Source organism: Hordeum vulgare, chromosome 6H (genome assembly GCF_904849725.1).
Source record: "Hordeum vulgare subsp. vulgare chromosome 6H, MorexV3_pseudomolecules_assembly, whole genome shotgun sequence".
In the NCBI taxonomy this organism is placed as follows: Eukaryota; Viridiplantae; Streptophyta; class Magnoliopsida; order Poales; family Poaceae; genus Hordeum; species Hordeum vulgare.
This window is the reverse complement of record NC_058523.1, coordinates 556,478,927-556,550,180: the sequence shown is the minus strand read 5'-3', so window position 1 is coordinate 556,550,180 and position 71,254 is coordinate 556,478,927. Positions and strand designations below refer to the sequence as shown.

The 71,254-nt window shown below is 44.8% G+C and overlaps 4 protein-coding genes and 2 long non-coding RNA genes across 7 annotated transcripts; 3 read left to right on the top strand and 3 right to left on the bottom strand.

Moving 5' to 3' along the window:
* Positions 1–9,812: 9,812 nt before the first annotated feature.
* On the top strand, positions 9,813–11,930 carry LOC123401391. The gene is made up of 2 exons (XR_006611075.1): positions 9,813–10,439; positions 10,765–11,930. It is a non-coding gene; the product is annotated as an uncharacterized LOC123401391 (long non-coding RNA).
* Positions 11,931–23,195: 11,265 nt separating this feature from the next.
* LOC123406364 (AT-hook motif nuclear-localized protein 9-like) lies at positions 23,196–27,464 on the bottom strand. The gene is made up of 5 exons (XM_045099874.1): positions 26,073–27,464; positions 25,193–25,260; positions 24,783–24,911; positions 24,150–24,311; positions 23,196–23,987 (listed from the first exon to the last, which is right to left on the bottom strand). Exons 1-5 carry the CDS (start codon positions 26,947–26,949, stop codon positions 23,556–23,558), a joined length of 1,668 nt encoding a protein of 555 aa, XP_044955809.1. The 5' UTR covers positions 26,950–27,464; the 3' UTR covers positions 23,196–23,555.
* A 1,770-nt stretch (positions 27,465–29,234) lies between these two features.
* LOC123403546 lies at positions 29,235–31,099 on the bottom strand. Its single transcript, XM_045097474.1, has 3 exons — positions 30,921–31,099; positions 30,715–30,776; positions 29,235–29,598 (listed from the first exon to the last, which is right to left on the bottom strand). The coding sequence occupies exons 1-3, from the start codon at positions 30,976–30,978 to the stop codon at positions 29,479–29,481; spliced, it is 240 nt and encodes a 79-aa protein (XP_044953409.1). The 5' UTR covers positions 30,979–31,099; the 3' UTR covers positions 29,235–29,478.
* A 2,815-nt stretch (positions 31,100–33,914) lies between these two features.
* LOC123403545 lies at positions 33,915–34,354 on the bottom strand. The gene is made up of 3 exons (XR_006611491.1): positions 34,290–34,354; positions 34,108–34,172; positions 33,915–34,010 (listed from the first exon to the last, which is right to left on the bottom strand). It is a non-coding gene; the product is annotated as an uncharacterized LOC123403545 (long non-coding RNA).
* Positions 34,355–43,411: 9,057 nt separating this feature from the next.
* Positions 43,412–44,943, top strand: LOC123403544 (remorin 1.4-like). 2 transcript variants are annotated; one of them, XM_045097473.1, is made up of 5 exons: positions 43,412–43,682; positions 43,814–43,924; positions 44,029–44,116; positions 44,229–44,310; positions 44,469–44,943. In XM_045097473.1, the coding sequence occupies exons 1-5, from the start codon at positions 43,616–43,618 to the stop codon at positions 44,667–44,669; spliced, it is 549 nt and encodes a 182-aa protein (XP_044953408.1). In that variant the 5' UTR covers positions 43,412–43,615; the 3' UTR covers positions 44,670–44,943. The 2 variants fall into 2 exon arrangements, with proteins under 2 accessions (XP_044953408.1, XP_044953407.1); XM_045097472.1 differs by having other exon boundaries at positions 43,811–43,924.
* A 12,353-nt stretch (positions 44,944–57,296) lies between these two features.
* LOC123403162 (disease resistance protein RGA5-like) lies at positions 57,297–63,474 on the top strand. The gene is made up of 4 exons (XM_045097123.1): positions 57,297–58,180; positions 60,242–62,187; positions 62,296–62,408; positions 63,131–63,474. The coding sequence occupies exons 1-3, from the start codon at positions 57,360–57,362 to the stop codon at positions 62,310–62,312; spliced, it is 2,784 nt and encodes a 927-aa protein (XP_044953058.1). The 5' UTR covers positions 57,297–57,359; the 3' UTR covers positions 62,313–62,408; positions 63,131–63,474.
* Positions 63,475–71,254: the final 7,780 nt, after the last annotated feature.

The following is a 71,254-nucleotide window of genomic DNA, read 5'->3' as shown; positions in this document are numbered from 1 at the left end:
CATTAGAAACAGTTGCATTCACTTTAAATAGGGCACCATCAAAATCCGTTGAGACGACACCATACGAACTGTGGTATGGCAAAAGGCCAAAGTTGTCGTTTCTTAAAGTTTGGGGATGTGATGCTTATGTCAAAAAGCTTCAACCTGAAAAGTTGGAACCCAAAGCGGAAAAGTGCGTCTTCATAGGTTACCCAAAACAGACAGTTGGGTACACCTTCTATCTCAAATCCGAGGGCAAAGTGTTTGTTGCTAAAAACGGAGCTTTTCTCGAGAAGGAGTTTCTCTCGAGAGAATTGAGTGGGAGGAAGATAGAACTTGACGAGGTTGTCGAACCTCTCATCCCTCTGGATGGTGGCGCAGGGCAAGGGGAAACATCTGTCGCTGCGACGCCGGTTGAGGAGGAAGTTAATGATGATGATCATGAAACTCCGGTTCAAGTTTCTGTCGAACCACGCAGGTCGATGAGACCACGTGCTGCTCCAGAGTGGTACGGTAATCCCGTCTTGTCAATCATGTTGTTGGACAACAATGAACCTGCAAATTATGAAGAAGCAATGGTGGGCCCAGATTCCAACAAATGGCTAGAAGCCATGAAATCCGAGATAGGATCCATGTATGAGAACAAAGTGTGGACTTTGGAGGGACTGCCTGAGGGCCGCAAGGCTATTCAGAACAAATGGATCTTTAAGAGGAAGACAGACGCTGACGGCAATGTGACCGTTTATAAAGCTCGACTTGTGGCAAAGAGTTTTTCACAAGTTCAAGGAGTTAGCGATGCTTAAGTCCGTCAGAATCATGTTAGCAATAGCTGCATTTTTTTATTATGAAATGTGGCAGATGGATGTCAAAACGGCGTTCCTCAACGGTTTCCTTAAGGAAGAATTGTATATGATGCAACCCGAAGGTTTTGTCGATCCTAAGAATGCTAACAAGGTGTGCAAGCTCCAACGATCCATTTATGGACTGGTGCAAGCATCTCGGAGTTGGAACAAACGCTTTGATGAGGTGATCAAAGCATTTGGGTTTATACAAGTGGTTGGAGAATCTTGTATTTACAAGAAAGTGAGTGGGAGCTCTGTGGCGTTTCTAATATTATATGTGGATGACATATTGCTGATTGGAAACAACGTAGAGTTTTTGGAGAGCATAAAGGATTACTTGAATAAAAGTTTCTCTATGAAGGACCTAGGAGAAGCTGCTTACATTCTAGGCATTAAGATCTATAGGGATAGATCAAAACGCCTGATAGGACTTTCACAAAGCACATACCTTGATAAAGTTTTGAAGAGGTTCAAAATGGAACAGTCCAAGAAGGGGTTCTTGCCAGTTTTACAAGGTACGAGATTGAGTAAGACTCAGTGCCCAGCAACTGATGAGGATAGAGAGCATATGCGCTCCGTCCCCTATGCTTCAGCCATAGGTTCTATCATGTATGCAATGTTGTGCACTAGACCGGACGTTAGCCTGGCCATAATTATGGCAGGTAGGTTCCAGAGTAATCCAGGAGTGGATCACTGGACGGCGGTCAAGAATATCCTGAAGTACCTGAAAAGGACTAAGGAGATGTTTCTCGTGTATGGAGGTGACGAAGAGCTCGCCGTAAAAGGTTACGTCGATGCAAGCTTTGACACAGATCCGGACGACTCTAAGTCGCAAACCGGATACGTATTTATTCTTAATGGGGGTGCGGCAAGCTGGTGCAGTTCCAAGCAAAGCGTCGTAGCAGATTCTACATGTGAAGCAGAGTACATGGCTGCCTCGGAGGCGGCTAAGGAGGGTGTCTGGATGAAGCAGTTCATGACGGATCTTGGAGTGGTGCCAAGCGCACTGAATCCAATAACCTTGTTCTGTGACAACACGGGTGCCATTGCCTTAGCAAAGGAACCAAGGTTTCACAAGAAGTCCAGACACATCAAACGACGCTTCAACCTCATCCGCGACTACGTCGAAGGAGAGGACGTAAATATATGCAAAGTGCACACGGATCTGAATGTAGCAGACCCGCTGACTAAACCTCTTCCACGGCCAAAGCATGATCAACACCAGAACTGTATGGGTGTTAGATTTATTACAATGTAATTCGCATGATGATGTGAGGGCTAGATTATTGACTCTAGTGCAAGTGGGAGACTGTTGGAATTATGCCCTAGAGGCAATAATAAATATAGTTATTATTATAATTCCTGTATCAAGATAATCGTTTATTATCCATGCTATAATTGTATTGAATGAAGACTCATTTACACGTGTGGATACATAAACAAAACACCGTCCCTAGCGAGCCTTTAGTTGGCTAGCCAGTTGATCAAAGATAGTCAGTGTCTTTTGATTATGAACAAGGCGTTGTTGCTTGATAACTGGATCACGTCATTAGGAGAATCACGTGATGGACTAGACCCAAACTAATAGACGTAGCATGTTGATCGTGTCATTTTATTGCTACTGTTTTCTGCGTGTCAAGTATTTGTTCCTATGACCATGAGATCATATAACTCACTAACACCGGAGGAATACTTTGTGTGTATCAAACGTCGCAACGTAACTGGGTGACTATAAAGATGCTCTACAGGTATCTCCGAAGGTGTTCGTTGAGTTAGTATGGATCAAGACTGGGATTTGTCACTCCGTGTGACGGAGAGGTATCTCGGGGCCCACTCGGTAATACAACATCACACATAAGCCTTGCAAGCAATGTGACTTAGTGTAAGTTGCGGGATCTTGTATTACAGAACGAGTAAAGAGACTTGCCGGTAATCGAGATTGAAATAGGTATGCGGATACTGACGATCGAATCTCGGGCAAGTAACATACCGAAGGACAAAGGGAATGACATACGGGATTATATGAATCCTTGCCACTGAGGTTCAAACGATAAGATCTTCGTAGAATATGTATGATCCAATATGGGCATCCAGGTCCCGCTATTGGATATTGACCGAGGAGTCTCTCGGGTCATGTCTACATAGTTCTCGAACACGCAGGGTCTGCACACTTAAGGTTCGACGTTGTTTTATGCGTATTTGAGTTATATGGTTGGTTACCGAATGTTGTTCGGAGTCCCGAATGAGATCACGGACGTCACGAGGGTTTCCGGAATGGTCCGGAAACGAAGATTGATATATAGGATGACCTCATTTTATTACCGGAAGGTTTTCGGAGTTACCGGGAATGTACCGGGAATGACGAATGGGTTCCGGGAGTTCACCGGGGGGGGCAACCCACCCCGGGGAAGCCCATAGGCCTTGAAGGTGGCGCACCAGCCCTTAGTGGGCTGGTGGGACAGCCCAAAAGAGCCCTATGCGCATTGGAAGAGGGACTCCACCCACCAAACCAAGTAGGACTCGGTTTGGGGGGGAGGGGGGAGTCCTTCCCCCCTTTGGCTCGGCCGACCCCCTTGCGGCTCCTTGAGCCCCAAGGCAAGGTCCCCCCCTCTCCCACCTATATATACGAAGGTTTTAGGGCTGATTTGAGACGACTTTTCCACGGCAGCCCGACCACAGACCTCCACGGTTTTTCCTCTAGATCGCGTTTCTGCGGAGCTCGGGCGGAGCCCTGCTGAGACAAGATCATCACCAACCTCCGGAGCGCCGTCACGCTGCCGGAGAACTCTTCTACCTCTCCGTCTCTCTTGTTGGATCAAGAAGGCCGAGATCATCGTCGAGCTGTACGTGTGCTGAACGCGGAGGTGCCGTCCGTTCGGTACTAGATCGTGGGACTGATCGCGGGATTGTTCGCGGGGCGGATCGAGGGACGTGAGGACGTTCCACTACATCAACCGCGTTCACTAACGCTTCTGCTGTACGGTCTACAAGGATAGTAGATCACTCATCCTGTCTCGTAGATGGACATCACCATGATAGGTCTTCGTGCGCGTAGGAAAATTTTTGTTTCCCATGCGACGTTCCCCAACACAAAGCACTCCTACGGTATCCGGGAGTTGCACAATCTCACGGTCGAAGGAAAAGATACTTGACATTAGAAAAGCTTTAGCATACGAACAATACGATCTAGTGCTATGCTTAGGATTGGGTCTTGTCCATCACATCATTCTCCTAATGATGTGATCCCGTTATCAATGACATCTAATGCCCATGATCAGGAAACCATGATCATCTATTGACTAACGAGCTAGCCAACTAGAGGCTTGCTAGGGACACTTTGTGATCTATTTATTCACACATGTATTACTGTTTCCTGTTAATACAATTATAGCATGAACAATAGACGATTATCATGAACAAGGAAATATGATAATAACCATTTTATTATTGCCTCTAGGGCATATTTCCAACAAGCTCCTCGAGGTCGAGCGGCGTCTCGATCGAGCAGGCTATCTACGAGTATTTAGGGGGAACTGCATTGAGGATTTTTTCTACGATTTTTACCTCCTCCACTTTGTCTCCTAGGGATCGTAGATTGTTGGCGACGTTCGTGGCGCGGATGGCGAAGCTGTCGAGCATCTCGCTGTCCTTGAACGCGAGTGCTTTGAACTCCGTGCGGAGGCGTTGCGCCGTCGCGTTGCGGGCGCGGTGCACCCCCATCTTCATCAGCTTGACGGCCTCCCACGCCTCTGCGGAGGTGGCCTTGGAGGCGAGGATAGGGACCAGCTCTGGTGACGCTGCTAGGATCAATGCCGACAGGGCCGCCATGTCCTCGCGATCTCCCAACTCTCCCATGTCGGACATGGCCTCCCAGAGGCCTTGCGCGCGCAGGTTGATTTTCATCACCTGCGCCCACTCGATGTAGTTTGTCGACGTCAGTGTGGGGTAGACGATGTGGGAGCTTCCGCCGGCGTCGCGGATCACGCGCTCGTGGACGACGGCCTCGTTGCCGCCCCTCCGAATCACGCTCCTTCCGCGTGGTCGCGTCGACGGCGTTGGTGACCGCGACCTCGTTGGCGACTTGCGCCCCCCCTTCTCCACTGCCTCTCCGTCATTGTTGCTGCCGGCCATGGCGCTCCCGAACGCTAGCTCTGATGCCAATTGTCAGCCGGCGACAACAACTTTGCTCTGAATTCAGATAAAGAGAGAGGTGGTTTGCATTGCGGAAAACTTGCAACTTTTCTGTTCTTCTTCTTCGTTATTTAAGCTGCTGAAAACAGGAAAAATGGGTGATCCGAGCTTCTCGGCATGCTATCCCATGCCCGCTCGCCACTTCCCACGACGCCGCCACGCTCGCTTGAGCTCGTGCCATCCCACGATGCGTGCATGGCGACCGGCCTATCTAACTAACTTGACAAACAAGCTGACTATCAACTAACTAGCCTAGCGAAAGCAACGGACCCGGCTACTGCACGAACAAGCTCGTCCAGCAGCTGCTTTATTTGCTCTAACTGAAAACTAACCTGACTACTAAACGGATGCAGGTTTATAGAGACAACAGCATAATCCTACAGCCCCAACGCAACATTTTAATATCTGTATTACCCAGTCCAGTAGAGTGGCACTGATACGATCTACAGTATATACCATTTATGCCTTTTGATTTACCAACATGACTTTATGACATCTCGAATCAGCCAACCTTGTTTTGTGTAGAAGAAACAACAGAACAATTTACAGCTCTGACCGGAAGAAACAAAGTGTCAATGCAGTGCATAGTACAGAGATTTGATGTTTTGTGTAGAAGAAACAACAGGACAATTTGCAGCTCTGACCGGAAGAAACAAAGTGTCAATGCAATGCATGGTACAGAGATTTGAAACAACAGTTTTCTTACTGACAAGGGCATAACAGATTCTTGTTGAATAGCAAAACTGTAAAAAAGAAAAGCCATACACTTCCTCTGTTTCACAGTAGCTGCTTTGACTTTTTTAAAAAAAAAAAGGAAGATGACCCCCGGTCTCTGCATCTGGGAGATGCATGCGATAATTTTATTAATTATTTTCGAGAATCTTATAAAATAGTACAACAATATGTCTGAATGCGCCATCTTGGCAACATTTGCCGCTACTCCTATCCATATTATGAAGGGGTGCAAGCTGAGCCAAATACTCAGACCTCTCACCTAAGCCTAACATATAAAATCGGAGGCCCCGACCGAGCCACATACCGGGTCAGGGACACAAACCGGTCTGAGGCACTCACATGTGTCGCCGCCACCATCTTCCACTGGAAAGTGATGATTCTCAAAAAGACTTGAAAGTGATTTGCTATTCAGTACAAGTGGAAGCTGAGCAGAGGAGCAGAACCCTGTTCCTTTTACCTGTTCTGTAAAAAGAAGGATTTGTAGGTACTGCTAGTGGCACAAGGCTAATCCAACTCAAAGCTCTCTTCTGGGAGTAGAAGTTTTTGAATAAGAACAATAACCAACAGGTAGTTCCTTTCTCTATTTTGCCACGGAGGAGGCATAGATGGATGTCAAGAACTGAAATAAATATAGATGAGGGGCTTCGGATTGCTGTAATTTGATAAAATACAACAGACCATCTTGTTTTCGTTGTGGACACACATATCTCCAGTACAGGACAGTCTCATTTCATCTGGCGCCTGATAAATCTGAAGCCAGAGGTGGAGCTGAGGAGCATGCATCTCCTGCCATGCCAAAGTTCACTGGAGTTGTTGCAACAAACTTATAATCTATGTTGCTTGCCGTGTTTATGGTGCCTTCCAAGACTTTGACAACCTCTGACATTTTCGGCCTTCTTTTGCAATCAATCTGCAAACACCACATTGCCATCTTCATCATCCGAATCACTTCTTGATTGTCTACGTGCATGTCATCACTGTGCTTGTCTATTAGATCTGCTAACTGATCACTCTTCACCTTTTCTTCCAACAGGGTGATAAGATGGATGATCTCTTCAGGCTGGGAAGTGTCGAGGTTCTTTCTCCCACTGATTATTTCCATGACCACGACGCCAAAGCTGTAGACATCGGCCTTTTCCATGATCTGTGATGTCAACCATTCAGGAGCCAAATAGCCAGGTGTGCCTCGCATTCTAGTAACCACTTCACTCATATCCCTACCAATGAGCTTGCATAGTCCAAAAATCAGAAATTTTAGCATTGAAGTTTTCATCCAAGAGGATATTCTGTGGTTTGATATCCAAATGAACAATTCTTTTGGTGCACTCCTCGTGAAGATAAGAGAGGCCTTTAGCGACATTTGCAATAATCTTACAACGCGTCCTCCAATCCAGAGGAGCATTGCTGTTATGCCGACAATAGATCCACCTGTCCAAGGATCCTTTGGCCATATACTCATAAACCAAGAGCCTCCTTGACTTCTCAGCACAGAAACCAATCAGTCTCACCAAATTTATATGATGGATGCTGCCAAAAATTCCTTTTCTCCATGACTAGCATGATCCAAACGTTTTACTGCAATTCTTTCATCGCCAAGCCGTCCTTCAAAAACAGACATTGCGATACACCTGGTCGCGCGCGGCGATACTCCTAGTCGGTAGGCACCCGGTCGAGCATCGAGAGAAGCCCGCTCACTCCGCCCCCATCGGTCCTTGGGATGGTCGAGCGTCTGGAAGCGGGAGGCCGTGCTGGGCAGGGGCGGAGCCAGGATTTCATCATAGGGGGGGGCGAAGAACACATTGAAACACACAAGAGACATAACACAAAAATATTTCAACTCTTGAATATTATAGAAATTTCAAACATGTAACAGTAAAAAGCAAATATGTAATTGACCTGACAAATATCAAAATATATTATCAAAATATGTAATTGTGTGTGGGCAGTGAGCTTGCCGCTTGCGGCAGAGATATCAATCAGGCTGGAATAAGACACATATATTGTAACTGATCGATTACAAAGTGAAATACATGTGTTTGCTGGAAAGATACAGACATATAGTTAAAGCATCTGAATCTGATTAAGTCGGCAACTCAGCCAGACCTGCGTTCAGCCAGGCTCACCTGGAGTAGAGCAGGCACCTGGACTCAAGAGGAGGCTCGGACGGATCAACGAAAATTCTGCTTCGAAAGTTCCAATTCCTCCTGCCAGAGCTGCTTAGCCTGCGCATGCGTGTATGTACTCTGTATACTCACGGCAGCACGGTCGACGACGACGGAGCACGGCGGGTCGGCGGCGACGGCGCGGCGGCGTCAATGAACCCTAGCGGCTGGCGTGGCGTGGAGGAAAAAGTCTTGCTCAAATCGAACTTGTGGATCGATTAACCTAGAGTCAATCATCAGATTAGTCAATGGATGGACGGATACTACGTAGAGAGAACATGCAGCCTTGGGCTTGGCTTTGACGTCTCGGCCTGATAGCTGGGCACTAATTAAGCCCATGTATAATTAAGCAGGCCTGTAATTAAGCCTATATATTAGGCCTAGTCCCCGCTGGTGGGGGGGGGGGGGGTCTGGCCCCCCCCCCTGCCTCCGCCTCTGGTGCTGGGGCTAGAGGAAAAGAGGCGGAGGTGGGTGGGGCGAGGATGAAAAGGGAGGTGGTGGTCCTGGTCGATCGTGTGGCTCTTGTTGGTTCGGGTTGTTATGTGTACGTTATGCGGGTGTGTTTAACGATGTACTCCCTCCGTCCTAAAATAAGTGTCTTGAGCTTAGTACAAATTTATACTAGAGCTAGTATAAAGTTGAGACACTTATTTTGGGACGGAGGAAGTATATGTTTGATTGTTAAATACTTCTTCCATGCTTAAATAATTATAGCAGAAAGGAGTAGTAGTATAGATATGAGGTAATATGAGAGGGCGGTGTTTCTGCTCCCGGACTCATTTTGCATCCGTGTTCGCGAAAAAAATCAAATATTCAAAAACAATTGTGTGGTAGATAATTTAATGCGTGAGGGACGCATCAAATTTTAATTTATTTGGACATTTGAGCAGCTCTCGGCAAAAAGACAAATAGAGTCGGGACAGTTGGCGAAGAGTAAACTTTTTTTACAAACTTCGATTTGTTTTTTTTTTTTTGCCTAGAGCTGCTCAGTTGTTCAAATAAGTTAAAATTTAGAGCGGATCTCACGCATCATAATATTTGCCACATAACTTTAAAAAAAAAATCTAGTATTTATTTTTAATTTTTTTTCGTCAACAGGAGCAGATGAGCGCCGGAGGAGACTTGGATTTTTGGTAATATGAGCGCCGGAGGAGACTTGGATTTTTGGTAATATGACCGTTAGTCGTAAAGCTTGCATCGAATGTGCAGTTTGGTGTCAGAACTTTTAAAATACGACTTGGATTTTCGGTAATATGACTGTTAGTCATAAAGCTTGCATCGAATGTGCAGTTTGGTGTCAGAACTTTTAAAATACGGTTTGTCACTTCGGCTGTGTACGCGTGTATCCAGTGCTGGTGTGGTATGCATGTGTTTATTGGGCTGTCCGTAATGGTAGTATCGTAGATAGTATCATACTCCCTCCGTCTTAAAATAAGTGTCTTAACTTTGTACTAGCTCTAGTATAAATTATACTAAGCTTGAGACAGTTATTTTGGGATGGAGGAAGTACATGCCAATTAGGCAATTTCGATGAAGTGACATAAAATTAAATGAAGAAAGAGATGGTTGAGTATCATATCATGATACCATATCATATTAAATGATGTGCTATTATGTGTCTTGCATAGCAATAAATAAACTATTATATAATACTAACATATGATATCATGCATTATGGATGTGGTAACATACACTAGTACCATATGCATGATACTAGTATATGATACTACCTATTACAAACAACCTTAGAGCAAGTACAATAGAGCTGAGTCAGCTGGTAAGGAATAAACTAAGATATTTTTGTTTAGTTAGAGGAAAGAGAAGAGGAGAGCGAAGGTAAGCGAACTCTTAGCTAAGAGACAACTCTAGCACGTGCTCCTAAGTCTTCTGTGAGTATAAAAAGTGGATCATATAATAAAAAAAATAGTACATTTTTACAATGAACTATTATACATATTGGTTATAAAATGGATTATAGATGACATAACAATGATTTATAGCCAGCAGCTGGCTATATTATTGTACTTGCTCTTACGAGTGACAGAAGCCGCTTCACTGGCATTCAATCCCCTTCCTATGTACTCTCGTTGGAGCCGAATCTGAGATCCCTCCACCCCCATTCAATCCCCTTCCATTCGCATCTCAAAACTACAAGAACAAAAAATCCCCTTCCGTGCGTGCGCCGCCGGCCGCCGCCCTTCCCCCGCGACCTCGACGGCTGCTGCTGCTCGGCGCCCTCGACCGCGCCGCCACCACGGTCCTCGGCAGCCGCTCTTGACCTCGGCTGGTTTTTCTCCCCCCGCGCCCCCTCGACGCTCACCGCCGATGAGCTGGAGGGGGCCGGGCAGTCCAGAGGCTCTCTCGGTACGCGTCCTCCTCGCCGCTCCTCAGCTTCTGCTTCGACTTGCTGCGTGACCTGCTTCACGTCGGCCCGGCCTGGCCGCCAGATGCGTCAGCCAGCTCGGCGACTTCATCCACAGCATCATCTCCCGTGACGCCGGCGCCTCCTTGGTCTCCCTCCGCCCTCGAGGTACCCCGATCTATTTTACCCCCGCCCGCATCCTTAGTTGATTCACTCGACCATAAAAATCACCCTTGAAAAAAAAAGTCCACCAAAAATGTAGAGCGTGATTGGGTTTGTACAAAGAATTGGCATGCCAATGCTTGGCGTCTGCCAATTATTGACCACTAGTTGGTTGGTTACAGAGTTATCTTGCCAATCTCACATAAAGCTGGCACTTTCCTTGGCAAATCCAGCCATTGCCAACATTTGGCTAGAGCAAACCAACCAAGATTGCAATCCATCGTTAGAAGCAGAATTACAAGATCACTGATTAGGCATCCGGTTCTTGCAGGTGTCCTTTCAGAATTTTGTGGATATAAACCAAGTGAGGAATTTCACCATGCTCAGGAATGCCATACAGGAAGGACCAAGGGTCTCTACCATGCCAGAATCATGCGAGTACGAGCTCTGTCTCATCCTGGAGCTCATATCCCGCCATTTCATTTCATCGGTGCAAGATGATGCGGAATTTGACCAGTTCTTTAGTGCACTCTCTTGGTCAAAGCATCAACACTGATGCGTTTTCCTTGTCAACGGACTTCTCAGTCATACCAAATAAGTCATCTATGTTAAGTCCAGTAGCTTCATATTGTCCAAGTAAGCTGATGGTTTCAGATATGTAAAGTAATATATAATTTTCATTGTGCCTGTTACCTGCAACCCTCGTTCTCAGAACTGTCAACTGCAACCTCTGAAAATGAGGGTTGCAGGTGACAGGCACCATGAAAAATCATATATTAGAATGAGGGTTGCAGGTGCCACGCACCATGAAAATCATATATTAGAATGAGGGTTGCAGGTGAAACGCACCATGAAAATTATATATTACTTCGCATATCTGAAACCATCAGCTTACTTGGGCATATGTTAAGTCCATCAGCAAGGTAGATCATCTCCTCTGATACTTTAGTATCCGGTTCATGTGTGTCCTTCTGGTTAGCACAACCTAGGATATTTGACACTATTTTCTTCACACCAATAACAACGCCGTGCCTCGATTGTTCGATTCGATTGTTCAGGAAAGATATGCTCGTTCTCCTCAATGAAACGAGGAGAACCAGGATATCTTTCCTAAACAATCGAGGCAGGACGCTGTTATTGTTGTGAAGAAAATAGTGTTAAATGTCCTGGGTTGTGCTAACCAGAAAGACACACATGAACCGGATACTAAAGTATTAGAGATGATCTACCTTGTTGCTGTACTTAGGCTAATGAGTTCCTCTTTTCTAGCGGTTCTTCACTCTATTAGAAAATTGACTACCCCGACGGAGCATACTACTACATGAAGGCTATCGAGTAGTTAGGAGGCTCCCAGACAGAACGCCTTGCCTTTTCGATCCGATATTATGTTTGTGCTAGCCTTCTTAAGGCAAAACTTATGTATTCAAGCCCTCGAGGCCATTGACTTGTAATATGAAATTTGTATGATTTTAATTTGTGTTTAGAGTTGTGTTGTGATATATTTCCGTTAATTCCTAATGTTGATATGATAATGAGGAGGTTGCAACATTCCATCTCAAATTACTACAAGACAAAGAGAAGCACTTAATTCATGAGAGCAGCGATATGACTCATATATGGGTCATACTAGTATATGATGGTATTATTTGAGCCATTGGTTCTCCTTGGGATCTGTGCGTATGCAGGTATAAGCTGGAGTATTGTGCCCCTGCCCCATGCAGACCTCATTTATTGGTGGCTGCAACTATGGTCTTCTACGGCCTCGTTGTTTTACCTATTCGACTCGTGCGGGCGAAGGCAGAACAGAGGAAGGAATTTAGTGCACAGCCAGATCAGACATTCCATCAATTAGCTAATCATATACATATACAGTAACAACAAACGCCTCTCAAGATTTCTCAGCCAAACCCCTAAAGCAAGCGGAGCAAATGTATACACGATTCATGATTGATTATTTCTACTGTTGGCTAGCATCCACACAAACATTTGTTATCCATCAGTACCAGGGACAGCCTAGCTAGGACATGAAACTACATCACTCAACACCAAATCAAACATTGCTTACCTCTTAATCTGCCCAGCAGCCCTTGGATCTGGTTTGACGGTGGACTCCCCTTAACAAACGTATGTCCAATTCCTTTTCACAAACTACATGCATATATGATTGAGCATGCAGTGTTATCATGTAGCCTGCTACATGCAGGGTGTGTGTCCAACGATAACAATGCTACATGCAATATGATTTCAAGTTATACAAGCTAACACTTGAGTGAAATCATCCGGCATAGCTTGGGTTCCCACCTTCCCTAATTTAAGAGCAGAATTATTCTTAATACATAATCATCAAGAGGATCTGTGATGAACACTTGCAGCAAGTTTGTTTATGAAGAACAATTTATTCAGTGGATGAACTTCTCTCCCCCCCCCCCCCCCCCCCCCCCCCCCAAAAAAAAACACTTTCGGGGAGTTTGTTTATGAAGGGGATCTGGACTGTACTTAGCCAGTATCAATCAACTCAGAATATTCTATCGTACTCAAAATCTATCTGCTGCTTAATCATCATCATCACACCAATTCAAAGACAAAAGCTACGAATGGGATACAACAAAGAGTAAAGAGATGTCACCTTAGTGGGAAGCAGCGGCCTTGGCATCGAGGTTGGGTCTCCCGGCGATCTGGCCATTGCGTCCAGCTGGTTCTTGATGAGGACTGCTCAATTGTTGATGGATTGAATTTTCGCCAAGATACAATACCAGTAGCAGCTACCAAAGTTCAGCTAGTCCCAAACACCTAGAATCATGTTGTGCAATATAAATCATTTGATCTAACAATTCATCAAAAGCAACAATATTCTAAACATATGACATGGAAGTATACAAGAAACATCAAGGATTTCGTTTTTTCTTTCTTGGTGTTAGATAAAACGAGATAAATGAGACATGAAAGACGTGGATTTTTACGTGAAAACCCTTGCGGGAGAAAACCACGGACGCACGAACGCGCAATCACTATGAGGGTGGAGTATTACAAGCACGAGACGACAGACCGTCTTTAGGTGCGACTACGTGGAGTATATATGAGGGACAATACATGAGAGTCCTTGGAGGACAAGTAAACGAGCTGTACTCGTATGCGTCGGTAGCAACGCAAAGGCCCACACCGTTTGTACTACGTCTAGCCCAATACGGTAGAATTTGGATCACAATTTAACAATCTCCACCTTGAGCCAAATTCCCTCCAATAGTCGAAGAAAGTGAATAACTTCATCCAAATCAGCTTAAACACCTTGTGCGTCAAAGTCCATAGGACTAGTGAGAAATACCAACTAAGCATGAGCAAAGCTCAAACTTATTGGTAGGAAATGGCTTTGTCATCATATTAGCAGGATTATCATGTGTACTTATCTTGCATACCTTCAAATCACCTTTAGCAACAACATCTCGAACATAGTGAAATCTGACATCAATGTGTTTTGTTCTCTCATGATACATTGGATTCTTTGTAAGATATATAGCACTTTGTCTGTCAAAAAATATGGTAGGGCAAGATGAATCACCACAAAGCTCAGTGTACAAACCTCTCAACCAGATAGCTTCTTTGCATGCGTCAGAAATAGTCATATGCTCGGCATCAGTAGTGGAACAAGCCACAATGGACTGCAAAGTTGCTCTCCAACTCACAGCACAACCACCAATGGTGAAAACATAACATGTGAGTAATCTTATTTTATCCAAATCACCAGCAAAATCAGAATCAGCAAAACCAACAAGTCCATCTCCAGTTTTCCCAAACTGTAAGTAAGCACTAGAAGTACCTCGCATGTATCTTAAAAATTCACTGAACTGCTTTCCAATGCTCTTTTCCAGGATTAGCCATGTATCTACTAACAAGCATAAGATAAATCCGGACGAGAACAAACCATGGCATACATAAGTGAACCAACTGCACTCGAATAAGGAACTCTAGACATGTACTCAATATCTGCATCTGACTCAGGACATAAGGCTGATGATAATTTGAAGTGTGCAACTAATGGAGTACTTACAGGCTTGGCATTATGCATATTAAAACGACGAAGAACTTTATCAATATATCCCTTTTGACTGAGATATAATTTTCTAGATGGTCTATCTCTGAATATTTCCATGTCAAGTATTTTCTTTGTTGCACCCAAATCCTTGATTTCAAATTCATTACTCGATTGCTTCTTTAGTTCATCAATCTCTAACATGCTCTTTGCAGCAATTAACATATCATCAACATAAAGGAGCAAATAAATAGATGAACCATTGACAGTTTTCAAGTAAACACAACTATCATATTAGACCGATTGAAACCTTGAGAGAGCATAAATGTGTCAAATCTCTTGTACCTCTGTCGAGGGGATTGCTTCAATCCATAAAGAGATTTCTTTAACTTACAGACAAGCTTTTCTTTTTCAGGAATAACACAACCTTCAGGTTGTTTCATATAAATATCCTCTTCTAATTCTCCATGTAAGAATGCAGTTTTAACATCCAATTGTTCAAGATCAAAATCATTCATGGCAACAATACTAAGTAAAGTGCGAATAGAGCTATGCTTCACAACAGGAGAAAAGACTTCATTATAGTCAATACCTGGAATTTGGCTGTAACCTTTTAGCAACCAACCTTGCTTTATATCTTGTCTCATCATTAGGAGAAACATCTTCCTTTATTTTGAAAACCCACTTGCAACGAATAGGTTTCTTCTCTCTACATCAAATATATCATATCATGTCTTTGGTCATCACAACATACCCTGTAAAAACAAGTTAGACGTCCTCTAATTTGTTGTTGCAAATTTTACGCGGCTGCTATGGGTATCTAGTATGATCGCATCTTACTTATGCAAAACCACAACGGTGATATGCGAGTTGCTATTTAATCTTCTCCAAGGACCGCCTCGGTCAAATCCGATTTAACTAAAGTTGAAGAAATCACTAGTAGGAAAAAACTTATAGGTAGGAGCCTAGTAGTAGTGCTGGAATATAGCAAGTGCTGCTGCTACTTAGCAGTAGCGCTAGAAACATAAAGCGGTACTACTAGGATCAGTAGCAGTAGCGCTGGATATATTTCCAGCGCTACTGCTAAAGGAGGCCCAACGAGGCCACCGACGGTAGCATTAGTAATAGCGCGCGTTTGTGTTAAGCGCTACTGCTATGTTTAATAGCAGTAGCGCTAGAATATAGCAAGCGCTGATGCTACTTAGCAGTAGAGCTCGAAACATAAAGCGCTACTACTATGATCCGTAGCAGTAGCGCTGGATATATTTCCAGCGCTACTGCTAAAGGAGGCCCAACGAGGCCATCGACGGTAGCATTAGTAGCAGCGCGCGCTTGTGTAAAGCGCTACTGCTAAGTTTAATAGCAGTAGCGCTGGCCTGAAACCAGCGCTACTGCTAAGTCTATCATCTCCAACTTATCCAACCGACCGCCCCTCCTAATTCCCTCTCTACTCTCACTCTCCCCTGCACCCCCCGTCGTCCGCCACCGCCTCCTCCCTCCTCCTACTCTCTCCTCACTCCTCCCCCTCCGCGCCCCTCCCTCCTCCTTCGGCCGCCCCCTCCTCCCTCCTCCTCCGGCCAAGCCCTCCGCCGGCAGCCCTCCTCGCCCTCCTCCTCTCTCCTCCCTCCTCCCACCCCCTCCTCATTCCTCCTCCTCCCTCCTCCCACCGCCCTCCTCCCCCTCCTCCTCTCTCCTCCCTCCTCCATATATGAGAGAAGAAATAGTTTTTTTACTGTTATTGTATAATGTAGTTTTTTACTGTTACTGTTATTGTATAATGTAGTTTTTTTACTGTTATTGTATAATGTAGTTTTTATTGTTATTGTATAATGTAGTTTTTTACTCTTTTTTAGTAAGTGCTTAATAGAAATAGTTTATTAGTAAGTGTTTAATAGAAATAGTTTAATCGGTGAGGAGTGTCCACCATATATGAGAGAAGAAGAATGCTGACTGTTGTCGTGGGGGTCGCTTCTCCTCCTTCTCCTTGTGCTAGATATTTGTTATGCACTAGGGTAAGTAGGAGTAGTGATCATCATCGACGGTCGTAAAATTGGTGAGGGACTGTCCACCATATATGAGAGAAGAAGAATGTCGACTGTTGTCGTGGGGTCGCTTCTCCTCCTTCTCCTTGTGCTAGATATTTGTTATACACTAGGGAAAGTAGGAGTAGCGACCATCATCGACGGTCGAAAAATCGGTGAGGGACTGTCCACCATATATGAGAGAAGAAGAATGCCGACTGTTGTCGTGGGGGTCGCTTCTCCTCCTTCTCCTTATGCTAGATATTTGTTATGCACTAGGGGAAGTAGGAGTAGCGACCATCATCGACGGTCGAAAAATCGGTGAGGGGCTGTCCACCATGTTGCCGTTGCATATTGAGTAATAGTGATCTGTCATATAAGTTTCCTGGTAGTTGCCTCTAGTTCTACATCGACATCTGGGTCGATGTGCAGACGCCTCCAGTTCTACCATTATGTGAGTTCCTCAACCATATTTATTAAGTAATTTATATTGTTTATTTAAAAATAGTTGACAACTAATTTCTATTGACAGTTTATTTCCATTCAAGCAAACATGTCCAACGCTTGGTAGACATCACTAGTGTGCGTATTAAACTATGGTCACATATATTTAGGAAAGATGGTAAGATTTTTACTATTTGTCCTCGGTGCATCTTTTGCATACATTAGTTTTTAAGCTAAACTTCATTGCTAAGTATGTTACATCTATGTATTGAACAGGACCCCCGATGAGTGTTGTTCCTCGTTGGATCGAGTCTAAAGGTCGCATGATAATGGTTAGCTTACGGTCAAGATATCCTTTATTGCACACGAGTGCATTCATCATTTCTCGAAGCGAGCAAGTCTTAATAGTCAAAGACTGGAGCAAAAGTGTGAAGGATCATAGTAGAGAAGTACTAGGTAGAATATGATGTGTGAAAATATGATCGCAGTATAGAAGCGAGTAAGTCTTAATAGTCAAAGTCTTACGACCAAGATATCATTTATTGCACACTGTTGTATGTCTATGATATGTGAGAATAGTGTATGTTTAATATGATGTGATGAAACTATTATATAGAATCTGTATAAATACATCACAAATACGTAGATGGTGCAAATTTGTGAAAGCAGTAAAAGTTAGAAGTAGCGCTGGTAATACTTACCAGTAGCGCGGCTTAGCAACAGCGCGCCATATGAACAAGCGCTACTACTATAGTTATCAGTAGCGCTGGACAGGGAAGCGCTACTGCTAACACTACTTACCAGTAGCGTTGCCCATACCAGCGCTACTACTAGTGTTTAGCTGTAGCGCGATAGCAGTAGCGCTTGGCCCAGCGCTACTGTTATGCATATTTCCAGCGCTACTACTAGGGTTTTCCCTAGTAGTGAATAGACACCCGACAGTCATATTTATGCAACAAGTTGCATGTTAGTCGATGAAACCGGTCTCTCGTAAGCGTACGAGTAATGTTGGTCTGGGCCGCTTCATCCAACAATGCCGCCGAATCAAGAAAAGACTAAGGGGGCAGCAATCTGAATATCAACGCCCATAAACTCCTTTGTGTTCTACTCGAGATGTCATCTACGCGTAGACCTACCTCATGATGCCACTGATGGGGAACGTTGCATGGGAAACAAAAAAATTCCTATGCGCACACAAGATCTATCCATGGTGATGACCAACTACGGGAGGAGAGAGTGTATCTACATACCCTTATAGTTCGCTAAGCGGAAGTGTATATAACGCAGTTGATGTAGTAGAACATCTTCGGGATCCAAATCGCGGGCCGTCCCGCGATCCCATCACGATCCATCCCCATCTAGTGCCGAACGAACGGCACCTTCGCGTTCAGCACACGTACAACTTGATGACGATCACCGTCTTCTTGATCCAGCAAGAGGGGTGAAGAGGTAGATGAGTTCTCCAGCACGACGACGTGGTGGTGGACAATCGAGCAGGGCTTCGCCAAACGCTGCAGTACTAATCTAGAGGAGAAAACGATCTAGAGAGAGAGAAGGCAGCACGTGGCTTATTAGGGTTAGGGATGCCATCAAATCCTCTAGTATATATAGGAGGGACGGAGGGGAGGGGGCAGCCAAAGGGCCCTCCTTTGGTTCGGCCGAAGTGGAGAGCGGTGGAGGAGTCCACGTCCAATCCTACTCCTAGTAGGATTCCACTTGGTCTCCTCCTTCCCTTTTTCCCATTTCCCCCTTTTTTCACCTTGGCCGAAATAGGCCCTTTTGGGCTGGCTGCACGAGCCCACTTAGGGCTGGTGCACCACATTTAGACCTATTAGGTTCTCTCCCGGGTGGGTGACCCCTCCCAGTAAAACCCCGGAACCCATTTATCACTCTCGGTACTTTACCGGTAATGCCCGAAAACTTTTCGAAAGCCAAATGCAACTTTCCTATATATCAATCTTTATCTACGGACCATTCCGGAGCTCCTCGTGATGTTCGGGATCTCATACGGGACTCCGAACAACCTTCGGTCACCAACATACATAACTCAATAATACTGAAACCTCACCGAACCTTAACTGTGCAGACCCAGCGGGTTTAGAACTATCCAAACATGACCTGAGACATTCTCCGGTCAATAACCAATAACGGGACCTAGATGCCCATATTGGATCCTACATATTCTACGAAGATCTTTATCGATCGGACCTCTATGTCAAGGATTCAGTTAATCTTGTATACTATTCCCTTTGTCCATCGGTATGTTACTTGCCCGAGATTCGATCGTCGGTATCTCTATACCTAGTTCAATCTCGTTACCGGCAAGTCTCTTTACTCGTTCCGTTATACAAGATCCCGTGACTAACTCCTTAGCCACATTGCTTGCAAGGATTATTGTGATGTTGTATTACCGAGTGGGCCCTGAGATACCTCTCTGTCACACAGAGTGGTAAATCCCAGTCTTGATCCATGCCAACCCAATAGACACCTTCGGAGATACCTGTAGAGCACCTTTACAGTCACCCAGTTACGTTGTGATGTCTGATAAACACAAGGTATTCCTCTGGTGTCCAGGAGTTGCATGATCTCATGGTCATAGGAACAGATACATTGACACGCAGATAACAGTAGCAATAAACTGACACGATCATATGCTACGTTAGTTCGGGTCTTGTCCATCACATCATTCTCCTAATGATGTGATCCCGTTATCAAACGACATCTCATGTCCATGGCCAAGAAACCTTGACCATCTTTGATCGACGATCTAGTCCTTCAGAGGCTCACTAGGGACAATGTGTGTCTATATATCCACACATGCATTTGAGTTTTCAATCAATACAATTGTAGCATGGATAATAAACAATTATCATGAACAATGAAATATAATAATAACCAATTTATTATTGCCTCTAGGGCATATTTCCAACATGGCCTCCTTTTAGTCCCGGTTGGTGTCACCAACCGAGACTAAAGGTCCTCCTGCCCTCGCGCCCCATAGTGGCCACGTGGAGCACCGTTAGGCCCGATTCGTCAAACAACCGGGACTAAAAGTTTCAACCTTTTGTCCCGATTGTAGAACTGGGACTAATGGTCCATTTCCACCAGTGTCTCTTCCGTCTAGGATGCTCAAACACCCAAGAATAACAAAATCCACACAAGAAAATATGGAGGAATCAAGTTTCCTTTGGTGGAAGGGTATATCTAGATCTCGTCCTTGAGTCCCTAGCAAATCAACAAGTTTGAGTAGCTACAGAGAGAGATCGGGCAAGAAACCTTGGAGTGCATCAATGGTGGAGAGAGAGAGAGAGAGAGAGAGAGAGGTAAGAGATAAATGGGAGGTGGGAGAACCACCTCTTTATATAATACTCCCCATTTCCAACCGTTACAACCATTTTCCCATGACAGCGGTAGAACCGGAGATATGGGCGGTAGTATTGGTAGGACTGGAACAACCGCTCAACCACCACATTGAAACAGAGTCGAGGCGGTGGTTACCCTCGATGCAACCGCTTGACCTGAGTACGGAAAAAGGTAAAGTCTCAAGCAGTACAACTGCTTCGAGACACCGGTAGTACCGGTCAATAAAAAACAACCGGAACAACCGATCTGCTTCGCCCAAGTGCCGCACCACAACAGAATCATGTCCAGTGGTTGGGCGGTACTGGGCCGGTACAAGCACCTGAGTCTGCCTCTTAGGGTTAGCCAGCTATTGGCGGTACTACCGCCCGGAGGCAGCGGTACAACCGCTGGTGACTTCCTAAGAGGAGCAAAATTACACCCAAAATTACTGTGGGATTAGGTGAGATGTATTCGGACTTATAAATAGGTTGCATATGCCTAGAACGAAGTAAAAAATTATACCCAAAATTGATACCATCAGTCAGTCATACATACTATAATAAAGTTTTGCAAGGATTTCGTGAGGCTAATAATTTTGTTTTGCAGATGACACATGCTTGTTATGGTGACTCTCCTACATCAACGAGATGTTGCTGCATGATGGCGACATGCAAACGGAGATCGGACCGTCGAAGGATTAGGACTTCAACTTCTCTGCTTGGTGAGTGTTGCCGAGGAAGACCTACTTCGAAGATAATGAGTGTTAGTTGCCACTATCTCATGAGTTCCCTAATTGCTTAGCGCCAGCTCGAGTTAGCGCATCTCGACAGAGGTCGCTGGCCACGGGTAGGGTCAACCCTAGTCCATGGAGGTAAGTGCAACGGCTGATGATCCACCTCAAATAAGGGCACAATGCATCTAATACACAAATACATTATTGAAATATGTCTTGTAGAACATAATACTTATACTAAAAAAAAATATCCAAATGATAAGTGCCACATGTCAGGTGCATGGAACCCTAGCCGTGACGTTTTTTATGGCAATTCCTGTCATGCAAGGATGGCAAATTTTAGTGATACACGACAAGTTTCAGTCAAAAATAAATTGAAGTACTAAAATTGTCATTCTTACCAACTAATGTTGTCATCCCCGTACAAGTAAACTTGTCATCAAACACGTTCATTGTGGTCAAGTATACGTACCTGATGTGTGACACTTATCAAAGTCCAAAAATAAAAATGACTTTTGAAAAAAATGAGTACTAACACTAATACATTATTGAAATATGTCTTGAAGAACATAATACTATAGAGCATTCGCTCCCATACCCGCCAAGAGACACGCTATATTTGTTGAATAGTCGTGTACGTTGGAGAACATGAATCATATATACTCTATCATTTGTATTAAGATCCTAACAATTTTTTGATGTTTTTTGCTTTTTAATGACTTTCGTGCTATACAATGTATACCCATGGAAGTACTTCTAATATACTATAGCTATTGGACCATTTTACTCTATTCGTACAAGGGCCTCCAGATGTCAGTGTCGACCCTAACCACAGGATTCGAATCAGTGTTTCTCATGTTCTGATTTGAAGTTTTGAAGGTGCTTTAGTTTATCTTTTGTGTTTTGGTCAAGTGAACTTTTGAACTAGGTATATTAGTTTTCGCAAAAAAAAGAACTAGGTATATTAGTACTCTATATGATTGACCGCTGCATACTCTACAAACAATTGTGTTGAGTGTAGGGATGACACCCGCAGGGTGTGGGTATGGGTGAAGCCTTCCCATACCCTTACCCGTCCCACCTAAGATTACCCATCACACTTACCAATATCCGTCAATGGGTATAATATTTTCCCATATCCGTTACCCGACAGATTAGGTGGGTACCTGCGGGTAAAATCATGTTTGCAAAGTATCAATTTGAACAAATTATAGTCATAAACTACGTCATATAATAGAGTTTATAAAAATATATTATAACAACAACATATACTTATAAACAACATCAAATAGTTATAAACAACAAATAGGCATACACTTTCAGTTCACAAATTCTTGACATAATGTAGATTCTAGAGATAATTTTTAGTTTACATAGCTTTTATATGGATACATGGGTATGTGGGTATGAGTTATATCATTCCATACCCATACCCGCTCTACCCGACGGGTTTCAGATTTTTCTATGTATATACTCATGGATAAATTTATGTCCCATACCCTTATCCTAATAGGGTTTTTACCCGTAGGGTACATGGGTAATGGTAATGGGTACCCACTGCCATCCCTAATTGAGTGGTTGCCAATGTTGAAGTGTGATGTGAGTAACGGAGCGAAACCCCAAAGTTTTCCTGGATAGGTGGGTGGAATGTCCTTTAAATTTATTTATTTTTGTGCGAGAAAACTTTTAATCTATTCAGCAACTGTGAAGGTAGTACAGGGAACACATGAAGTAAGAATTACATCAGGTCCATAGACCACCTAGCGACGACTACAAACATTGGAACGAGCTGAAGATGTGTCGTAGTCATCACTCCTCCCTCATGTAAGCCAGGCAAACATTATTTAGATCACTAAAGAGGGAGTGCTATACTGACAAATGAAACAAATAGCACCCGAGACAACACTTCCATCACGGTTGCAACGAGACACCGAAACCTGTTACACAGCAGATAAGGACCGGCCAAACAATGTGCATGCAATGCAAGGAGGAGAAAGTAGATAATAAACATAGCACATAAATTAAATTAGGTATGACAAGACAATGTTCATGCAAAGAAAAGAAAATAGATGAACGTAACACAGTAAATAGATGAATAGCCAGTAGAAAAAAAAAACAGTTATGGGCAACCGGGTTCAAACCGGATGAAGACGACGGCAAGCGGCATGGCTACCAGCATGATGCAGCAAGAGTACTTTTGGTGCACATTCCCAACATTATTCCATCAACTAGAATACCCAGGTTTTCCTCCATTCTCTTCCTGTATACTACTAGGTAGGTAATAAGGATCCATCTTCATCTCTTCTCTAATACAACATCGCAGTACAATTTGACCAATAATATGATCAATCGATATGCAGGGTAGGGTTCCGTTTCGTTCCTAAGACGAAGACGACAGGCACAGCAGTAGCAGCAGCAATCTCCAACAACACCGCAATCTACAACAGGCCTGGTACATGATGCTTGCTGCGTGGTTGCTAAAAGTGACGATCTCATCTCATCTCATCTGATCCGGGGTCTGAGGAGCGGTGTCTCTCCGGAGAGAGACGACAGACCTACTCGCGAATCGAGTTGATGTCGATGCTGGAGGACCGCGGGTCCATCTGCCGCATCAGGCCAGGCTGCCACCCGCTCATCTGGGGCGGCGGCATGTTCATGTTGTGCTCGGGATGCGCCATCGCGAGGGGCTCTTCACCACCGCCGCCACCACCGCTGTTGCGCTCCTCGTCCTCCATGTCTTGCTCCGCTTTGGTCTTGTTTTTGTTTGACCCGCCGCCGTACATGGGAGACGATCTCGGGTCCATCTGGTTCATCAGGCCGGGTGGCCATCCGCTCATCGGGTGGGGCGGCATGTTGTGCGGGTGCTCCGGCAGCGCCAGCGCGGGGGTGTCTTCGCCGCCGTTCTGCTCTTCGTTCTCGACATCTTGATCTGCTTTGCCTTTGTTCTTCTTTGTCCCGCCGCCATACATAAAGCTACCCACTATCACCTGGTGTAATACATGGGGAATAGGTAAGAACCAGACGAATAACTTAACCACAACAAATCAGAATGCAAAACAATACTCATACCGGGCTCCCTGCATGATGAGCAAAGCAACTGATACAGGCGAAAAGACACATGCAACACCCAAAAATCTGGGATTTAATACCTGAACAGTTCCAGCTGCTGTCAGGACTCCACTAACGGTCCCACCAATAACCCTGTGGTCAGGGCCACACAAAGCTATGCAAAGGCCTCCACTTCTAGTGCGGGTGCCGCCTTCTTCTAGCACCAAATATGATCCAGAAAGACACAGGATTTCAAATCGACCCTGCCAAAGCAAATGATAATAATGCATAAGGGCATGAACTAAATATGGACACAATAGTTCTTCTCGGACTTAAGGTTAAAACAGTACAAGTGAGCTGTTAGATGAAAACAAAAATACTACTGTAATTTGGAGCAAAAGTTCAAGCATATTCCTGATTTAGATATCAAAGAATCCAATTTATCAATAAATCAGTGGGTTAGTAAGGATATTTTTACCACCAGAACCAGATGACAAGCTACTGAAGCAACCAGCAGTAAAGCACTTTGATAAATGGAGAGAGCTCAGCAAATTCAACATGGGCCGAGGCGCATGACAGAGGAATATTTTCCCCTTTTCACTGAAGAAGCACTACATTTGGTATATCTTTTGCTGTAATAAAGAGTGCATGCGGGTAACAAAAGGACGCATGCCATACATAGCTATTCTTCTTACTACAATTAAACAAAGTATTAAACACCTACAGATAGATACCTCATATGTCACCACACCGGAGTCTGAATCCTGATGAAGGGTTGCCGTGGAGACAGCCCCTGTTGCTGAGATGATGCAAATAGCTCTTGGGCCTTGTTGTGAGAAGGACATTATTCTGGCAGCAACATCCTGCACAGATAAACAACACATAAGAGCCTGCACTAGTCTATTGGTTAATGAAGCTTTTGCCTTTTCTGTTATGCCATCTGTTATGTTATAGCATGGCAAATCAAGAAACAATTTGAAGGCAACTTGGTGCATTAGATAGAATATTCAATATTCCATCACTCATGGATACAAGAGTCCAGCAATTTATGGAATAATAATGCCAAAATTAAAGATAGTGTGTCAGCAACACTAGTCGAAAGAAGTAGAACCAGTAATCATTTATTGATCAATTCTCAACGTACCTCTCCAGCTGAAATAATAATCACGTGAGGAGTAAAACCTGTTCCAACAGAGCCAAGAAACCATTTTCCTGAAGAAAAAAACTCATCAGATAACACCAATAGCAAATGCATCAAATTAGAAAGAGAAGAAAAAGGTACTGACGCAAAAGGTCTACTTTTCTTCTTCTTTATTTGGAGGAAAAAACAGATGAAAAGTGCTTGCTTAACAGAATCAAGTCAACATACAACTTGCGCGTGCTTGCTTAACAGAATCAAGTCAACATACAACTTGCACAACTCGTTAATTCAAGAGATACGGAGCATGACCTTAGTTAGGAGTATATTATTTTTTCAGTTTGACCATCTTAAACTTTAAAAAAACATTGATGGGGAAAAGATACATTTAGAGAAGATTCATAAGTAGGTCCTGAAGACATGTATGTAGCAGCAGAACACATAAAAGAATGCGGGGAACTAAAATTGGCATGATAACAGTCATATCTCCCAACTGATAATAAAGAAGTGAGTAACAACCAACTAATCATGGGCAGCTAGTGCGGAATGGGAGTAATATAGGAAAAACTTGAAAGTAGACGCACAAGACAAGCATGGTTTCCGGATTTTATCTACATACAACTACATATAAGTCAGATAGTTTCCATATCTATGAAGCAAATTTATCATGAAAAATGCTAGCACCTTGTAGCAATATGGCATCACATAATTGTGTAGATTCAACTGACTACCAGAAACAAGCCAGAAATCTACGAAGCATGTTTATAACGGTGCCGTAAAATGATTGCCCATAAAGCATTAATGGAAATACTATGTCGCTTGACAAATTTAATTACCATAAAGCACACGACATGATGATAAATTCTACATGGCTGCAAGTGCTCACCAAGCGAAGCCAGCTGCTGCATCTTCCCGGACCCGGGTGGCCGCCCTCTGCCACGTTTCTCCGTCAGTGCGCCTGAACCAGAGCCCCCTGACCCAGTCCCCTGCCCAAATCCTGAGCCAGGTGTGGTAACCATTGTGCCCATTCCCGGGCTCGACGAATGAGGCGTCGACGGAGATGGCGAGAGCCCCAGCGTCACCGACCCGTCGGGCTTATACTTCCTTGGCCTCCCGCGCTTTTTCTTCACTTGCTCATCCTGGCCAGCATCGCCTCCCTGATCCCCTTTAGCGTCACCGCTCACGGCCACAACACCCATGCCAATGTCCATGCCACCGTCGGCACCGCCACCAGCATTGTGCTGCATCATATGCTGTGAGCCACCGCCACCGCCGTGCTGCGCCATATGCTGCGAGCCACCACCGCCGGCGCTGTGCTGCTGTGCCATATGCTGCGAGCCACCACCACCGGCGCTGTGCTGCTGCGCCATATGCTGCGAGCCACCACCGCCGGCGCTGTGCTGCTGCGCCATATGCTGCAACCCGCCACCGCTGCTGACGCTGTGCTGCGTCATATGCTGCGAGCCGCCGGCACCGGCACCGGCACCAGCGCCCTGCTGCTGCGCCATATGCTGCTGCGAGGCCTCGACATGGTTCTGGTGGTACCCCTGCTGCCCAATGTGGGCGGGGGCCCCAAAGGGCGGCTGGTGGAACGTGTACCCGCCCGAGACGGCATCAAGCTGCTGCTGCTGCCGGTACCCGGCGGCGGGCGGGCCGTGGAGGCCGCTGCCGGTGACTCCCCCCGGCGGGCCCATGCCCCGGTGCTGCACATAGAAGGGCGAGTAGTTGGGCCCCGACGTCGCGGTCGACTCCCTCCCATCCATTCATGGAATGCGCGGCAGCCCCAGACAGAGCTAGCCCACCCACCCTTACTTAGCAGGCGGCGCAGCTTCAAGCAATGGAGGGAGGCGGGGATCGCGGCAACAGAGATCTCCTCTACCAACCCCCGAACCCTCGCGCCGGAGCAGCTATCCTCCCTCCCGCGGACCGAGGCGAGATCAGATCGAGGAGCGGGCCGGGATCTTGCCGGATGAACGGGGGGAACCGCTTGCCGGAGACGGGGAGGACGGCCGGGGCGCGAGAGGTTGGCGTCAAGACCCGATCTTTCCGGGAGGAATGGACGGAGGAGCGGAGCGGGGTTCGCCGAGGGTGTGGGAGGGTGTCGGGGGCGGCGGTGCCGGAGGGGTGGCGCGCGGCGGGATCTGCGCCGGCGACGGCGGTGGGAGGGGGGAGGGGGAGGGGGAGAGGGGAGCGAACCCGACCAGAATGGCGGTGGGTGGGGGCGGGGCGGAATGGGGGCGGGCTAAAACCCTAGGGATGGGGTGGGGATGGGGTGGATCACCAGTGGGGTGGGGGAGGGGAGGGGAGGGGAGGGGGGAGGTACCGAGATGGAGGGGGAGGAGGAAGAAGAGCGAGCATGTGTATGTGCTGGAGGCGACACAATGATCATCTGTGCGGCCAAAGCTGTGGCCATGGGTGGTTGCTTGGTGAGTGAGAGCCCCAAGACCATGTGTAGTACTCCCTCTGTTTCTAAATACGGAGTATAAGACATCTTAAAAATTTCATTATATACTATATACGGATGTATGTAGTCGTATTTTAAAAAATAGATTCATTCATTTTATTCCGTATGTAGTCTATAGTTAAATCTCTAAAAGGTTTTATATTTCGTAACGGAGGGAGTACGTCATATATTGTTACATCAACGTGTTAATGAAAATCTTATGTGAGTCGGCTTGCTAATATATTTCCAATCAGACGAAGTAGGCCATCGAAAAGTTCGTGTGTTTTCCAATCCAACAGACCAAACAAGTCTCGAGTCGATGTGTTTGTTTGTCAACTCGATAAGGGGGAGGGGGTGTATCGTTTACAAGATCATTCATGCTTACTCCCGAACTAATTGAGGATGTATTGATTAGTTAAGACGTACGCTGTAAGCTGTGTAAACAGACAAATATAGTAGCTTAGCTATATTGTCAACTTATAAGTTCCTCATCCAACTTCATTCATGCGCACGCCAAACAAATAAGGTTGCCTAGAGCATCTATTCATGTGATCTAGACGACTGAATCCGCATAATTGTCATATTCTCCATATCAGTCTAAGTCGGCGGCACCTTTCCATGTATATCCAACAAACATAATTTTGTTTGGGCTACAAGAAGCGTTCCATCGGCCAGGCATATGTTTGAATTATAATTAAACACGGCTCAAAATTACAAGCCTTTTATGTGATACTCTTATATGAATTGACACTAATATTTGTTAATTTGTTCAAGTGGCCGCCTATATGGTGTGATTGACAGCCTTGGATGACAAATTGTTCTTCTTTTTGGGGTGGTGGAGGGAGGCATGAGAGAGAGAGAGAGGCACAGAGGATCCTTGGCTTGACCAGGTACGGAGAAAGGGACTGTTGGCTATGCTGACGCGTAAGCCAGGATGGCAATTATTGGCTGGGTTCCGGAGCCCCATAGTCACATCACAAAATGCCATTACCACCGCAAACATATATATTCATTTATTTTTCAGCACAAACAAAAAAAACATCTTTATTTATCTTAACAATAAAAATCAATAAAAAGGCATCCAAAAGTTCCAAAGGGGGCGAATTGCACATCTTTTGGCTTGAAAAGCATCCAAAAAGCTCATAAAAGTCTCACTTGTCCCAAAGAGCGAATTTCATATCTTTTCACATGCTTGCAAGTTGGAAGGGATCCAAAAGTTGATGAAAGAAAATATCTATCTCTTTTGCTTGGAAAAAGAAAGGGTCCAAAAGTTTGAGTTCCCCCGAGGAGCGATCACGTACCCGGCCGTACTAGACTTCTCAGAGGCCGCCGGTAGGCTCCAAAGGCTGTACAGCTTGGAGATGCCATGTGCTGCCAGTACACTTTGGATATCTCCTCAGTCCTCAGTCACAGGTACTGCCAAGGACACCAAGACTGTAGTAAATGCAGCTGCAAGACAACACAAGGACCGTGTATTGTACAGTACAGTATAATACTGTATGTGTACTGCACATACAGTGAGCATGTCAAGCTTGGTCCATTGTGAAGGCATTCAGAGATCTTGTTGCAAAGAAAAAGAAATGTGGAGCTGCTGGTCATGCAACCAGGCAACAACACATACTATCTTGTAAATGTTTCGAGGGGTGGATCATACACAATCAGAAACCGCAACATCTGACGATAGAAAATATCATCCTCTATCTAACGCCACACGAATGTAAGCCATCGCAAAAGGGAGGGGTCAAGTTGCTGGGCTACATGGGACCTGGCCAGAGCAAATGTCGAATGGGACTTCCTTTCTCAAAAGGACCGGCGTTGGTCCGGCAGTTTAGGCCGCCATGGGAATCAATCAGTTGTCGACCTCCATGGCTTGCGCGGCCTTGGCTTTTGACAGGGCCGAGAGCTTTGTCTTCACCTTCTTCTTGCCGACCTTGAAGCTGCTGCCCTTCTTCTTATCGCTGCCATCAATCTGAAGAGACGGAGAGGTAAATAAAACTAGTGTTAGCAGGAGTTCAGCAAATTCAGATTTGTTCAGATCGAAATTCAAGCAACGCTACACCACCGAATAACCGAGGATTGCCGTTTGAAGAACCACTGCGTCAAAATAAAATGAAGTGCCACAGTGTATACATGTATGGGACATGGCTAACTAGCTCAGGTGCTGCAAACAGGCCAAGGTTCTGTTCATAGGAGGGGGGGGGGGGGGCTAGAGATGGTTTGGGGTAGGCGATTCAAAGAAAGATACGTTGTTTTGAGGAAAATGTGATAATCTGGAAACCATTCCCAGAAAAGCATCTGCATTGATCAGTTCAGACCTCTCAGACAGGTCACACTTCTACTCCCTCAGTAGTTGGGAAGAGAAGCATATGCAAATGTCTAAGTGAATCAATCGGTAACGGTTTCCAAGCGAATTAATCCTTGTGAATATACCCTGTTCTAAACACGGGCTGATCACCTCAGGATTCTGAGCCAAACAAAAGGTGTTGCAGCTGTAGTAATTCTTGAACAAAGCCGAAGAGTGTGAACTCTAACAGAGCCCAACAATCATCCTCTCGCTTGGAATAAAAAGGTCGCCGCAGTTATCATCTCTCTTCCCTATGAATCGGGCCGAATTAGTTGGGAAGACAAGAGTATGCAAATGTCTCCAAGTGAACTAATCGGTAACGGCTTCCAAGTGAATTAGTCCTTCTGACTGAACATACCCTATTCTAAACACAGGCTGATCACGTCAGGAATCTGAGCCAAACAAACGGTGTTCCAGACATATACTACAGTTCTTAAACAAAGCCAAAGAGTACGAACTCTAACAAATTGTGCCAAATTGGTGAATTTTTCCAGCAGAAAGGGCCACTTTAGGTACACAACTCCGACAAGGTTGCAACATCACATTGCAAGCTGAAAACATCCCTAATCAGAACTCCATGTATGAGAAGACCAGATGATATGCTCATCGGACATACCGAGGCGCCGCCCAGTAGCAGCACGGCACCAATCAAGAAGCTGATTCAACTAACAAGCAGTCTACCAGCGCATCCAAATCTGAATATGACAGCGTCAAAGCAGGGGAGGAAGGGGCGGCGCATACCTTCATCTTGGACTTCTTGGCCTGCAGCTTCTTGGCCTGCTCATCCTTGGCCTTCTTCTCCCCTGGACACACACACACACACACACAGACACCGCGCGCGATCAATTCAAAACCGAACCAGATCGGGCCATGCCTCTCGACTGCCGCAAATCCATCATCCACGAAAGAAGAAAGAGAGAGAGAGAGAGGGTGAGTGGTGGCGGTACTCTGGAGGTCGAACTCGTGCTGCTTCTTGCGCTTGGAGAGGCTGTTCTTCTTCGACATCGTCGGAGTCGCTTCGCCGCCGGCCGCCGGAAGACAGAGGCAGAGGCAAACCCTAGCCGAGCCAAGAAAGGTTTTTTCTTCCTCCTCCTCCTCCTCTCCCCACCTTCCCGCAATAAGCGGCGCGTCGGCCACAACTGGGCCGGGCCATGCTCTGCATTTTCGTTTGCTTCAACAGTTTTTTTTGTTTCACTCGACCATTTTTCCTTTTTTTTCCTTGGTTTTCATCTTCTTTATTTCTCATTATTTTATTTACTAGTAAAAGTGCCCGTGCGTTGCACCGGGTTAGATTGTCGATTTTTGGATCATGTATTTCGTATTTGACCCCCCTCCCATCATGTTCTTCGTCAACATCTACTTGAACTCCGCACCGCCTTTAAAATGCAAGTAGGTATGTAAACATACAACAAATGATTATATATAGTACCGACTAATACCTATACGAACTCTCCAAGCAAAAGAAAATAAAAGGTACTAATAGAAACAATTTCCTCCATATGAATGGCTGCCCAGCAGCTCCGAAGAACAGCTACTTGCATCTGTATCAGTAGCAATTGAAAGTTAAGTTGTAAATAAAGGCACAAACTGCTCGGCATAAACTTGAAAAATTGTTTTTTGTAAGAGATATAAGATGACCTGCATGATTATAAAGGCATAAACTACTTGCATCATTATTTTAGCAGTCTTATTTTACTTTTTTCCGTAAAATTTAATATCCATAAATCATAAGATGACCTGCATGATTATAGATTTTAAATGTATTCAATTAAGTCCAAATGGCCGAAAGAGTTGTTCATAAATATAATGCCTATATTTCCTTTCTCAGAGGATTCTTGTACTATAATTTGAACCTTGCTCGCATAGTTTGGTATTGAAAACTCCTTATTTCATTTACTTCATGAACAATTATTTCTATGGGGAACCGGACCCATGGAAGGTATTTTTTTCTCCAAAGCTCCTCATATTTCTGTTGTGTGTCTTTGTATGTGTACAGGTCAAAAAAGACATGCCTGAACCGCATGAAGGTGTAGTGATCTTTTTTCTCCACATGATATGAAGGATTGCTTATATTTTAACAAAAGCAAACAGAAACTACAACAACAACTACCATGTTTGTAACTAAAGCAAACAGATAATACAACGACAACTACCATATTGCATTTAAGTTATTTATGCCACACATTTTTTTTCATTCTTCTATGTTCATGTAAAGTTTGTGCACGTCTACAACTCGCTGCGTTCAACTGCGCCTTCATGGTATGCTTTCTGTTCCGTAAGCGGTAAGCCCATCCATTTGCAGTTCTGAATAGGATCTACTTCACTTCTCATCATAGGCGACGCCACATGACTTTCAGTTTGAGTAGCTTCTTCAAGGTCGTCAAAAAAGTCTGCTTCAAACAACCCTTGCAGACTTTGGGTAGATCCGAGGAAAGCAAATTCATTATACAACAGTGCAAACAAAGGAAAGTTCCATGATCAAATTCAGTTAACCATGAAACAAACTTTTAGTTCTAAGCTCAAGGTTACTTGATTTTTAGTTTTTACATGACCGGTCGGACTATTGCTCGCTATAACTGAAACTGTGAGGAATAGAGGCACCAGAAGTTGACAACCAAAGTAGCAGGGTTGTTTTTAAGGGTGTCGAGGCATTACATACCTCTGCTGTAGCCATCGTTATTGGACAGCTCGACATATGTTCTTCTACCCCCGGCGAACTCGAAGCTTCTTCCTCCGGCGAACTTGAAGCCAACATGATGCTTTTCTGGTCCAACTACTCCAGGATTTGATGGATTTTCTGGTCCAACTACGCAACCTGATGGAGACGCCAGCCGAGGATCCTCAGCGAAGTCCAGCCCTGGTCGAGCAATCCATTGTTTTGTGTTGGAGAAGGACACCGTCACGAATTCAATCCAAGACAGACATGGCAACAGGAGAAGGCTCTGCCAGTGGCGAACAGGTCACAGCGGCGTGCTCTCAGCCGGCACTGGTGGACGGCGTACTTACCCTGCCTCCTCGATGCATGCTCTCCCTCCATCAGAAGCGCTTGCGGTCGCGCCGCTCCGTCCTCGCCTCTCCTCGTCCCTGCTTCCGACCACCTCGGCAGCCCTGGGCTACAGCCCCTCATCGTCCTCTGCTTTGGCCGCACCTTGGCTAACCGAAGCATGTGCATCCTTGCGTTCTCGTCGTCCTCTGCTTCATCCACCCTTTGGCTGGCCGATACCCGTGCTTCCAACTTTTGGTAGTATAGTATAGTGCTCCCAGGCTTCACGTCTATAGCCAACTTTTGGTAGCTCATGGAAATAATGATCTCATCACCCTTGATGGTATAATCTGTGCTTATGGTAATCTCTTGCCCCTGATTCAACTTTATAGGCTTGTCGTCTTTCAGAAAGCATGTGTGAATTTCTGTTCTCTATACAAAGGCAGTAGATTGGCATAGTTAGAAAATAAATAATGCTGGCCAAGCTCATGCATGATTCATGTGCTACACTGAACTTTACAAGATGTTCAAAGAGATTTCTAGGTACAAGGTCATGAAAGCAGCTTTTAGCATTGCACAAATTACTAAGTTCAAGAGTAAGTAGAATGAAGTAAATCCTGATATGCAACCCACAAAGCTAATAATTTCATCCAAGCTAATGAATATTTAATGCATTGACTAGATCCTGTAAACCGTATGTCACAAGTAAATTATATTTAGTATACAATGCATTTCAAATCCAAAACAATACTTGTGCTATCTATCTCAAAATCACTATCTGAGAGAAATCTTTTGTACAAATCAAAGACATGATATCTTCATACAACATGAAATCTCAATTCGCATTGGAATCGGACCATTATCACAGTCTTCACCACTGGACAATCAGAAAATACTGGTGATACTAACCTGATTCGCATACTGCAAGATGAGCTCTTCCGTTTGGTTTTTACGGAGCTGATTCTGTATCCAGACAACAGTCATCTCAGAAGCCGTGCAGAGAAGATCAGAGCCTCGCTTCTCTTTCTTATTAACGACAGATTCAATTTGGTTACTGCATAGTCATTCATGAAAGCAAAACTGTTATGAAAACATTGAGATACACATGTTTGGAAATGGGAAATACGGCTGCATGCGTATATTGTGCTAACCTGACAGAGTGACTACCATCAAATACACACAGACCGATCTGACTACACACTTTTTGTGGCCTTGTCTGCTCAATGACAACTTAGTATTAGTATTCTTGTAATTGGTTAGAGAATTCAAGATCAGTGAGAAAATTGTAATAACAATAATCCAATTGCCAAGATAACATGAGCAATTGACAAACCTGTGCTACAAGCATCTCGAGGATCATCTCTCCATACTCTCTCACTACTTCCTTGCATTCTTTACTGATAATCCCCTCAGCCCAAATTGCATGATTGACTTGAGCCACTATGGTCTAAGAGCGGTATAAAATACAAATGTACAATGGATGTCCCAGTTATATACCCAACACGATAGAGCCAAAACTGTTTCATTTGAGAAAAAGAGCAAACCAAGTAATTCACAACTTCTATACATATTTACACAAATTCAAAAAAAATCACCTCAGCGCAAATGAGGAAAATTTACACATACAACAAAATTCCAGACATGTTTTACATACGACTACAACAAGCAGTGTGATTTTTGCAATAGAGTACTTCGAAGAAGTGGTGTGAGATTTGTTCTAGGAAACGCGTGAGAGGGTTGAGAAACGCGTCAGCAGGGCCGCCTTACACGGGGCCGGAAGTGGAGGCGATGACGCGGGCGTCGGCGGCGTAGAGGTGGCCTGGGAGGGGGAGGAGGTCGAGGTCGATGAGGGCGTAGCGCACGGCGTACTCGAAGGCGTGCCCCGCCGGGCGCCGGCGCGAGTGCCGGAAGCGGCCCTCGTAGAGCCGTGCGGCGCCGCCATCGGGAGCGGGACGGCGGGAGAAGGGGAGGCGAAGGAGGAGGAGTAGGGAAAGCAGGGTGGAGGTGAGGAGGGGTCCGGCGCCTCACCTGCGCGAGGACGCGGCCAGATCTCGCCGCCTTCCTAAGAAAAGATTCGGGACGGCGAGGCGGGGAGAGACAGGGGCAAAGAAGGATTGGTCGCAAGTGGGATCTCGTCCCCGGCCTCGCCGTGCTCCGGCCCGGCCATCCCCGTCGCCGCGCCGCCCGTGCCCGCTAGCCTCCCGCGCCGCCCAGTGTCGGCCCGACCGTCCGCATCGCGAGCTGAAGATGCGGTCGCTGGAAACGTTTTTTCAGATGCACTTACACAGGGACCGCGGGTTGATTTCGAGGAAACAGAGGTTTTTTTTTGCAAAAATGCCATGACGGACGACGAGAAACCCTATTTGCTTTATTATTAGGGAGAGATTTTTTCTTCCCAGGATTTTTTTTCTACTCATGGATTTATTATCCTATATGTATAATTTTAACTTTTCTCCCATTACTAATCAGCATGGAAATAATTTTATCATTGTGGATTACAAAGTTGTTCTATCCAGAAAAATGAAACTTTGTTAAGAAAATTTGTTCATTTCATTTCTAATCAATCGCCTTCAGAAAATTGTGTTATTCGTTATAAGTTGGTCCATATGGCGTCGAAGAAAAAAGGTTCAGGACATTAGTTTCATGAGATATAAAAATGTTTTTGTGAACTGTGAAATATATAGTTTAATACATAAACATTATTATAAGACAACGGTATTATTTTATTTAAAAAAAATCATAAACAAATCTTGTGAGCCACATGAACATGCTTACTATGGTACGGGGGTAATTAATTGCGAAATATGTGAACAAGTTTTTGTTATTTCAAATAAAAACCGGTTGAACTACATAAATTTTTTAAATATCCTTTATTTTTATTAGATACAATCATATATTAATGAAATTCCAAAAATTTGTAGTCTACACTTATGTTCTTTTAATTGATTAATATTTTTCTTCGAAAATCTCATTACAGAAATCAATCTTAATATTCTTTATATTTTTATGTAAGAAGCATCGTATGGTTAACGAGATATATGGTTGCGTCATTTTAGTGGGAGTTAGCTTGCCTTTTTCCGAGACTAAATTGATTTTTCCTCGTGCATTAGTAGAGTGCAAACAACTTGGGCCGCGACAATTATGATATATCGTGCCCAATACTCATTAATTTGTAAAAGATTTTGGATGTGCAATATTAGACACATTCTACCCCAAGTCATCGGTACTATCCTAATTAGATTAATATAAAATCATGTTCACATGTTTATATCAAAACTTTTCTACTACATAACAACTCGACTTTTCCATTAAATATGTTTATTTTGTCGATACACCTATTATACACCCATCTGTTGAGAAACTATAATGTGTGAATGTTTTTTGAGAGTTATATTTGAAAAGAGGAATGTATAGTAATAATATGCAGTGCATTATACAAGATTCTAGTGTTTCATTCTTGTCAAAAAATAATTTTCCAGTGGTATATTTTGTACCAAATAATCTCTGCAGTTATCCTACTTACTAGGTATAACTACCCAATATGTATTAAGATATGTTTTCCCATGCTAAAGTAAAACTTCATTTTGTCACCATACTTTTACTTATATACAATTTGGGATGTTCATAACTATATTTTTCTCGCGATGGACGCTAAACTTAAGCAAACCAATAATATCACATTACTTTCCCTTTAGTATATTGTAATGGGTTTAGATGTGCAATTAAATATCTATAAATCTTGCTGGAGTTCTTTAGAGGATATGAATCTACCGAATAATTTGGTAGATACTTATGGAGTATAAGGTGCGTAAGGTTCATAGCCCTATATTTCGCAACTTTGCCACATCTATATGTGGCAAATGTTTGTATCACTTAAAGAACTACGAAGTGTCACAACTTTATAGCAACATGCCCCGATGCCATAGATTTGTATTTTTGCCAAATGTTGCAACATCTTGCATCACTCAATTTATTGGTAAAAATTATTATGGATTGCCCCGACCCAATGAAATCGGGTGAAATTCTACAACTCAACTAATGGAGAGTCCGAGACGCGAACAAAGTCTAGTAGGCAGTTCTCGAATGGATGGGTTGGGTGGTCCTTGTTCACCGAGAGGGGGCTGAGTAGTGTGGGGTCCTGTTGAAAATAAGCCCTAGAGGCAATAATATTTGTATTTTTTATTTCCACGTTTATAATTAGATGTGTTATATTCTATGTTAAAACCACTATGATTTTTGAATATATGATTAGGAGGAAAACTCATAAGCACGTGTAGAATAATAAAAACGGTAAAACTTGATTCCTATCCTTGCCTCTAGGACTAGATCAAGTGTTGCATGATGATTATGTTTTTCTGATCATAGCCATGCCTCAAGTGTAGCAAGGATGCCTCTGACTAGACATAGGTGACTTGATCGTAGAAATTCTAGAACACGATAATGAGAAAGAAGAACAAAATCGGTATTGAGGAGACCGATATAGTGATTATGTGTATGACTGGTGGGGATGCCGATATATCTCACCTCAGTTTTTTTAAAGTATCATGAAGCAAAAGAAATAACATATAATCGACAACCAAAGATTCATGCTAATATCATTCATATGAGTATAGGGGTCAACATGGATGCCCACGGTTCCGTTGTTGATCATTGAACGATTTTTTTGTTCATGTCTATATTTTACATAACCCGTTGGTAAGAGAGGAATTGGGGATCGGCCGACATGATCGCTAGGGTTAATGGGAAATGGGAGATGTGCATCGGCTAGGAAAGTGGGCCATGCTTTTTCAAACTCCCTTTGCTAGGTTGGCTAGGCAAGTGCGCCGCGACTGGCTGTATTGCCCTGCTCCTCTCTGTGCTAACTTTTATTTCCTTTTCCCATTTTGAAATAAACGAAGAACTAAAAGAAAAACATAGGAAGATCAAAAAAGAGTTTTGAAGTGAGGAAAATTACCCTGGATTATTTGAAAATGTGCTTAATCCAGGAATATATAGTTTGTTCATGATGTAAGAACTTGAATACAAACTTATTAAACTGAATTCAAATAGGTTTGAACTACGAGTTGGATTTACGATTTCCCAAAAATGAACGCTAGCTTTAGAAGGACCGATCTATAAGAAGTGTGGCCGGCGGCGAGTGGGAGCCAAGACCACCACGCCATGCACACATACCACCATCCGTGTGTGCAATTGCTAACGTCTACGCGGGCACGGGAACATGAACATATGTTGGTGGGGATGAGAGCCGAGCCGAACACACACAAAAATCTCTTCCTAATAATAAACCGCCGACCGCTTATGTCGTCCGCCGTGCCACTTTTACAAAAAAAGCCCCTGACGTTTCCTGAAATCAATCCACAGTCCGGATTTAAGTCAGAAAACGAATCGTTTTTTACATTTTACATAAAACCCCTTATATTTAATTGAAACTAACCCGCAGTCCCGGTCCGGTGCAGTCCAAAAATATAAGGTGGTTTGAAATTGCCCTTAAAGTGGACTAAAATTACTCAGGAATGCCAGCTATAAGTCATAAAACGTTTCAAACATGAAAATCTTCGGACTGGGCCGGCCCATGTAGGCACCTCCTATATTACGCTCTGGGCGTCGGAAAATGATGCAGCACACCTGTTTGGGCCGGCCCATGCGTCGGCGCCTGTTTTTTTGGTGTAGTTTTTTTTTTCTTTTTTATTTTAGTTCCATTTTCTTTTTGTACTTTAAATAATTTAGAACTTCAAATAACTTTTCTCAATTTTAAGAAACTGAGAATTTTGAAATAAAATATTCAAGAAAAACATATTTTTTTGAGAATTCAAAAACTACTCCGGAGTTTTGAGGAATGTTTGCATATACAAAAAAATGTTTTAATTTTGAAAAAATGTCCATAAAAAAATCAATGATTGTAAACAAAAGACCGTGTAAAAATCTTAAAAATAGTTCGTGCCTCTGTTTTTAGTCTTGTTTTTTATTCTCATTTTTCTCTTCCATTTTTTAATTTAAATAATTTAGAACTTTGAAAAACTTTTGCAATTTATAAAAGTCGGAATTTTGAAATAAAAGTTTGAAGAAAACATAAAATGTTTATGAATTCAAAAAATGCTCGGGATTTTTGTAAAAATATTCGCATATTCAGTAAAAATGTTCATAATTTTGAGAACAATGTTGGTGAAAACAATAAAAGTCCATCATTTAAAAAAAAGAAGCTTGTGTATTATTTTTTGAGTGCAATTGAAAAAAATATTTGCTAATTCAAAAAAAGTTCATGCATTTCAAGAAATGTCCTAAAATTTTAAAGACATAATATGATCAGCACCATTGAAGATTTTAATTGTTTTTCTCCCGTTGCAACGCACGGGCCTTTTTGCTAGTATATATAAAACTTACGGATGCTTATAAAATTGCCTCGTGCAGATGAGAAAATTAGCTACACATTTGAGTATTTTTTTCCTCTTACAGAAAATAAAATTAGGTGCAAACAATCAAAAAACTTTTAAAAAACGAAAATTAGGTGCAAACAATCAAAACATGTATGCTCTACATGAAACAAAATTAACTACACATTTGTTTTTTTGTTTTTTTTTTGCCACAAACATAGTCATATTTCGGGTGACAATGACTCAGGATGATCATGTAAAAAATAAGACTTCATTTCAAAAAATTAAATAATCTAAAATTAATATTAAAATTTATGAGAGAAAAAAATGAATATGGGTTACCTAAAGAATTATTAGCCTCTTAGATTTCCTAAATTTTAAAAGAAATTGTTGCAGCAGGATAAGGTTTTAAAGTTTGAATTTTTGCTATAAATGATATGAAATGAGATTTTGCATAGTAAAAATCTCTTATTCTATGCACGAAGGGTACAACTACAGGCTAGAAAATCCACACTAGTAGCAAATACTCTATAGCTATCAATCTATGTACAAAACAATCATGTATTTGCAACTATTTTTGGCACTTTAGAGCAACACCAATGGTGCGATCCATTTCGTTCGCCGCCGTCCGTTTGGGTCGTCGCACACAAAAATGATGGCCCAAGGCGTCGATCCATTGTCAGAACGCGTCCGCTTCGCGTCCGCGCCCACCCATTTCCGGCCCAAATTTGGGACTGAAAGGGTAGGCGCGGACGCGCGCCCGCCCGCTCGGTGTCCGCCCCCAACCACCACGGTCAACATTATTCATGACGGCCGTCATCCTCGGGCCCACACGTCAGCGACCGTCGCCGGCCTTTTTTAACCCGAGCGTGCGGAGGGTTCCGTCATCTTCTTTCAGAACCCCGCCCGTCCACATCCAGCCACATCCTCGCCGACCAAAACCCTAGCACACCATGGTCGGCGGCTTCCCAAACAAGGGCAAGGCCCCGCTCTACCCCGCGCCATCTCCCCGCCGCCGTCTTCTCACCGGCCTCGCCAGCGCGTGAGCGCCCCGATGCACCAAGCGCGGTGGCACTAAGAGCACCGCGTGCCGCTCTCTTACCCCGATGTCACGCTGCCGCACGACTGGCATCTAGATCCGGAGGGGATTCCGGTGCCGCCCGTGCCGCGGTCGGCGCGGGTGCATGCGGAGGAGGTGAGCCGCCGTCGGCGTCTGCTGACGACGGAGCAGCGGCGAGACCCTTCGTACGCGGCCGACTCCCTAACTGGGAGGTGTGGTTCGCGGTGGAGCACGAGGCGCAGCGCGCCCCACCAGTCGTCAGCGACGAGGACCAGGAGGCTGAGGCCGCCTACCAGGCGGCGCTCACAGCTGTCCTCCGCGACATCAAGGAGGAAGCGCGGCGCAGGGCCGACGAGGAGGCCACGTACCAGCAGCAGCTCGCGGAGGCCATCACGTTGTCGGTCATCGGCGACTGCGTCGTGCAACCTCCGCCGAAGCCCGAGCCCACGTAGCCGTGGGAGGTCTACCATTGGACCGACGTCGTCCACGAGTTCGTCACGGCGCCGCCCATCCGGCTGGGCGCGATACCGCAACAGGAGCAAGCCTACCTCGAGCACTGGAGGTCGCAGCACCTGCTGGCGGAGCGTGCCGAAGGCCTTCAGCTCATGGAGGTGGAGAAGGAGGTGGAGGAGGAACGATGGGAGGCGGAGGAGGAGGAGCGTGCACGTGCTGCTGCGCTACCACCGCCACCAGCACATCCTACGCCGACGGGACAGACGATGGAGGCGCAGGCAGCTGCGGTCTGGAACACGGCGTTTCCCTTGGCAGGCCCTGCACCTACGCTGGTCGACCTCACCGGCCCCGATGACGACGCCGCCGCCGCCTAGGGCTGCCCTCGTAGTTTTAAGTTTTTTTATGTTTAATTAATGTAATGCGGACGCGTGTACTCTCATGGGCCTTCGTTGCCAGCTTTTAATTGTTTAATCATGCACTTATCTATTTTTTTCGCACGTCGACAAAAATGGGTCCGGACAGCATTGGGCCCATGCGTCGACCCATTTACGGAAGCGGATGTTCGTATTCATCTGTCCGACCCAAACGGACCAAAATCGCCGTTCGTTTGGGTCGGCCCGTTGGAGTTGTCCTTAAACTTGAATTGAGAAATTAATCTTTAGTAATAACTAGGAAAAGGGCCCGTGCGTTGCAACGGAAGAAAAGAATAACACACGTTCTTAATTTTTCAAAAGAAAAAGGTTTATAATCTGACTATTTGTAGCTACGTCTCCAACAAAGATCATCTTATACTATAAAAATGCAGTTCAAGATCCATGGATTTTTTAAACACGGCTTGCATGTTGATTTAATACGTACAAAGAAACGGGTAAGTGATCCTCAATTTTTATCTCCAATCCTAATTTTGCTGAGATGTTCACCCACAATCCGGATCAATACCGGTATGAAAGAAAGACAGATAATGCATTATGGATTAGGATTGCATCCAAGATAGTACTTTTTTTAATGGTTAACGGATAAAATAACATCATATTCATATTCTACATAGTTTTCTAATTAAATTTCATATATAAAATGTTAAATTTGAAGTTACAATTTAGAAGATATGAGTGTTTTTAAAACATTTGATATGTATTGCGGGTTTAATGTCAACAATATGAGGGGATTTTCTATGAGCCAGCCAGTGCACGCCACACTTGTTATTGTGTAACACAATGGGATTTTTAAAACTCTAGCAACTAATCTCGTCGATCACAAACTACTCCCAACCCCTAGACATATAAACACTTCTCAAGAACTAAGTAAAACCTAAACCTAAAAGACTTAACCGCTCAAATTCTAAAGCTATTTAGATCAATCTTATGGAGAACTACTAAAATAGACCACATGACAGTATGAAAATAATAATCATTATTAGCACAATTTCAAACAATATGAAAATCAATATTAAACCACTGGTGCATAAACCTCATATCAACAGTTTAGTGTCCATCGCTTTTGCAAAATGAATCTCTTTTTGCCTGGTTTTTATTTTTTATTATCTTATGTTTTTATGTTTTCTTTTCGGTTTCACATTTTCTCTTAGTTTTTCTATTTACTTTTTTATTTATTTCTTTTTCATTTTCCTAAAATCTTCCAAATTTTTGAATAATGAAAATTTGTCTGATCCACAAATCATTTTTAAAATAACGAACATTATTAAAAGTCGTAAACATTTTTTAAATTCATTTTTTTTACAATGTCTGAATTTTCTGAATAACAAACATTGTATGATTTCATGAACAATTTTTTAGAACTCACAACTTTTAAAATTTGGATTTTTAAGAAATTACGAAATAATTTAAAGATAGGAAAAATAAAAAAATTAATGAGAAATAAAGACATAAAAATAAAGATAAAAACGTGGACCGGTCATTAAACGTACTGGAAAGGAGGATGTGCATTCTAGTTGTAATAAAAAGAAAAAGGAAAGACTGGAAAAAAGCCGCATGATCCAGTGATCAAACCCTGGTCTGCTCTCAAATAGCATGCGGCTTCAGCCACTGCGCTACGCGTGCCTTTGTAACATTTTCTTGTCCAAAGTTATAATAACGAAACTTCACGGCGATTTTGACAGGAGAGAAAATCTGAATCGTTTTCTTAACTTGTGGATGGCATGGTGGGTAATTTAGGACAACTTTAGGGGTAAAAATTATGACGTACGGCAGAAGCAATATCTGCTTCATTATTAGGGAAAGATTCATATTTAGGTGCTTCTTCACTGTGTTGAAATGGTGGGCGCGTACCTCTGTGGGGTCTTGAACCAATTTTTTAAAAACTAATTTAATTTTAATAAAAATACCTGGTGTTCTATATGAATTTTGATTTTGCAAACCAAACGTCCCATGCGGTAAAATACCTGCTGTTTTGTTCAGTGCGTCATCGTGGATCATCTTCGTCCTCCGTCGTGAAGAGGCCGCCGGATGGCGACATGAAACGGAAAATGGCGGCCTCCCCCGCCACGTGGCACCTCTCTTCCACGCAAAGGACACGTGCGAGCGCCTGGAAGCGTACGTGTCGCGAGCCGATCGCGTTCCGCGAGTCGGCAGCAGCTCATTTGCGCGCGTCATACCACCAAAAGATTTGGATGCCGCTTTTGGATCAGTAAATTGCGAATTACTGTACGATTCAGGCTGGATTTTGACAGGGAGATCAACGCGGCGATCTTTGCTACTAGTACTAGTGGTGTAGCGTAGCGGTGCTGAGCGCTTCTGCGAGGAGCAGAGCATCGTGTCCATGGAGACCCAGCGGGAGCCGACCAACGCCGGCGAGCCGGCCGGCGGCGGTGGCGAAGTTCTTGAGCGTAAGATCTGTTGTTCCTTTCACCTACTCACCGGTGCTCTGCTCTCTTGTGTAGTACGATTAGATCTCTGGGTGGATCGCTCTGGCATCAGTTTGGTGCTATGTTTACTCTGATCTGATGTCTTGCAGCAGATGCACGTCCAGCACCGGCACCGGCACCAGCAACAGCCGCACCTCCGGCACCGGCAACAGCAACAGCAACAGCCTCACCTGCAGCTCCTCCGGCTTCAGCAACTGACAGAGGTACGTGCACATCATCATCCATCCTCCTCCTAGCAACTTTGGTTGCAGGTTTTTGTCTGGTAAGTATGAATGAAAAAAAACGTACTGTACGAACTTGCGTGCAGATGCGGTGCTGGCCAAGGTGGAGATGGAGCGGAAGCTGTCGATGGTGAAAGCGTGGGAGGAGAACCAGAAGAGCAAGGCCGACAACAGGTGCGGTGCCTCGACTCGATTCGGATTAACTGAACCGAACCGAACTGCACTTTACATTTACACAAGGGAATTGAATTCTCTGCATCTTTGGTACCTACCTTAACGGGTGCAGGGCTGAGCACAAGATGTCGTCCATCCTATCATGGGAGAACACCAAGAAGGCGGCTGTGGAAGCCAAGCTCCGAACGCGGGAGGTATGTCAGACTCTAAAACTCTGAAGCCCGTCTTACTTCCCTCCCGGCACTTCAGTTAGCAACAAAGTTCAGTCTAGTCTATACACACCAGTGACACCACACGACAGTTAGTATCAGGGCAGGTAACGATCTTGCCCCAATTATTATTCGATTTGCAGGAGAAGCTGGAGAAGAAGAAGGCGGAATACGCGGAGAAGATGCGGAACCGGGTCGCGATGATCCACAAGGAGGCGGAGGAGCAGCGGGCCGCCGTCGAAGCGATGCGGCAGGAGGAGATGATCAAGTGCCAGGAGATGGCCGCCAAGCACCGCTCCAAAGGGACCACGCCAAAGAAGAAATTCCTCACCTGCTTCGGCTGAGCAACCACTGAATACAATCATAGTGAAGGTTGTGAACTAGCCTAGCTAAAGGACGTGCTCTCTCTACTGCTCTTGCTCTGTTCTTTTGGAACATCAATCATAGGCTTGGGTATGTGTTATACTCCATATTTGGGAGCTCTACTTCTTGCGTTTGTGTAGTGTGTGTATATATATATAATGTAATGTATGTGCTGTCTCGGTGTGTGGGGTGTGGTGTTGCTATGTAAGTGCACGGACTCGGATTTGAGAAATGTGAAACAAATTGTTTCTTGAGAATGTCACTCTGGTTCCTGTTATTGAGACAAATTGTTTCATTAACTTGCGCCGCAGGTAATGAGCCATCCCATCAAAGTTCCACCGGGGGGAGCTTTTTCCGATGTTGTGAAGCTTCCAGCAGCGTTCGGAAATAGGCCATCCCATCTAAGCTCCAGCGGAAGGGAGCTTTTTCCAGTTTGATGAAGCTTCTGAAAGCTTTCTAGTTGTTTTTCTCGTTTAGTTTTTTAGGACTGTTTTTTTTTTTACTCTTTTTACATTTTATTTTTTACTAGTTTTTTCGAAAAGGGTAACCTTTTTCAATTTTGATGATTTTTCTTTCAAATCAGTGAATTATTTAATAAACTTTTTATTGAAATTCTAACACTTTTTCCTTTTTATATTTTTTATTAAAATTTGTTTTCCAATTTTTATGATTTTTTATTAAAATTCTATCACTTTTTTTAATATCGATGAACTATTTTCAAATTTTGATATTTTTTTAAAATTGATGAACTTCTTTTAAAAATGGATGAACCTTTTTGAAAATTGATAAACTGTTTTAATATTTGTGATATTCTTTTTTAGTTCAATAACTTTTTTGAAAAATATATGAATTGTTTTTGAATTTTTTAAATTGGATGAACTTTTTTTCTAAAATTTCATGAACATTTTTTAAATTTGATGAACTATTTCCAAATCCGATGAACGTTTCTCAAATTTAATTTAAAAAATTAATTTGTATGAGCTTTTTCAAATATGATGATTTATTTTTGAAAATCCATTGACGTATTTGCAAATTCGATAAATGCTTTTCAAAATCATTGAACTTTTTTTAAAATTCACTGAACATTTTTTAAAATTGATAAACTTTGTGTCAGATTTGTGGATTTTTTACGAAATTGATGTACCTTTTTTACATTCTTAATAAATATATGAACTTTTTTTGTTTCCACAACATATTTTAAATTGAAAAAGTGCAACACAGCCGAAAGAAATAGCGACGCGAGCGAAAGCAAACGGGGAGCGATTTTCTTAATCTGCCGTGGCTCGCTGTTGGGTGCTGTAGGCGCCATTTCTTCAACGGGCGCCTACAACGCCCAATAGGATCTGCCAATTCTCGGCTCTCGCCACACTTTGGCGGAGTTCTCATAATGTGAAAAAGGAACCGCGCTCGAAAGCCCGATGGCGAAGCCCGAAAGGCTTATGAGAAGTGATTTGACCAATAAAAACAGCCAAATCATTCTAGCAAGTATAATAAGATGCGTAGGTGTGCTGTAAGATTTAAAATAGTATATTCTTACGGGATGTAAGACATAAAATAGTATATTGTTGGTTAGTGTGGAGAGAGAAAACAACGGGCTACAAACTAAGGCAAAATTTGGTTTTTACCCTTTTGTAAAAGTTTAGTCGAATCTAACCCTGGTTTGAAAACATTTTGGGTTTTGACCCTTTTCTTATCGACGGGGTCGATGACGGTAGGGTATAGCTGTCTACCGTCAAGGTCCCTGATGATAGGCATGTTGGGTAACGTAGCATAAATTCAAAATTTTCCTACGCATGTTCAAATCTTTCTATGGAGAGACCAGCAACGAGAGAGGGGTAAGAGCATCTTCATACCTTTGAAGATCGCTAAGCGGAAGCGTTGCTAGAACACGATTGATGGAGTCGTACTCGCAGCGATTCCGATCTAGTGCCGAACAACGGCACCTCCGCGTTCAACACACGTGCAGCCCGTGACGTCTCCCGCACCTTGATCCAGCAAGGAGGAGGGAGAGGTTGGGGAAGAAGACCAGCAACACGACGGCATGGTATTGGTGGAGAGACGAGGTCTCCCGGCAGGGCTTCGCCAAGCGCCGGCAGAGAGGAGGAGGAAGAAGTGCAGGGCTACGCCGAGGGAGAGGGAAAACCGTGTTCTCCAAAGGCCAAAAGTGCCCACTATATATAGGGGAAGGGGAGAGGGGGTGCCACCCCTAGGGTTCCCACCCTAGGGGGTGCGGCAGCCCTCCCAGATGGGGGGTGTGGCGGCCAGATGGGGACGAGGGGGTGGCGCACCCCTCTGGTGGGCCTAAGGCCCACCTAAGTTAGGGTTCCCCCCTTTCCCCCCTTTTCTGGTGTACATGGGCTGGGTGGGGGGCGCACCAGCCCACTTAGGGGCTGGTTCCCTTCCCCACTTAGCCCATCTAGCCTCCCGGGGTCGTTGCCCCCCCTTCGGTGGTCCCCCGGGACCACCTCCGGTGGTCCCGGTGGTCCCGGTACGTTACCGGTGATGCCCGAAACACTTCCGGTGTCCGAAACCATCCGTCCTATATATCAATCTTTACCTCCGGACCATTCCGGAGCTCCTCGTGACGTCCTGGATCTCATCCGGGACTCCGAACAACTTTCGGTAACCTCGTATAACAATTCCCTATAACCCTAGCGTCATCGAACCTTAAGTGTGTAGACCCTACGGGTTTGGGAGACAGGCAGACATGACCGAGACACCTCTCTGGCCAATAACCATCAGCGGGGTATGGATACCCATGGTGGCTCCCACTAGCTCCACGATGATCTCATCGGATGAACCACGATGTCAAGGATTCAATCAATCCCGTATACGATTCCCTTTGTCTGTCGGTATAGAACTTGCCCGAGATTCGATCGTCGGTATACCTATACCTTGTTCAATCTCGTTACCGGTAAGTCTCTTTACTCGTTCCGTAGCACGTCATCGTGTGACTAACTCCTTAGTCACATTGAGCTCATGATGATGTTCTACCGAGTGGGCCCAGAGATACCTCTCAGTCACACGGAGTGACAAATCCCGATCTCGATTCGTGCCAACCCAACAGACACTTTCGGAGGTACCCGTAGTGCACCTTTATAGTCACCCAGTTACGTTGTGACGTTTGATACACCCAAAGCACTCCTACGGTATCCGGGAGTTGCACAATCTCACGGTCGAAGGAAAAGATACTTGACATTAGAAAAGCATTAGCATACGAACAATACGATCTAGTGCTAGGCTTAGGATTGGGTCTTGTCCACCACATCATTCTCCCAATGATGTGATCCCGTTATCAATGACATCTAATGTCCATGATCAGGAAACCATGATCATCTATTGACTAACGAGCTAGCCAACTAGAGGCTTGCTAGGGACACATTGTGATCTATTCATTCACACATGTATTACTGTTTCCTGTTAATACAATTATAGCATGAACGATAGACGATTATCATGAACAAGGAAATATGATAATAACCATTTTATTATTGCCTCTAGGGCATATTTCCAACAGTCTCCCACTTGCACTAGAGTCAATAATCTAGTTACATTGTGATGTATCGAACACCCATAGCATTATGGTGCTGATCATGTTTTGCTCGTGGAAGAGGTTTAGTCAACGGGTCTGCAATATTCAGATCCGTGTGTACTTTACAAATATCTATTACTCCACTCTGGACATGGTCCTGGATGGAGTTGTAGCGGCGCTTGATGTGCTTCGTCTTCCGATGAAACCTGGGCTCCTTGGCTATGGCAATGGCTCCAGTGTTATCACAGAAGAGTGTCATAGGACCCGACGCGCTTGGAACCACTCCAAGGTCGGTGATGAGCTCCTTCATCCAAATTCCTTCATGAGTCGCTTCTGAAGCAGCTATGTACTCCGCTTCACATGTAGATGCTGCCACGACTTCTTGCTTGCTGCTGCACCAGCTCACTGCCCCACCATTCAACACATATACGTATCCGGTTTGTGACTTAGAGTCATCCGGATCTGTGTCGAAGCTAGCGTCGACGTAACCCTTTACGACGAGCTCTTCGTCACCTCCATAAACGAGAAACATTTCCTTAGTCCTTTTCAGGTACATAAGGATATTCTTGACCGCTGTCCAGTGTTCCGCACCGGGATTACTTTGGTACCTCCCTACCAAGCTTATCGCAAGGTTTATATCAGGTCCGGTACACAGCATGGCATACATTAGAGAGCCCACGGCTGAAGCGTAGGGGACATAACTCATCTTCTCTCTATCTGCTGCCGTGGTCGGCGACTGAGTCTTACTCAATCTCATACCTTGCAAAACTGGCAAGAACCCTTCCTTTGAGTTTTCCATATTGAACTTCTTCAATATCTTGTCAAGGTATGTACTTTGCGAAAGACCTATGAGGCGTCTCAATCTATCTCTATAGATCTTGATGCCTAATATGTATGCAGCTTCTCCAAGGTCCTTCATTGAAAAACTCTTGTTCAAATAGGCCTTTATGCTCTCCAGCATCTCTATATCATTCCCCATCAACAATATGTCATCCACATACAGTACGAGGAAAGCTACAGAGCTCCCACTCACTTTCTTGTACAGACAGGCTTCTCCGTAAACCTGTATGAACCCAAACGCTTTAATCACCTCATTAAAGCGAATGTTCCAACTCCGAGATGCTTGCACCAGCCCATAGATGGAGCGCTGGAGCTTGCATACTTTGTTAGCACCTTTAGGATCGACAAAACCTTCTGGTTGCATCATATACAACTCTTCCTTAAGGTTCCCGTTAAGGAACGCTGTTTTGACGTCCATTTGCCAAATTTCATAATCATAAAAGGCGGCAATTGCTAACATGATTCGGACTGATTTCAGCTTCGCTACGGGAGAGAAAGTCTCTTCGTAGTCAACTCCTTGAATTTGTCGAAAACCCTTTGCGACAAGTCGAGCTTTGTAAACGGTTACATTACCGTTTGCATCAGTCTTCTTCTTGAAGATCCATTTATTTTCTATGGCTCGCCGGTCATCGGGCAAGTCCACCAAAGTCCATACTTTGTTCTCATACATGGATCCTATCTCGGATTTCATGGCCTCAAGCCATTTGTTGGAATCCGGGCCCGCCATCGCTTCTTCATAGTTCGAAGGTTCACCGTTGTCTAACAACATGATTTCCATCACAGGGTTGCCGTACCATTCTGGTGCGGAGCGTACCCTTGTGGACCTTCGCGGTTCAGTAGTAACTTGATCCGAAGCTTCATGGTCATCATCATTAACTTCCTCTTCAGTCGGTGTAGGCACCACAGGAACAACTTCTTGCGCTGCGCTACTTTCCTGTTCGAGAGGGGGTGTAATTACCTCATCAAGTTCTACATTCCTCCCACTTACTTCTTTCGAGAGAAACTCTTTCTCTAGAAAGGATCCGTTCTTGGCAACAAAGGTTTTACCTTCGGATCTAAGATAGAAGGTATACCCAATAGTATCCTTAGGGTATCCTATGAATACGCATTTCTCCGCTTTGGGTTCGAGCTTTTCCGGTTGAAGTTTCTTCACATAAGCATCGCAGCCCCAAACTTCAAGAAATGACAACTTAGGTTTCTTGCCAAACCACAGTTCATACGGTGTCGTCTCAACGGATTTAGACGGTGCCCTATTTAAAGTGAATGTTGCAGTTTCTAATGCGTATCCCCAAAATGATAGCGGTAAGTCGGTGAGAGACATCATAGATCGTACCATATCTAATAAAGTGCGATTACGACGTTCAGACACTCCGTTGCGCTGCGGTGTGCCAGGCGGCGTCAGTTGTGAAATGATTCCACACTTCCTTAGGTGTGTGCCAAACTCGTGACTCAAATATTCTCCTCCACGATCAGATCGTAGACATTTAATTTTTCTGTCACGTTGATTCTCAACCTCACTCTGAAATTCCTTGAACTTTTCAAACGTCTCAGATTTGTGCTTCATCAAGTAGATATACCCATACCTACTCAAATCATCGGTGAGAGTGAGAACATAACGATAACCACCGCGAGCTTCAACGTTCATTGGACCACACACATCAGTATGTATTATTTCCAATAAGTCGGTTGCTCTATCCATTATTCCTGAGAATGGAGTCTTAGTCATCTTGCCCATGAGGCACGGTTCGCATGTGTCAAATGATTCAAAGTCAAGAGACTCTAGCAGTCCATCAGTATGGAGCTTCTTCATGCGCTTAACGCCGATATGACCAAGGCGGCAGTGCCACAAGTATGTGGGACTATCATTATCAACTTTGCATCTTTTGGTACTCACACTATGAATATGTGTAACATCACGATCGAGATTCATCAAGAATAAACCATTCACCAGCGGAGCATGACCATAAAACATATCACTCATATAAATAGAACAACCATTATTCTTTGACTTAAATGAGTAGCCGTCTCGCATTAAGCAAGACCCTGATACAATGTTCATGCTTAAATCTGGTACTAAATAACAATTATTAAGGTTTAAAACTAATCCCGACGGTAGATGTAGAGGTAGCGTGTCGACGGCGATCACATCGACCTTTGAACCATTCCCGACGCGCATCGTCACCTCGTCCTTGGCCAGTCTCCGCTTATTCCGCAGTTCCTGCTTTGAGTTGCAAATGTGAGCAACAACACCGGTATCAAATACCCAGGAGCTACTACGAGCGCTGGTAAGGTACACATCAATAACATGTATATCACATATACCTTTAACGTTGCCGGCCTTCTTGTCCGCTAAGTATTTGGGGCAGTTCCGCTTCCAGTGACCCTTTCCCTTGCAGTAGAAGCACTCAGTCTCAGGCTTGGGTCCGTTCTTTTTCTTCTTCCCGGCATCTGGCTTACCGGGCGCGGCAACAGCTTTGCCGTCTTTCTTGAAGTTCTTCTTACCCCTGCCTTTCTTGAAACTAGTGGTCTTGTTGACCATCAACACTTGATGCTCCTTCTTGATTTCTACTTCTGCAGACTTGAGCATCGAGTACAACTCGGGATTGGTTTTCTCCATCCCTTGCATGTTGTAGTTAAGCACAAAGCCTTTGTAGCTTGGTGGGAGAGACTGGAGGATTCTGTCAATGATAGCATCATCCGGAAGTTCGACTCCAAGTGAAGTCAGACGACCGTGTAACCCAGACATTTTGAGTATGTGCTCACTGACAGAACTGTTCTCCTCCATCTTACAGCTGAAGAACTTGTCGGAGACTTCATATCTCTCGACACGGGCATGAGCTTGAAAAACTAGCTTCAGCTCTTGAAACATCTCATATGCCCCGTGTTGCTCAAAACGTCTTTGGAGCCCCGTTTCTAAACTGTATAACATGCCACACCTGACCAGAGAGTAGTCATCACTCCGCGCTTGCCAGACGTTTAGAACGTCCTGCGCTGCTGCGGGAGCGGGAGGGTCACCTAGCGGCGCATTAAGGACATAAGCCTTTTTAGCTGCTTCAAGGATGAGCTTCAGGTTGCGAACCCAGTCCGCATAGTTGCTACCATCATCTTTCAGCTTGTTTTTCTCTAGGAATGCGTTGAAGTTGAGGTTGACGTTGGACATCTACAATATTTATAAAGACAACTTTTAGACTAAGTTCATGACAATTAAGTTCATTTAATCAAATTAAGTATGAACTCCCACTTAAATCGACATCCCTCTAGTCATCTAAGTGATACATGATCCATGTTGACTAACTCGTGTCCGATCATCACGTGAGACGGACTAGTCACCATGGTGAGCAACTTCATGCTGATCGTATTCAACCATACGACTCATGTTCGACCTTTCGGTCTCTTGTATTCGAGGTCATGTCTGTACATGCTAAGCTCGTCGAGTCAACCTAAGTGTTTCGCGTGTGTAAATCTGGCTTACACCCGTTGTATGCGAACGTTAGAATCTATCACACTCGATCATCACGTGGTGCTTCGAGACAACGAACCTTCGCAACGGTGCACACTTAGGGGAATACGTTCTCGAAATTTTAAGAGGGATCATCTTATTATGCTACCGTCGTTTTAAGCAATAAGATGTAAAACATGATAAACATCACAATGCAATCATATAGTGACATGATATGGCCATTATCATCTTTGCTCATTCGATCTCCATCTTCAGGCATCGCATGATCATCATCGTCACCGGCGTGACACCATGATCTCCATCATCATGATCTCCATCATCGTGTCTTCGTGAAGTCATCACGCCAACTACTACTATCACTACTACTATGGCTAACCGTTAGCAATGAAGTAAAAGTAGTAAGCACATGGCGTTGCATCTCATACAATAAATTAAGACAACTCCTATGGCTCCTGCCAGTTGTCATACTCATCGACATGCAAGTCGTGAAACCTATTACAATAACATGGTCATCTCATACATCATACATGCAACATCACAACTTTGGCCATATCACATCACATGTCAAACCCTGCAAAAACAAGTTAGACGTCCTCTAATTGTTGTTGCAAGTTTTACGTGGCTGATTTAGGTTTCTAGCAAGAACGCCTTCTTACCTACGTGACAGCCACAACGATGATATGCCAAAGCTATTTACCCTTCATAAGGACCCTTTTCATCAAATCCAACCCGACTAGAGTAGGAGAGACAGACACCCGCTAGCCACCTTTATGCACTATGTGCATGTTTGTCGGTGGAACCAGTCTCACGTAAGCGTACGTGTAAGGTCGGTCCGGGCCGCTTCATCCCACAATACCGCCGGAAAAGAATAAGACTAGTAACGGCAAGCAAATTGACAAACCATCGCCCACAACTTTTGTGTTTTACTCGTGCATAGAATCTACGCATAGAAAACCTGGCTCGGATGCCAATGTTGGGTAACGTAGCATAAATTCAAAATTTTCCTACGCATGTTCAGATCTTCGTATGGAGAGACCAGCAACGAGAGAGGGGTAAGAGCATCTTCATACCTTTGAAGATCGCTAAGCGAAAGCGTTGCTAGAACGCGGTTGATGGAGTCGTACTCGCAGCGATTCCGATCTAGTGCCGAACAACGGCACCTCCGTGTTCAACACACGTGCAGCCCGTGACGTCTCCCGCACCTTGATCCAGCAAGGAGGAGGGAGAGGTTGGGGAAGAAGACCAGCAACACGACGGCGTGGTGTTGGTGGAGAGACGAGGTCTCCCGGCAGGGCTTCGCCAAGCGCCGGCAGAGAGGAGGAGGAAGAAGTGCAGGGCTGCGTCGAGGGAGAGGGAAAACCGTGTCCTCCAAAGGCCAAAAGTGCCCACTATATATAGGGGAAGGGGAGAGGGGGTGCCACCCCTAGGGTTCCCACCCTAGGGGGTGCGGCAGCCCTCCCAGATGGGGGGTGTGGCGGCCAGATGGGGAGGAGGGGGTGGCGCACCCCTCTGGTGGGCCTATGGCCCACCTAAGTTAGGGTTCCCCCCTTTCCCCCCTTTTCTGGTGTACATGGGCTGGGTGGGGGGCGCACCAGCCCACTTAGGGGCTGGTTCCCTTCCCCACTTAGCCCATCTAGCCTCCCGGGGTCGTTGCCCCCCTTCGGTGGTCCCCCGGGACCACCTCCGGTGGTCCCGGTGGTCCCGGTACGTTACCGGTGATGCCCGAAACACTTCCGGTGTCCGAAACCATCCGTCCTATATATCAATCTTTACCTCCGGACCATTCCGGAGCTCCTCGTGATGTCCGGGATCTCATCTGGGACTCCGAACAACTTTCGGTAATCTCGTATAACAATTCCCTATAACCCTAGCGTCATCGAACCTTAACTGTGTAGACCCTACGGGTTCGGGAGACAGGCAGACATGACCGAGACACCTCTCTGGCCAATAACCATCAGCGGGGTCTGGATACCCATGGTGGCTCCCACTAGCTCCACGATGATCTCATCGGATGAACCACGATGTCAAGGATTCAATCAATCCCGTATACGATTCCCTTTGTCTGTCGGTATAGAACTTGCCCGAGATTCGATCGTCGGTATACCTATACCTTGTTCAATCTCGTTACCGGTAAGTCTCTTTACTCGTTCCGTAGCACGTCATCGTGTGACTAACTCCTTAGTCACATTGAGCTCATGATGATGTTCTACCGAGTGGGCCCAGAGATACCTCTCCGTCACACGGAGTGACAAATCCCGATCTCGATTCGTGCCAACCCAACAGACACTTTCGGAGATCCCCGTAGTGCACCTTTATAGTCACCCAGTTACGTTGTGACGTTTGATACACCCAAAGCACTCCTACGGTATCCGGGAGTTGCACAATCTCACGGTCGAAGGAAAAGATACTTGACATTAGAAAAGCATTAGCATACGAACAATACGATCTAGTGCTAGGCTTAGGATTGGGTCTTGTCCACCACATCATTCTCCCAATGATGTGATCCCGTTATCAATGATATCCAATGTCCATGATCAGGAAACCATTATCATCTATTGACTAACGAGCTAGCCAACTAGAGGCTTGCTAGGGACACATTGTGATCTATTCATTCACACATGTATTACTGTTTCCTGTTAATACAATTATAGAATGAACGATAGACGATTATCATGAACAAGGAAATATGATAATAACCATTTTATTATTGCCTCTAGGGAATATTTCCAACAAGGCAACTTATCCACCTCACCGCAACACACCCCTGTGCAATGTTGTCGTCAAGGTGTCCCAGAGTAGGTGAGTTGAAACATCATTTTCATACTTAGATTTTTTACGGTAAGACGTGCATCCCTACCATCAGGGCCATCCACCTCGGCGGTAGGGAAAGGGTGAGATCCCGAAATGTTTTTGAATCGGGGCCAGATCTGGCTAAACTTCCCAAAAAGGGTCAAAACACCAAATTGAGCCACAAACTAACACATAGTTGTAGCACATGCTCCTAGAGACTTTGCGAGAGAGCGAGGCAGACCATGTATCGATAAAATAGTACTTATTTACATCAAGCTATTGTAATTAGCGACTATAAGTATTGCTACAACTAGCTATACTATTAACCATGCTCTAAGGCTGATGATAATAAGAGTTTTCTATGTAGTATCATGGATGCCATCTAGGCATGCATGCATGTCTTGTTGTATGGGATATGGTGTACTCCCTTTGTACCTAAATAATTGTAGTCGTGGAGACCGATTAGTTCTTCCCAACTATAATTATTTAGGTACAGTGCGAGTAGCTCTCTAAGTGTATGTATTCAGATTCAAGAAAAAAATAGTCTTAAGAATGCCACTCTGGTTTTTATCATGAAGAGAAGTTCCTAGGCACTCAAGTTCAGAGTTCATCAGTTTTCGCCTATTACAACACTTCTGCAGTGTTCAAACATGCGTTTCCATGGAACCTCTTAAAAATCATGTTCAAACATTTAAAAACCAGAAGAGCAAGGCTGACAATAGGTGCGTGCCTCGACTAAACTCAGCTTTGCAAGAGAAGCTTGAAAAGAAGAAGGGGGAGTACACGAAGAAGATGTGGAACCGGGTCGCGATGATCCACAAGGAGGCGGAGGAGCAGCAGGCCATCGTGGAGGCGAGGAGGCATGAGGAGATGACCAAGTGCCAGGAGATGGCTGCCAAGAACCGGTCCAGAGGTGTGTGCGCCCCCACCGACGATGCAGAGGACTCTGAAGATGATCAAGAGAAGCCGCAGGAAACCAGCTATTTCATTCGTGGGCTAACAAGCCGGCCCACTTGCGATCGTAAGATTTCCCAGTGGCTTGCAATCCCATACTGGGCCCGCTAAGACGGGTGTAGCGGTAGCTACTTATATAGGCGATCGCCAAGCTGGAGAAAGGCGGCTGGCGTGTGGTGGCTTCGGCCAGAATAGAGAGAAGCGTGTGTGAAGTGAATTGCTGTGTGGGTGGTTGGGTGGACAACTGATACTTCTTTAGGACCCTAGATCTATCCATGAGAGTACTAGAGTCCTTACATCTCGTACTCAGAGCGCTTTGATCCTGGAGATTCCACGCCACTCGATTTAAGCTACAGCAGCGGAGAGTCGCCATGGTCAAGCTGTCCGACAGATCCAGGAACTTCTCCGAGCAGACTTCGCCGAGGCGCTTGACCACAAGTTCAAGGCGCAAGGCGAGGAGATTATCCAGTTTGTTAGCCAAATGCTCAAGGACCATGTTAAAATCGGGTGTCACAATGTCAATTGAAGACCTCAATTGAATGTGGACTCTCCAATTCTAGAAAAAATATTATATGTAGTATATTGCCTAATTAACATGCATGATACTTCCATTATGACTAGCTAATTACACTCAAATGTATGAGTGCTGATTAAGCCAGTTGGCATCTAATGATGAGGCTTGATTACAGAGTAGGAAACCGAGTCTCTCGGGTCAAGAGCTAGCAACGTGGAGGGGTGTGCGTTTGAAGTTTGAGCAGCTCTAGCTGGATGAACAGTTGACTTTGACCAACGTGGTAGCAGACTAGCAGAACGCAACGCAGGGAGAGTTTGAACAGCTCATGCCATTCGAGCATCGTTCAACGTGGGGCGGCATAACTTGAGCATATCTTAGCTAAGCAAGTGGACCGATTATTTTTGTTTTTATTAGAGCAACTTGACGCAAAACTAATTGTTTAAGTACGGCCGGTTGATTCAATCATACAAATAATTAAGCTAACTCGCTAGCTTAGCTATACACAAAAGAGAGGAGCATCGGGCACCCTACACCGCTTTCACAACCATACACACAAAACTAACTGAGCACCACGCGTAACCATGGAGGCGGCTCTGGTGAGTGTGGCTATGGGTGCCTTGAAGCCCGTCCTTAGGAAGCTGGCCACGCTTTTGGGTGACGAGTACAAGCGTTTAAAGGGCGTGCGTGGTGAGATCGAATCGCTCAGCCGCAAACTCGCTGCCTTGGAAGCGTTTCTTCTGAAGATGTCTGAGGAGGAGGATCCTGATGTTCAAGATAAGGTTTGGATGAATGAGGTCCGGGAGCTCTCCTATGACATGGAGGACTCCATCGATGACTTCATCCATAGTGTCGATGGGGAAGATACGAAGACAGATGGCTTCTTAGAGAAGATGAAGAACTCATTGGAGAAGTTGAGAAAGATGCAGGCTCATTATCAGATCGGCAACGAGATTGGAGATTTGAAGAAGGAGATCGTTGCGGTGGCCGAGAGAAATGGAAGGTACAAGACCCGCGAGGCCTTCTCCAAGACAAAGAATGCAACCATTGACCCTAGAGCTCTTGGTATCTTTGCACATGCCTCAAAGCTTGTTGGAGTTGATGAACCCAAGGCTGAGATAATTAAACTGTTGACTGAAGGCGTGTCAACACAAGAGCAACTGAAGCTGGTCTCCATTGTTGGATCCGGTGGAATGGGCAAGACAACACTTGCAAACCAAGTGTATCAAGATCTCAAAGGAAAATTCAATTGTCGGGCCTTCTTATCCGTGTCAAGAAATCCAGACATGAAGAATATCATGAGAACTATTCTTAGTGAAGTCAGCGGCAAATCTTATGCCGACAACAAAGCAAGGAGTTTACAACAACTCATCAGAAAGATCACAAAATTTCTTGTAGACAAAAGGTACAATTACTGTTTCAACTTGTAGTCCTTCAATATATACTCCCTGCGTCCCAAAATAATGAAGTTGAATCAGAAAGATCACAAAATTTCTTACACAAAGTTGAATCACTTATTTTGAGACACATGGAGTATTTAATGAAGTTTTTTTTTACATAAAGATTATCATGTAGTTTGTGTAAGAAATTAGTTTTATCTTGTTTTCTGTTCATTTGTTAACCGGTTGCTGCAAAAATTAATGGTCAAATGTTTGTAGTGAATCCTCTATTGATGTCCAGTAAAATAAAATGGAGAGTACAAAAAACCTCCCATTTTATATGAATGACTGTTCATGATTAATGCCCTTTTTATTTATGGTCTCCCTCCATTGAGCATATCACATATACTTGAGGAGTAGATCAAGTAGCCCTGATCCATTGCTAAAAATAATAACTCTTATATATTTTATAAAGATGTAAGGTCTGTTTTCTCTATCATTCTGCCCTATAAATACCGCAAACAGGAGCGCGTCTAGAAATGAACAAAGAAAGCGGCAATTGCTAGCTTATCCTAAGGTCATGAATGAAACAATAAATTCAAAATAAATACTAAAAATAATCAAAAGATCTATTGTTTGGCATCGAAGATGCTCAAGTTTTCTGCTGACATGCAAAAGTTCATGGTGATATGACACTCGAGGAGCTCTAGAAACAGAATCGGAGCTCCTCTAATGTCATATCACCATGAAATTTTGCTTGCACCTAGAAAACTTCAACACCTTTGATTCCAAAAATTTGCAGTTTGTTTGATTTTGTTTACTATTTCTATTCTTTTTACTGTTATCATACGAGCACATGAGGTCGGCATCAGAAACGCCACATACGAAACAAAGGGGCTACACAGGACCCAAAAAAAATACTAAGCTATGTTAAAAGTTTAGTGAGTGCAATAAATAGCCGAAAGTGCTATTGATGAACAGTAAAATCCGAAAAAATAGTAATTTTTTTTTAAAACTTTTAAAATTTTGTAGCAAGAAACATTGATGTTTTTCCTACATGCATGCAAAAATTCATAACGGAATCACATTCCTGGAGGGGTAGACAAAAAGAACAAAATTGATGCTCCAAAATGCTTTCAAAAACACTATTTTTGAAGCACTGATTTTGTTTCTTTTGCCCACAACTCCACAAATGTGATTTCACCATCAAATTTTGCACGCATGTAGAAAAAATATCAATGTTTCATTCCTCAAAATTTCAGATTTTTTCGATTTTTTTCACTATATTTGCCGATTTTACTGTTCATTCGGGAGTATATGAGCTCGAGCTCATATACTCCCATGTCCGTAAATAGCTGCTTATTTTCTTTCTTGTCCACCTGGACAGCACGAACACTACAACCTTCCTAAGTCTGGTTCCTGACTTCCCTGACAGCGATGCTTATCACTTACTCTGTAGGAAAACCCTAAGCTATCATCAACCTCACACATGTGTGCACATCACTTACTCTGTAGACACTCAAACCGAAAAAGTTATATTTTAGAGGTTAAGGGGCCCCATAAATCATTCATGGAGAAAGTAAGGGAAACAATAGTTTAGAGCATATGTAGCTTTTCTTGATTTTGAATCGCCAGATGTTTGGATCCACGCTTAGCAAGACTTTTTGTTCCTTCAGTGACCACCTGGTTGACATCCCTTTTAGACCAGCCAAATTCATGTGGTTTTTTCCATGATGTTTTGATCCATGGAAAAGTAGTGGCGACATCTCTTATTTGCATTCATCTCTTATTTGAAATGTTGCATGCTTGTGAACACTATCAACCACTCTTGATCTTTGCGTGGTCAAGCCTTATGTTTAAACTGTTATGTATCACACAACTCTCTCTGTGATTTGCCAAACTAATTAGCATACACCGATATACACACAATAATTAAGTACTTGTCATATATGTGTTTTAACGCAATGCCATCTTACTTAGGCGTTTTTATCATTGTGAACTTGTTTATGTTTTTTTGTATTTGTCTATCTTATTGTCTGCTCTTTATAGTAAAACCATGCTGATATTAGCCATGAATCCTTGTGCAGGTATTTTGTTGTCATTGATGATATATGGGACATGGACACATGGAATATTATTAAACTTGCATTCCCCATTACCAGTTCTGATAGTATCATAATCACCACTACTCGCATAAATGATGTTGCCAAATCATGCCGTGCAACATCATTGAATGGACATATTTATGGCATAAGGCCTCTTGATATGGTGCACTCCAGACTGTTATTTCACACAAGACTATTCAACTCCGAAGAAAATTGCCCCTTGTACCTTGAGGAAATTTCTGAGCAGATATTGGCGAAATGTGTCGGGATACCTTTAGCAATCATTGATATAGCCAGTTTGTTGGATAACACACAAATGATAGTACATCAATGGGAAAAAGTGAAAGATTCAATTGGTCGAGCACTTCAAAGAAATCACAATGTGGAAGGAATGATGAAGATATTGTCACTTAGTTACTTTGATCTGCCTGCTGAACTAAAATCATGTCTCTTATATTTTAGTATATTCCCTGAAGATTCTATTATTGAGAAGAAAGCTCTGATAAAGAGATGGATTGCTGAAAGTTTAATTCATGCAGAAGAAGGATATACACCGTATGAGCTTGGAGAAAGGTGTTTTAATGAGCTCATCAACAGGAGTTTGATCCAACCCGGGGAGATGGACAAATATGGTAGAGTCAAGAGTTGTCGACTTCATGACACGATTTTTGATTTCATCATATCCAAATCCACTGAAGAAAACTTTGTTACTTTGGTCGATGTTCCTAGTTTAACTGTTGGAACACAAAGCAAAGTTCGACGGCTCTTCCTGCAAGGCAGCAAGGAAAACAAACTTATAGTTCCAAGCAGTTTGGTGTTGTCTCATGTTCGATCACTTGATGTGTTTGGGTCTTCAGTGGAAATCCCTTGTATGGATAAGTTTAGGCATCTGCGTGTTTTGAACTTTAGAGGTTGCTACCAATTGGAGAACCATCATCTTGAAAATGTAGGGAGGTTGTTTCAGCTGAGGTATCTTAGCCTCCGAGATGCGAGGTACATAAGTCAGCTCCCAGAAAAGATCATGCATCTGAAGTGCTTAGAGGTGCTGGACTTAAGAGGCACCGATGTTTGTGAGTTACCAACATTTATTGTGAATATCAAAAGCTTGGTGCAACTATTAATGGATGACATAGATGTTAAGCTTCCTTGCGGAATTTCCAAGATGCAAGGACTAGAGAAATTGAAACATGTCAGCGTTCACAGCCAGACATTTAACTTGCTGGAAGAACTTGGGCGGCTAAAGTGTTTGAAGAACTTGGTCATCAGTTGTGACGATACATCGGCTGATAATTACCATGAGTCCAACACATCTATTGTAGTCGCTTCCGTGAGGAAGCTAGAGAATCTTCTTTCTTTAGGGGTCACGTGTGTCTCTGAATTGCTTGAAGAATCTTTGTGCCCTATGCCACTTGGCCTCCAGAAACTTGTTACCAGGTTTAGTATGGTTCTGCGGGTTCCAAAATGGGTGGGTTCCCTTGTTAACCTCCAGCACATAGGCCTTCAACTGAAGGAAGCCGATAAGGAGGATTTTTGCATTCTTGGAGGCCTACCTGCTCTGCGCATTCTGTCTCTCGAAATTTCTTCAAAGCGTAAAGATACATTGGTCATCACTGGTGAAGTTGGCTTCCCATCCCTGAGGGTGTTTCATTACTTACCATGGTATGGTGTGATAAATCTGAAGTTTGCAGCCGGAGCCATGCCCAAGCTAGATAGCCTTCATATGAGATTTAGGTCAGATGAAATCAAGTCTCCCGGTACTGGTGGCACTTTTGATCTCGGAATCAAGAACCTCCCCAGCCTCCATACAATGGAGTGTGTATTATCATATACCGGCGAGTGCATACACCTGCTGGATCTTGCAAAATCTGCCATGTTGAAAGAAGCCAACGAACACCCCAACCACCCTACTGTATCCTTTAATGATAGATGTAATTACCTTTTCTCCCATAAAAGACCAAACAGTACTTTAATTCACAAGGTTTATGTATCTCTCTCATTGCCTCATATAATCGGTTGTCTGTTTTTTTCCACCTCAGGCTCTGCTTACGTGTAGGCTGCATTCTCAAAGGTTCATCACTCCGTTTTTGAGTTCCGGCAGTTCATCATTTTCTATGATGGATATGTTTCTGACACCCTGCAGGGCTGCAAGGTACTTACTCAAATCCATATCCTTATTTTGGTCGTCTTGTATAGTGCCAGCATCCCTGGCAAGATCCCTGCGTGTTGCGCCCTCCAGATAGTAAGATACAACCATTGAACCATATAAATAGTACGTGCTTGTGAGGTGCCAGACTGTTTTTATTTTAAATCTAAACGCGCCATTGGGTTTACGGGGCATTTGGTTTGGTGTTAATGTGAGAAAGATGACATGCATGTAATCGTACGGTGTGTGCTGTGCACACATTTGTTTTTTTAATGAATTAGTTGCATGCGTTTGCTGAAAGAATTGTTGGTACATGTTGAAGCTTCCTTCTCCAAATGCAGTGTTAATTTTTCTAGTGCTATATAAATTCAGAATTATACCGCATAATTATTATCCTTAGGCCGCGTTCGGATTCCCTCCGCGACTCCGCGCCGGGGTGGAGTGGAGTCCAGTTACAATTTCTGAAGCTGGTCAAAGTGCGCTGCCGAACAGGCACTTAGTTAGCCCTTCTTGGCTAATTATTCCTTTTCACCGAGTTATTAGGCAAGCTAGGCACGATGCAGGGAACTAGGCTGTGCCACTGTTATTTTAGTTTCTTGTGTTCTCGATGATTTAGATGATGTTACACTTGATATTTGATACGCTATTCTCCTTTTCCCAACGATTTACATGATGTTACATTGCTTACGGTCTTTTATGATCAAATTTATGAATTATATATACCACAGTTACCAAATTTGACTGGGCTCGTAGACGGCGTGCGTGCAAAGTTGGAGGTTGAGATGAGGTTGTCGGCGGTTAAGGCATGGCAAGACAGCCGGAAGAGCAAGGCCGACAGCCGGAAGAGTATGTACTTTATATGATTTGTGCTTTTATTTATAAAGGGGGGCGAATGCCTGTTTCGAGGGACAGCCGAGGAGCAAGGCCGACAACCAGTGACCAAACTGAACTCAACTGTACTTCACTGAGCTTTGCACACCAGAGTCCTCCTCTGGGCATGCATCTTTGGCCAGTCTTAACTGGAAAAATGTTCTGCTCCAGTCTCCAGGGGCGAGGAGAAGATGTCGCCGACCGTGCCGTGTGGTTGGAAACACCAAGAACCAGGACGGCCATCGAGGAGAAGCTCCCAACACGAGAGGTCCGGACCCTGAATCTGAACCTTGACTTCCAGTCCGGTTCTTTAGTTACAACATTCACATTCAAAGTATCACGTCAGGATATGCTCATGCTCACCTCTTCCATCGCAAAATCATGGTTAAAAGTTAGAAATTATACACACACACACACAAACATATATGAAAACAACTTGTGAACATGCTAATTAACATTATGTACTTATGTTCGTCAGAATTGCAGGAGAAACTGGAGAAAATGCACAGAAGAAGAAGAAGACGCCCCTTTTCGAAGAAAAAAAAGGCGAAGAAGACGTGGCGAAACTAGGGTGTAATGCAGAACAAGGAGGCAGCAGAGAAGGGGGAAACTGCCGCTGTGGAGATGATCAGTACCATACTCCAAAGAGAAAGGTGTGATAGCACCCGGGTGCCTAGCCACCATCTATGAACAGTAAAATCAAAATAAATAAAACACAAAATTAAAAAAATCTGAAACTTTACAGCATCAAAGATGATCAAACTTTGTACATTTTTGCAAATTATCATGCCAAAATATCTTGTAGAGAAAGATGTACAAACAAGTTTCAGATTTTGATGCTAAAAGTGCTTAAAACTTCAGGTACTGAAATCTTTTTCGTGTGTAGAGCCACACGAATAGTTTTTTGACATAAAAATTTGCAAACACCTACAAAGTTTGATCCGCACCGCCTGCCTCGGGCCGGTTACTGGCTTCGGCCGTGTCGGCCTTGTCGGCTGCGTCACCGTCCTCCTCACGCCGGCTGCTGGCTCCGGTTGCATGTGTCATCGGCCGCATCGGGTCGGTTGTGTCAGGACGGCTGCCTGGTCGGCCGCGTCGGGCCGGCTGCCGGCTCCGACCCATGACCATCGTCACCGGCCTCATCTCGGACACCGTCACCCCGCCTCCACCGAGCGAGTTCCCCGACATCGTGCGCGATTGGGTTGATTACCCACCCGTCCGTGATCCACCTCATCTACGCCGTTTGACCGATCTGGCCCGTCGGTTGGGCATGCCTTCGTAGGTCCCATCAAGACTGTCCCGTGTAAAGCGTGCCCCTCCACCGTTCGAGAACCGGGCTACCGCTACGTTGCCGCTATGTCGCCCCTTCAGGTCATAGTGCCACGACACACGGTCACCGCGACCCGCGACCCGCCGCAACACTACCCCTTCGGGTTGTAGTGCCGCGACACGCGTTGTCCGCCACCGCCCATGCCATCCCCGTGGCTCCACCAACCCACGCATCGCCGCTACGCCGCCCCTTAGGGCCGTAGTGCCGTGGCACGCGGTCTGCGTAGCTGGCCCGAGGTCTTCCCACCGTCGCCCCGGCCGCATGCTGCCGATGCGTTGCCCCTTCGGGCCATAGCACCGCGGCCCGCAGTCCACACCACCATCCCCGCGGTCCACTCCGCCGTCCCCGCATGTTGACTTCCTATGGTATGCGCCGCGTCGTCCCCCTCGGTGAGGGTACGCCATCGTATGTGCCGGTCTTAGTCATGTTGTTGGGTTCTTCCTCGCCTACTTTGAGCATCGCCGTCGCGCTGCTAACCAGCTGTCGGCGCCGCTCTTCGTCGGCGCCACTGCAACTCGCTCACCCGAGTCGCACCACCTGTCCAATCCTTTCATCTCCGTCCAGCACCAGCTTATCGCTAGTGTCGCCACCGTCTTCCCCGACCACTTTGTCTACTCCAACTACCGCGGGTATCATTGGCCCCTGCAGATTTGCGCAGCAAGTGTCGTCGAGTCCTTCTCTGCTAGCTTCCTTGATATGGCATACCGACTTATGCATGCCCGGTGCTGGCAAGACCAACGTGTGCCTTCGTCCCTGGTGTGTTCCCAGGCTTGGAAAGCCCGGAGAGACGCATCGTCAACATCGCCTTCGTCCGTCTACGCATTCCCGGTGCTGGCAACACCGATGCATGCCTTCATCAGTGATACGTCACCGGGCTTGGCAAACCCATCGCGATGCGTCTCAACTATGTCTTCTTCCTAGTGCACTAGTACTTCGACACCACCGCACCCACGCCTAACTCGGCGCCTACTTGTGCCCGCGGCTCCACGACGACTTCCTCAACACCGGCTACCCCGACTCGACATCGACCACGGCGTTCTTCTCACGGCTACCTCGACCACGGCTACACCACCATACGCTCTCAGCTACCTCGACATCGGCACAAAGGGATACCGCCTTGCTTGAGCACCCTTGTCGGTTTCCATTCCAGCCACAACTTCCGTGATGCATCGACCGTTATGACTGTGGGGGGTGACCGTCGGCTTACCTTCAGATTCTTCTCCAGTCTTATCGTCTGCGTCGCTACCTTTGTGGTTGCCGAAGGATGTTGAGTATATTGATTATTAGGAAATATCAGATAGACTAGGATTTTTCCTACACTCCAAATTGATCATTATACTCCTATATATATATGCTCATGAGGCTCAAGCAATAAAAGAATTATTCCACCATTACTTCTCTCCCTTCTAGCAGTTACAAACATCGATCATAAGCTTCGATCATGGATGCATCATATTCAGGTTCAGGAGAGAGAATTCCTATATGATGCAATCCTATTAATCAAGCGACCAATGTAGAAAAAACCCCTCTAAGAATTCAAATCATATGAAAATTCTTTGAATCAAAGGGACCCTTAACCACCCGCAAAAAAGGGGCCCTTAACGTGTTAGTGGGTGACTCCTAATTTGGTTTGGTAACACTAGGATGTTGGAAATATGCCCTAGAGGCAATAATAATTAGTTATTATTATATTTCTTTGTTCATGATAATCGTTTATTATGCATTCTATAATTGTATTGATTCGAAACACAATACTTGTGTGGATACATAGACAAAACACTGTCCCTAGTAAGCCTCTAGTTGACTAGCTCGTTGATCAAAGATGGTCAAGGTTTCCTTACCATAGGCAAGTGTTGTTACTTGATAACGGGATCACATCATTAGGAGAATCATGTGATGGACTAGACCCAAACTAATAGACGTAGCATGTTGATCGTGTCATTTTGTTGCTACTGTTTTCTGCGTGTCAAGTATTTGTTCCTATGACCATGAGATCATATAACTCACTGACACCGGAGAAATGCTTTGTGTGTATCAAACGTCGCAACGTAACTGGGTGACTATAAATATGCTCTAAATGTATCTCCGAAGGTTTTCGTTGAGTTAGTATGGATCAAGACTGGGATTTGTCACTCCGTATGACGGAGAGGTATCTCGGGGCCCACTCGGTAATACAACATCACACACAAGCCTTGCAAGCAATGTGACTTAGTGTAAGTTGCGGGATCTTGTATTACGGAACGAGTAAAGAGACTTGCCGGTAAACGAGATTGAAATAGGTATGCGGATACTGACGATCGAATCTCAGGCAAGTAACATACCGAAGGACAAAGGAAATGACATACAGGATTATATGAATCCTTGGCACTAAGGTTCAAATGATAAGATCTTCATAGAATATGTAGGATCCAATATGGGCATCCAGGTCCCGCTATTGGATATTGACCGAGGAGTCTCCCGGGTCATGTCTACATAGTTCTCGAACCCGCAGGGTCTACACACTTAAGGTTCGACGTTGTTTTATGCATATTTGAGTTATATGGTTGGTTACCGAATGTTGTTCGGAGTCCCGGATGAGATCACGGACGTCACGAGGGTTTCCGGAATGGTCCGGAAACGAAGATTGATATATAGGATGACCTCATTTGGTTACCGGAAGGTTTTCGTGCATTACCGGAAAAGTTTCGGGCTCATCGGTAGTGTACTGGGAGTGCCGGGAGGGGTGCCGGGGACCATCAGGAGGGGTGTCACGCCCCAAGGGGTCTCATGGGATATGGTAAGAGATAAACCAGCCCCTAGTGGGCTGGAATAAGTTCTCACTAAGACCCATAAGGTTTGAGAAGGAAAAAACACAAGGTGGAAAGAGTTTCCAAGTGGGAAGGTGGAATCCTACTCCAAGTAGGATTGGAGTAGGACTCCTCCACCTCCAATTTCGGCCAAACCTTTAGGTTTTGAGGCTGCCTCCTCCCCTCCCTCCCTCCTATATATAGTGGGGTTTTAGGGCTGATTTGAGACAACTTTTGCCACGGCAGCCCGACCACATACCTCCACGGTTTTACCTCTAGATCGCGTTTCTGCAGAGCTCGGGCGGAGCCCTGCTGAGATTAGATCACCACCAACCTCCTGAGTGCCGTCACGCTTCCGGAGAACTCATCTACCTCTCTGTCTCTCTTGCTGGATCAAGAAGGCCGAGATCATCGTCGAGCTGTATGTGTGCTGAACGCGGAGGTGCCGTCCGTTCGGCACTAGATCAGAGCGGATCGTGGGACGGATCGCGGGACGGTTCGTGGGACGGTTCGCGGGGCGGATCGAGGGACGTGAGGACGTTCCACTACATCAACCGTGTTTCTTAACGCTTCTGCTGTGTGATGTACAAGGGTACGTAGATCGGAAATCCCCTCTCGTAGATGGACATCACCATGATAGGTCTTCGTGCGCGTAGGAAATTTTTTGTTTCCCATGCGACGTTCCCCAACAGTGGCATCATGAGCTAGGTTCATGCGTAGATGTATTCTCGAGTAGAACACAAAAGTTTTTGTGGGCGGTGATGTGCGTTTTGCTGCCCTCCTTAGTCTTTTCTTGATTCCGCGGTATTGTTGGATCGAAGCGGCTCGGACCGACATTACTCGTACGCTTATGAGAGACTGGTTTCATCTCTACGAGTAACTCCGTTGCTCAAAGATGACCGGCGAGTGTCGGTTTCTCCAACTTTAGTGGAATCGGATTTGACCGAAGAGGTCCTTGGATGAGGTTAAATAGCAATTCATATATCTCCGTTGTGGTGTTTGCGTAAGTAAGATGCGATCCTACTAGATACCCATGGTCACCACGTAAAACATGCAACAACAATTAGAGGACGTCTAACTTGTTTTTGCAGGGTATGCTTGTGATGTGATATGGCCAACGATGTGTTGGAAATATGCCCTAGAGGCAATAATAAAATGGTTATTATCATATTTCCTTGTTCATGATAATCGTCTATCGTTCATGCTATAATTGTATTAACAGGAAACAGTAATACATGTGTGAATGAATAGATCACAATGTGTCCCTAGCAAGCCTCTAGTTGGCTAGCTCGTTAGTCAATAGATGATCATGGTTTCCTGATCATGGACATTGGATGTCATTGATAACGGGATCACATCATTGGGAGAATGATGTGGTGGACAAGACCCAATCCTAGGCCTAGCACTAGATCGTATTGTTCGTATGCTAATGCTTTTCTAATGTCAAGTATCTTTTCCTTCGACCGTGAGATTGTGCAACTCCCGGATACCGTAGGAGTGCTTTGGGTGTATCAAACGTCACAACGTAACTGGGTGACTATAAAGGTGCACTACGGGTACCTCCGAAAGTGTCTGTTGGGTTGGCACGAATCGAGATCGGGATTTGTCACTCCGTGTGACGGAGAGGTATCTCTGGGCCCACTCGGTAGAACATCATCGTGAGCTCAATGTGACTAAGGAGTTAGTCACACGATGACGTGCTATGGAACGAGTAAAGAGACTTACCGGTAACGAGATTGAACAAGGTATAGGTATACCGACGATCGAATCTCGGGCAAGTTCTATACCGACAGACAAAGGGAATCGTATACGGGATTGATTGAATCCTTGACATCGTGGTTCATTCGATGAGATCATCGTGGAGCTAGTGGGAGCCACCATGGGTATCCAGACCCCGCTGATGGTTATTGGCCAGAGAGGTGTCTCGGTCATGTCTGCCTGTCTCCCGAACCCGTAGGGTCTACACACTTAAGGTTCGATGACGCTAGGGTTATAGGGAATTGTTATACGAGGTTACCGAAAGTTGTTCGGAGTCCCGGATGAGATCCCGGACGTCACGAGGAGCTCCGGAATGGTCCGGAGGTAAAGATTGATATATAGGATGGATGGTTTCGGACACCAGAAGTGTTTCGGGCATCACCGGTAACGTACCGGGACCACCGGGACCGCCGAAGGGGGGTGACGACCCCGGGAGGCTAGATGGGCTAAGTGGGGAAGGGAACCAGCCCCTAAGTGGGCTGGTGCGCCCCCACCCAGCCCATGTGCACCAGAAAAAAGGGGAAGGGGGGGAACCCTAACTTAGGTGGGCCTTAGGCCCACCAGAGGGGTGCGCCACCCCTCCTCCTTGCCGTGGCCGCCACACCCCCCATCTGGGAGGGCTGCCGCACCCCCTAGGGTGGGAACCCTAGGGGTGGCACCCCCTCTCCCCTTCCCCTATATATAGTGGGCACTTTTGGCCTTTGGAGGACACAGTTTTTCCTCTCCCTCGGCGCAGCCCTGCACTTCTTCCTCCTCCTCTCTGCCGGCGCTTGGCGAAGCCCTGCCGGGAGACCTCGTCTCTCCACCAACACCATGCCGTCGTGTTGCTGGTCTTCTTCCCCAACCTCTCCCTCCTCCTTGCTGGATCAAGGCGCGGGAGACGTCACCGGGCTGCACGTGTGTTGAACGCGGAGGTGCCGTTGTTCGGCACTAGATCGGAATCGCCGCGAGTACGACTCCATCAACCGCGTTCTAGCAACGCTTCCGCTTAGCGATCTTCAAAGGTACGAAGATGCTCCTACCCCTCTCTCGTTGCTGGTCTCTCCATAGGAAGATCTGAACATGCGTAGAATTTTTTTGAATTTATGCTGCGTAACCCAACAGTGGCATCCGAGCCAGGGTTTCTATGCATAGATTCTATGCACGAGTAGAACACAAAAGTTGTGGGCGATGGTTTGTCAATTTGCTTGCCGTTACTAGTCTTATTCTTTTCGGCGGTATTGTGGGATGAAGCGGCCCGGACCGACCTTACACGTACGCTTACGTGAGACTGGTTCCACCGACAGACATGCACATCGTGCATAAAGGTGGCTAGCGGGTGTCTGTCTCTCCTACTCTAGTCGGATTGGATTTGATGAAAAGGGTCCTTATGAAGGGTAAATAGCTTTGGCATATCATCGTTGTGGCTGTCACGTAGGTAAGAAGGCGTTCTTGCTAGAAACCCAAATCAGCCACGTAAAACTTGCAACAACAATTAGAGAACGTCTAACTTGTTTTTGCAGGGTTTGACATGTGATGTGATATGGCCAAAGTTGTGATGTTGCATGTATGGTGTATGAGATGATCTTGTTATTGTAATAGGTTTCACGACTTGCATGTCGATGAGTATGACAACCGGCAGGAGCCATAGGAGTTGTCTTAATTTATTGTATGAGATGCAACGCCATGTGCTTACTACTTTTACTTCATTGCTAACGGTTAGCCATAGTAGTAGTGATAGTAGTAGTTGGCGTGACGACTTCACGGAGACACGATGATGGAGATCATGATGATGGAGATCATGGTGTCACGCCGGTGACGATGATGATCATGCGATGCCTGAAGATGGAGATCGAAAGAGCAAAGATGATAATGGCCATATCATGTCACTATATGATTGCATTGTGATGTTTATCATGTTTTACATCTTATTGCTTAAAACGACGGTAGCATAATAAGATGATCTCTCTTAAAATTTCGAGAACGTATTCCCCTAAGTGTGCACCGTTGCGAAGGTTCGTTGTCTCGAAGCACCACGTGATGATCGGGTGTGATAGATTCTAACGTTCGCATACAACGGGTGTAAGCCAGATTTACACACGCGAAACACCTAGGTTGACTCGACGAGC

What these genes read in the sequence shown, in the direction of transcription:
- LOC123406364 (XM_045099874.1), bottom strand. Translation starts at nt 26,949, where the DNA reads ATGGATGGGAGGGAGTCGACCGCGACGTCGGGGCCCAACTACTCGCCC. An exon ending in TTATTATTTCAGCTGGAGAG is followed by an intron (nt 24,912 to 25,192) that starts GTACGTTGAGAA and finishes TTATCTGTGCAG; the next exon opens with GATGTTGCTGCCAGAATAAT. An exon ending in CAGCAGCTGGAACTGTTCAG is followed by an intron (nt 23,988 to 24,149) that starts GTATTAAATCCC and finishes GTATTACACCAG; the next exon opens with GTGATAGTGGGTAGCTTTAT.
- LOC123403546 (XM_045097474.1), bottom strand. Translation starts at nt 30,978, where the DNA reads ATGTCGAAGAAGAACAGCCTCTCCAAGCGCAAGAAGCAGCACGAGTTC. An exon ending in GCACGAGTTCGACCTCCAGA is followed by an intron (nt 30,777 to 30,920) that starts GTACCGCCACCA and finishes GTGTGTGTCCAG; the next exon opens with GGGAGAAGAAGGCCAAGGAT. An exon ending in CCAAGAAGTCCAAGATGAAG is followed by an intron (nt 29,599 to 30,714) that starts GTATGCGCCGCC and finishes CCGTCTCTTCAG; the next exon opens with ATTGATGGCAGCGATAAGAA.
- LOC123403544 (XM_045097472.1), top strand. Translation starts at nt 43,616, where the DNA reads ATGGAGACCCAGCGGGAGCCGACCAACGCCGGCGAGCCGGCCGGCGGC. An exon ending in CGGTGGCGAAGTTCTTGAGC is followed by an intron (nt 43,683 to 43,810) that starts GTAAGATCTGTT and finishes GATGTCTTGCAG; the next exon opens with CAGATGCACGTCCAGCACCG. An exon ending in CCAAGCTCCGAACGCGGGAG is followed by an intron (nt 44,311 to 44,468) that starts GTATGTCAGACT and finishes TTCGATTTGCAG; the next exon opens with GAGAAGCTGGAGAAGAAGAA.
- LOC123403162 (XM_045097123.1), top strand. Translation starts at nt 57,360, where the DNA reads ATGGAGGCGGCTCTGGTGAGTGTGGCTATGGGTGCCTTGAAGCCCGTC. An exon ending in AAATTTCTTGTAGACAAAAG is followed by an intron (nt 58,181 to 60,241) that starts GTACAATTACTG and finishes ATCCTTGTGCAG; the next exon opens with GTATTTTGTTGTCATTGATG.